Here is a 72,089-nt window from a genome sequence, read left to right on the forward strand (position 1 = left end):
CTGCATCGGACATAGACTGGCAATTCGATTCTTACATGATATTATGCATGTTTCAATGCCATTTTCCCAAATCATCTCACCCTCTCCCTCTCCCTCTGAGTCCAAAAGTCCGCTATACACATCTGTGTCTTTTTTGCTGTCCTGCATACAGGGTCATCATTGCCATCTTCCTAAATTCCATATATATGTGTTAGTATACTGTATTGGTGTTTTTCTTTCTGGCTTACTTCACTCTGTATAATCAGCTCCAGTTTCATCCATCTCATCAGAACTGATTCAAATGTATTCTTTTTAACGGCTGAGTAATACTCCATTGTGTATATGTACCACAGCTTTCTTATCCATTCATCTGCTGCTGGACATCTAGGTTGTTTCCATGTCCTGGCTATTATAAACAGTGCTGCGATGAACACTGGGGTACATGTGTCTCTTTCAATTCTGGTTTCCTCAGTGTGTATGGCCAGCAGTGGGATTGCTGGGTCATAAGGTGGTCGTGCCAGGTATTAGTATCAAGGCTATCTGGTCTCAAAAAGTTGGAAAATGTTTCCTATTTTTCTATTCTCTTGAATAGTTTTAAACAAACTATTTGTTTAAAACATATTTTTTCTTCTTTGAATTTCCCTCCGACCATTGTTTTAGCTTCATTGTGTAAGTTTTGCTATGACATATTTTAATTATTATTCAGTTCCAAATATTTTCTAACTTTTATTTTGGGTTCCTTTATTAGCATATGCGCTATATAAAAAGAAGCCTATTGCAGAAATTTGGGGAGTTTCTAGATAATCCATTATTAATTTCTAGTTTAATTCTACTGGAGCCAGAAAGCATACTCTAAGATTTAAATTATTTGATATTGGTTGAGTCTTACTTTTTGCCTCAGCTTATTGTCTATTTGGTAAAACATTTCATGTGCTTTTGAGAAAAATATTTTCTCTATAGTTATTAAGTTACAATGTTCTATACATGTTCAACCAAGTTAATTAATCATGTTATCCAAATTTTCTCCTTTGTTACCAATTTTTGTCTTTTTACTGAGAGGTATGTTAAAATCTCCAATTATAACTGTGAACTTATCTATTTATTTTTCTTTCTATTCAGTTCTATCAACTTTTGCTTTATATATTTTACAGCTATGGTTTTGGTGTAGGCAAATGTAGGATTGTTATATAATTATCATCACAAAATGTCTTTTCTATCTCTAATAATACCTCTTGCATAAAATCTACTTTTAATGATATTAATTATGGTATACTGGTATTTTGAATATTGAAAAGTTAAAAAAAACAGCACAGTTCTTGGCATATGGAATTTATTCTGTAAAGTATCTTTTCACTTCTTCTTCATTCCATTACTCAAACTGTGGCCTTGAAGGGGAAGATTGGAGAGTAGTCAGCAACATGAAGAAACTGGGGCTTTGCATTAGATGGCATCAAGGAAGAATGACCAGTATATGTATGTAGGACATAGGTGTGTTTAATAGGTAGTTTTAAGCTGTTTGCCATATAACACCTCAATATGACTCCTGCTTCCACCCCCTAGTTCATGACATCCTTTAGTAATGGTGATAAGACTGCAAGGTATTCATACATTATTGATGACAGAAAAATTGGTACAAATGTTTTGGAATGACATTACAGTTTAAGTGTGTTTATCTTTCAACATAGCAATTCCATCATAGGAATTTACCAATAGATTCATACAGGTGTACAAGAGTATATGTACAAGCATAATATAATTTGTCCCTCAAAATATACTTTACAATAGCAAGAAGTAGAATTAATAAGTAAGCTTATTTATTATCTATTTTATCACATCTTAAACATCTGTAGTTTTAATAATAGCATGTATTACTTTTATAAGTGAACTAAATTCATATGTAAAACTAAAATATTAGACTGCTGCTTCTAAGTTGCTTCAATCATGTCTGACTCTGTGTGACCCCATAGACGGCAGCCCACCAGGGTCCCCTGTCCCTGGGATTCTCCAGGCAAGAACACTGGAGTGGGTTGCCATTTTCTTCTCCAATGCATGAAAGTGAAAAGTGAAAGTGAAGTTGCTCAGTCGTGTCCGACTCTTCATGACCCCATGGACTGCAGCCTACCAGGCTCCTCTGTCCATGGGATTTTCCAGGCAAGAGTACTGCAGTGAGGTGCCATCACCTTCTCTGAAAATATTAGACTAAATACTATCATTTGGAAATCCTAAAATGTTAGCATAGAAGTGGTAGTTCTGTTTTCTCTATTCTTAATTTCTAACCTATTTTTCTTTATTCTTCCATTTAACACTCTGTTTTCTTTTATCTTCATGCTGTTGCTTCTTCTTTCCTATATTAATGTTAAGTAAGGTTATGCAAGTTTTATAAATGTTCTTTTGAATGTTTGCTAACTTATGTTGCTTCTGTTCCACAAGCCAGGATATCTTTCTGTCGAAAGCTATTGCCCATTGTACTGAATGAATTCCTCCTTCTTGTGCCCTTGAGACAAGTGTTCTCAGAAAGCAGCTTTTTGATAAGACTTAGCAGCCTCCCTGGTGGCTCAGATGGTAAAGAATCTGCCTGCAATGCGGGAGACCTGAGTTTGACCGCTGGGTTGAAAGGTCCCCTGGAGAAGAGCACAGAAACCCACTCCAGTATTCCTGCCTGGAAAATCCCCATGGACACATGAATGTAGGAAAAGGTGGCCTTAGAGAACCTAGTGAGTTACAGTCCATGGGGTCGCAAAGAGTCAGACATGACTGAGCAACTAAGCACAGCAACCTGTAGCTGAGAGGAGATAAAATTGGCCACCATCTGGGTTGCTTTCCACCCACCCATGGAATCATCTTGCTGATAAGAGCTTTATAGTCTAAGTGCAGAAGGAATTTATGGAGGGAGGCATCTCTTTTGACCTTTGGGGACAAACTCTAGTTACCTCCATGCATATGAGCATATGTTTCTGTGCCTTTGAGTACTTCTCTGTCTATCATCATGTATTCTATAACTGTATCCCTAGCTTTCCTATTTTATTTTGCCTCTATCTTTGTGCCTGAGCTGTGCTTTTTCTACATCCTATGATTTGTTGTTCAGTTGCTCAGTCATGTCAGACTCTTTGTGAGCCCATGGACTGTAAAATGTCAGGCTTCCCTGTTCCTCACCATCTCCTGAAGCTTGCTCAAACTCATGTCCATTGAGTCAGTGATGCCATCCAACCATCTTGTCCTCTGTCCTCCCCTTCTCCTCCTGCCTTCAATTTTTCCCAGCATCAGGGTCTTTTCTAATGAGTTGGCTCTTCGTATTAGGTGGCCAAATTAATGGAGCTTCAGCGTCAGCATCAGTCCTTTCAATGGATATTCAGGGTTGATTTCCTTTAGGATTGACTGGTTTAATCTCTTTGCAGTCCAAGGGACTCTTAAGAGTCTTCTCCAACACCACAGTTTAAAAGCATCAATTCTTTGGTGCTCAGCCTTCTTTATGGTCCAACTCTCACATCCATATATGTGAAAGTGAAAGTCGCTCAGTCTTGTCCAACTCTTTGCGACCTGACTGTATAGTCCATGGAACCCGTTTCCAACTCTTTGAGTGTCCAACTCTTTGCAACCCAACTATAAATTCTGTATAGTCCATGGAATTCTCCAGGCCAGAATACTGGAATGGGTAGCCTTTCCTTTCTCCAGGGGATCTTCCTAACCCAGGGATCGAACCCAGATCTCCCACACTGCAGGAGGATTTTTTACCAGCTGACCCATAAGGGAAGCCCCACATCCATACACGACTATTGGAAAAAATATAGCTTTGACTATACGGACCTTTGTTGGCAAAGTAATATCTCTGCTTTTTAATATACTGTCTAGGTATGTCAGAGCTTTCCTCCCAAGAAGCAAGCATCTTTCAATTTCAAGGCTGCAGTCACCATCTACAATGATTTTGGAGCCCAAGAAAATAAAGTCCTACGATACATACAAAATAAATCAGATTCAGATTCTCATTTCTTCAGAGCCCACTATTTATCTGACTTCCCCTTTGCTTCTATTCCTTGTTTCCCTGTATTTTACATTCACAGATAATAACACAGATCTTAGCACATAAAGCATCATCCACCCAACTTTATATCCATTTCCCTTCTTAATTTTTAATCAGCTAGATTTTCTACCAGCCTCATATGAATTAAATCTTCTAACATGGACTGTCTTCACTTTATTTGAACTATTTGTTTCTATTCATTTGTCTTCTTTATTTCATTTAGATCTGGTTCAGTTTTGCTCTCATTTTCCCTTCGGCTCTGCTGGTAAAGAATCCACCAGTAGTGTGGGAGACCTGGGTTGGATATCTGGGTAGGGAGGATCCCCTGGAGAAGGGAAAGGCTCTCCACTCCAGTATTCTGGTCTGGAGAATTCCATGGACTGTACAGTTCATGGACTCACAAAGAGTCGGACAGGACTGAGAGACTTTCACTTCCACTTTTCACTTTTCTTACATTCATGTGTCAAATATCCATATGAATGGTGCCTTTCTCTTCTTCCCTATGAAGCCAGGTTTCTCAATCATGGCACTATTGACATTTTTGGCTGCCTAGATTTTAAAATATCTCTTTGCTCAATATAAAGCTCATTGGCAGATATTTTTTTAGCACTCTAAGATATCATTTTGTTTTTTTCTGTCCTCAACTATTTCTGATTAGTAGTCAACTTTCCCATAATATATGTAGGTGTTATTTTCTTTATATAGATACAAATTTTAGATTCACTGAATATGTTAGACCTGTGGGTTGGTAGTTTGAATCAAATTTGGAAATTTTTCATATTTCTTTGACTATTTTGTGCTCTATTTCCCTCCCTCTAATTCTGGTACTTTTTATGTGTACATTAGACTACTTGATAATGTCACACAAGTCATTTGTTTTTTTTTTTTGTTTGTTTGTTTTTTTAATGGAATGCTTCCGTTTAACTGCTTTCTAATTTCCTTTCTTTAAGTCATATGATCCTTTCTTCTATAGTGCCAATCTGTTGTAAATCCATTACAGACTTTTTCCATACATTTCATTTTTCAATTTTAGTATTCTGATTTGCCTGTTTTTAAAGACTTTGACATCTTTCCTGAAATTCTTCCTCAATTAATCACGTATATCTATCTTTTCCTATAATTTATCTTATTTATAATGTTATCATAATTTAATTATCTACCAGTTCCAAATATGGATCATTTTTGGATTGTCTTTTATTGACAAAGTTTTATTCTTATTAATTATAGAACATATTTCCTGCTGTTGCTATGTATGTTAATGTTTTATTATATCTTGGATGATAAATTGTAAACACTTTGTGTTATATCCTTTTTCTCTGAGTTATGTTCCAGCATAATTGGATTATTGATGAAGATAATCTTGATTCTATAGAGTATTGGTTTTAGACTTTGTCAGAACAGATCTATTTTAGTTTTTCCCTTGGTTTTAGGGCCTAATTCTTAGTCTGTGGGTGTGATCCTTACCACTGTTGTGGCCCTTCTGAGTTTCAGTGGAAACACAAGGTGCTTACCACCCCCTCTAACTTAGGTGAGGTTGAACCTTAAACTTTTTCTCCTCAGGACTAGGCAGTTGCTAAAATCTCTGTTCAGCTCTTTTAGCCTCTAAGCTCTTATTTTCCTTTACATTCTTTTGCAGTTTAGGATTTATCCAAGGATTAAGAAGTTGCAGATTTGGGAATTTCCTCCTCATAGTTGCTTCCTTTCTGGAATTATGTCCCTCAGTTGTCAACTGCTTTGGCCACCTCATGCGAAGAGTTGACTCATTGGAAAAGTCTCTGATGCTGGGAGGGATTGGGGGCAGGAGGAGAAGGGGACGACAGAGGATGAGATGGCTGGATGGCATCACTGACTCGATGGACGTGAGTCTGAGTGAACTCCGGGAGTTGGTGATGGACAGAGAGGCCTGGCGTGCTGTGATTCATGGGTCGAAAAGAGTCGGACACGACTGAGCGACTGAACTGAACTGAACTTAGCAACCCAGAGCTCTTACTTTTGGTTTACCAGCTCAGTAAGACTGCTGCTCTCTGCTTGAGCCCTATCCAGATAGTCTGAGCAAACTGGGAATGCCTTCCAGGGGAAATGCTGGTTAAACGTGGATATCACCTAAACTGTGTCCCTTTTTTCAAGGATCATAACCCCTCCAGTTTTCACCTGTTTTTCTTGGTTTCCAGTGCCTTCAAAGTGTTGCGATTTATCTTTTTTTCCAGGATTATAAATATTATCAGCAAGATGATTAGTTTGATATGAACAAATCTGCCATTAGTGCAATTGGATTCATCATGTTTTAAATAAATGATATAGGTGGGGATCAGTTCTTCTGAAATAATTACATTATGGCAGAAGGCAAAACCTAAAGCAAACAAAATAATTTTTAGTAGACTTTCTAATAATATGCTGGTGCAAAAGCACTTTTGGAACAGGCAGCATTGTACATATAACAGCAATCTGCTCAGCACACAGGCTACATGAATTCATCTCCTAAAAATCTTTCTCTCTCTCCCATTGAAATTTAACCTTCTTTTACTATCCCTAAAAAGAATAGTGTGAAAATGGAAAGGATATTGTCCTCAATGTCAGGAACAGATTTCTATATATTGCATAACTAACCATTCTGGCATATGAATAATACTTGCCTATATCACCTCCCAGGCAGCTTATCCATCTTTGGGCTTCCCTGGTGGCTCAGATGGTAAAGAATCTGTCTGCAATGCAGGAGAGCTGGGTTTGATCCCTGGGTTGGGAAGATCCCCTGGAAAAGGGAACAGCAACCCACTCCAGTATTCTTGCCTGGAGAATTCCACGGACAGAGGAGCCTGGTGTGCTACAGTCCATCAGGTTGCTGAGAGTCAGACATGACTAAGCCACAGAGCAGCTTATATCACCTTAAATTCTTAAACTTCTCTTTCCTCTCCCAAATAATTGAGCAATTGGCTCAAAATTTTTTCCTCCTCTTGTGATCTTGGATCAAATCATCAGTGATGTCACTATTCATGTGGTATCCCACTAGTGACCAATACTTTACAGTTCCTCATTCTCTTTGGCCCAGCTCTCATATATTTATATTCCTTATCATTTGTTCAGGATCAGCATCACCTCCTTTCCAATGGCTCTGTTCTATTGATGATCGTTGGGGTCTGGAAATCAGGATCATCCCACATCACATCTTTCTTATTGTCTAATGTACACCTGGATTAGCCTAGGTGTCCTAAGTAGGAGATGAGCTCCTAGCAAGCAGTTGCAAGCACCATGTTTCTTTCAAAGAACTCACTCATTTAAGCAAACTATCTTGCAATGAGTAAAAGATAAGCCAACAAAGTGGTTTTCACTCCCTCACAGTCACTGAAGCTTGTTTACCCTATACCTTTGATGAGATCACTCTTTCAGCTCTGCTATATTTCAGTTTACTACTTCAACATCATTAATCTGTTTCAGTTCTATCTCTCTCAATTCAGTGATTTGTGGATTTAAAGCCATGTGTTCATACTATACCCACAAAACTAAAAGAAAAAAAAAAAACCCTGTTCCTTCAGCCTAACCCTGTTTTCTTGCTTATTAACCTTGAAGATTTAAATATTTCTAGGCATAATCCCTTGCATCTTTCCACATTTTCTTAAATAGACAGGAGTAGACTTCCCTGGTGGTCCAGTGGTTGAGATTATACTTGCCGGTGCAGGGGACGCAGGCTCGATCCCTGGTTTGGGAAGATCCCACATGCCAAGGAGCACCTGGGTCCATGTGCCATGGCTACTGAAGCCCTGAAGCTCTAGAACCTGCGTGCTGCAACTGCCAAAGCCTGCCTGCCCAGAGCTCCTGCTCTGCAATGAGAGAAGCCATGACAATGAGCAGCCGTCACATGCAACAAAGAGTAGCCCCTGCTTGCTGCAACTAGAGAAAGCCCACACAGCAACAAAGACCAACACTGCCAAATAAACAAATAAATGAATTTAAAAAATAGATAGGAGTGAAGGAGCATTATGGCAACTTGACTCCTGTATACTCTGCCGTTAGCCAGCACAGTGCTTTAGATTACTCCCTTAACCCTTCATTTCCCTATTTATAAATTGAAGAAAACATTTGAAAACCCACCCACCCCATCTTAGTATTTTACCAGCTCATTGAAGCTACAAAAAAAGCACATCCCAGGACACCAGACATGATGGAAGAAAGGGCTGAGGGACTGCCTGCCAGATGAAGTCTTGAAGTCCCCAACAGTGAAAATTTAGGCACCATGAGACTCAGCATGTGACAGGCCAGACCTGGGATGTCATATGAACTGCAAGGAGACAGCCTAGAGGTATTTGCTGGTCATTTCACTCCCCAGCACTGTTCTGAAGTCTCTTACTCAAGGTTTCATGCTCTTTGCCTCTTTGCATTCTTGGTCCAGCTCCCCACTATTCCTTCTCCACCTCCAAAGTGAAAGCGAAAGTGAAGTCGCTCAGTCGTGTCCTACTCTTTGAGACCCCATGGGCAGTAGCCTGCACCAGGCTCCTCCGTCCATGGGATTTTCTACGCAAGAGTACTGGAGTGGGTTGCCATTTCCTTCTCTAGGGAATCTTCTCGACCCAGGGATCAAACCCAAGTCTCCCACATTGTAGACAGAAGCTTTACTGTCTGAGCCACCAGCGAAGTCTGTCTCCAAAACTTAATCTAACTGTCATTCTTAGTTGGTACTAGTAATGAAACAGTTCTATTCCACATTATTGTTTATATTTACCCAATAAAATTTTAAGTTCTATAATATGCAAAGCATGCAATTTTATTGCCCCATAGTCTTAAAAAGATAAGAATAAAATTAAATACAAGATAACTTTTTATTTCCTTATGACCTGTGCTTGCCTCTCTCTAGTCACCATCCACCCCTGTAGGTAAATAATCTTTTATGGGGAAAAGATTCCTGAAGTCTTATTTAAACAGGAAAAAACAGAGTTAGTTAATAATTTCTAAAGGTCAGTTTCTCCCTTGTGACTTCTTGGTTGAAGTTGAATGAAATGATATAGCCTATATGTGTGTTAAAATAAGCTCAGAACTATGTGCTTTTTTCTTTATTTAGTCTTATGAGAACTATAACCATTTTCATTGAGTAACACTCAAAGCAAATTACATGGAAACTTCTTTGATAAGAGTAGAACATTATAAGCAATAAATTTAATATACCTCTGTTATAAAACCAGTGTCAGGGGACAAAGATAATACCTATATTTTAAGGTTAACTCTGACAGTGAACTAAATCTCTTTAAGCATTAGCAGTGGCATCTATCTGTAGTCTACTTAACCAAATGAAAGAAGAAAAGGACTTTACAATAGGTGCTTCATATATAAAATACAACTTGTCCTTTAGTCATAAACAAGCAACCTGTTCTGAACAAATAAGGAGAAATGAAAAATTAATCATAGCAACTGAACAATTGCTCCATGTAGATAATTATACTGTATCATTCAGGCATAACTTCCTTCTCTTTACTTGAACCTAGTTTTCCTCTTCAATAGAGCAAGCTTTTGGATCTTTGATTCACTTTTGCTATTGCCTTTGCCTTTAAACACATTAACTTAGAGAATAAATTCCATTATTTTGTCTATAGCCAAAGCCTAAAGGTTTTCTAATTCCCCTCCCCCTCAATTAATGCTATAAAAAAGATTTTTTGTCTATTTATGGTGTAAAATTCTGATCTATATTGCACAGAAACTCAAGGCATTTTTAATAATTTGATTTTAATTTGACTTTATTAGTATGTTTTTGTAAAGTGCAAAAGCCATGGATCTTATATTTTATGCATTTGCTCATAGTAATTTTGTTTCATTCTCTCTCTTACCTGCTCTCTTTTTCCTGTTTAAAACACAGTGTGTTACAACTATAGTGAGGCACATGACTCCTATAATACCTATCGCTGTCAGAACTCCTTTCAATATAAGATCGTCTCTGTCAAGTGCAGGAGAAGAATTTGGGAGAATCAACAGAGATGCCTGGGCAATGTTAGAGACAGCAGACTTTAGGGAGTTTTTGTCAACTGCTCGTATTGCCATGTAAATTCTGTGGCTTTTTTGTGCCTCTGCATCAGGTTGATATTCAGGTCCATTTGTGAAAAGCTCTGATGAGAATTTAAATATCTCCTTGGTGCCAGCTTGCTGAGGATTTAAGTTCGATGTATTCACTAAAATGGCATTGTTAAAGTCATCTTGAATATTCTGCAGACTTTTACTCACTCTTATTTCATAGCTGTTAGCTGAAATTAAAAAAAAATACAAATAGGGAAGTTAAGTGATTTTGAATAAACTCTCTAGTTTATTAGAAATGGCTTAATGATAATAGCAACCAAAAATATCAAAATACCTATGAATAAACAAGGAGAGAAATATGCATATGAACAAAACTTTTAAGACACTACATAAGAACTCATACTAAAACCTGAATAAGAGAAAAGTTTTATTATGTTTTCAATAGCAAGGTTCAACACAATAAAAGATGTTATTTTTTCCCTAAGTTATTTGGTAAATTTTACATGATTTTATTAAAAGTACCTCTAGTTTCTGTTTTAACAAGCTTATTGCAAGTTTAAACAGAAACTAAATAATCAAAATTAACCATATAAATTTACAAAATAGCAAATTTATAGTGGAAGGACTGACTTTATCAGATGTAAAACCCTGCAATGCTTCAATAGCTAAAAAACTGCAGTACAGGTGCATGAATAGATTCATATACAAAAATCAACCAAGACATATTCAGGAATTTAGTATATGATAAAGATAGAATCCAAGTTAATGGGGGAAGGTACAATTTCTTGATAATGATATTATAACAATTGGGAAAAAGCTGGAAAAAATATGATCCATACTGCAAACATTTTTTTCAGGATAAAAACTCCAAAGTAAATAAAAAGTTTGATGTAAAAAAATATTAAGTAGTAGGAAACAATGAATGAATTTCCTTATAAACTTGAAGTGGAAAAGGACCTTATAATTAGGACTGAAGATTCAGATGCCATAAACAAAAAATTCCATGAATTTATACACATAAAATAAAAATTTCTACATGGGATAAAGACTCCTAAGCAAAATATAAACATATATGCTAAGTGACAAAAATATTTGCAACTTAAATCAAAGATAAATGGTAATGGTTGAGTGGCTTCTATTGGACTAACTCACTAGCAGATAATAGATATAAATTCTGAAGAAAGAAAGGGGAAAGAAAAACTAGAATCCGATAAAAACAAACAAGAACCAAAGGAGTTACAACCTGTAAAAGAAGAAAACCAGATTGGGACTGATTTACATTTATACAACTTTTCCTTTGAAGGTACTTTCCACTTCAGTACAGATATCTAGAACTGATACACAAAGCTACTATCTTCTTGGTCTTAAAAATCAGAGGAGAAAGTGTGGGTTTGCCAGAGTGGTTGAAAATTAAGGGAGCTACAGAGGATGAGCATCAGATCTGGGTATTAGCTTCTCTCACATCATTGGAAGACCTCTGAATTATACATGTGTGGGTGAAAAATCAAGGACTCAAGGGAAAAACCATAGCTAGATGGCCGATAAATGGAGTAGAGTCTTATGCCAGTGCCCATCACAGGGGAGATATAGAGTGTGGAGTGTGAGTCTTGTCACATTAAAGGAGCTTGGTAAATATCTTGACATGCCTAATAAAACACTATAAAAGCTGTGCTTTAGGAATAAAATTGTGTCCCAGGATTAAGGGATATGCCATATGATTAAGAGCAAAACTGAAATAGACAAACACTAGCCAAAAGTGAAACCAAGCATCCTAAAATCCCAAGTGATCCAAGGTATCTACTAGAAAATTTCAAAACTCTTCAGGGTAATACAATAAAGTCCAGGGTCTATAATTTACTACCATATGTCCAATATATAATAAAAATTACTAGACATGCAAAGAAAGAAAAAATGTGATATATAGTCAAGAAATATATCAGCAAATCAAAGCAGTCACAAATGACAGATTTGAAATTAATAGATAAGAATCTTAAAATAACTATGGTGAATATGGTCTACACATAAGACAAGTTGGATATAGTGAATGAAGGCACAGGAAATTTGAAGAGAGCTATGAAGACTTTAAAGAGAAAACAGATGGAAATTTTAGAAAAAAATACAGTGAAAAAAATCATTTGAGAGGATTAGTAGCAGACTGGACACAATGGAAGAAAGAATTTGTAAGCTTGAAGAGAGGTTCATTAAAGAAAAGGAACAAAAACTGAACAGAATCTCAATGACCTTTAAGATCCACAGACATATCCATTTAGTGTGTATGATAAGTTATGATATGATATATAATACCCAGGAAGGAAAGAAGAATAAATTAATGTAGATTTTTTTGAAGATTTATTAGCTGAAAAATATTCTAAATTTTATCAAAAGAGTGCTCCACAGACTTGGAGAGTTCAGTAATCCCCAACAGGGTGAATATAAGAAAACCACACTTGAGTCACATCATGGGTAATTTGCTAAACACCAGAGATAAACAAAAATAATTTAAAGCTAACTTGTCAGAAAAAACTGGGGCCAGAAGACAATGAAATGATATATTTAAACTGCTGAAAGAAATACTTGTTGCCCTAGAATTCTACATCCTAGTGAAAAATGTCCTTTAAAAATTAAGGGACACATTTCAGAAAAGTTAATATGGAGAAAATTTGTTACTCAAAGACCTCAACTACAAAGGAAATTATAAAAATCTGATCTGCAGTAAGGAAAGGAGAAGACTAGAAATGGTGTTGATACTAGATAGGTAATTAAAAAGATAAATTTTTTCTCTTTAAAATTTCTTTGAAAGATAATTGATTGTTTAAAACAAAAGCCATAATAATGCATTGTAGGGTTTATAACAAATGTAGAAGTAAAATCTATGACAGCAAGACCACAATAGATGACAGAGGGTAAATGGAAGTATGCTTTTGAAAGATTCACATGTTATATATGTATGTGTGTGTGTGTGTTAGCTGCTCAGCTGAATCTGACTCTGCAGCCCACCAGGCTCTTCTGTCCATGGGATTCTCCACAAGAATATTGGAGTTGGTTGCCATCCCTTTCCCCAAGGGATCTTCCCAACCCAGGGATCCAGCCCAGGTCTCCTGCATTGCGGGCAGATTCTTTACCATCTGAGCCACCCATGTCTCTTTCTATATGTGTAGTGGTATAATATTAATGCAAGGCAGATTCTGATAAATTAATAAAAATGCAATTGATAGAACATAAAAATTTGAGTAAATGAGGGCAGAATTTTGTTTTGATTTTCCTTATATTGTTTTGACCTTTAAAACTGTGGTAAAATACCCATAACATAAACTTTACCATCTTTACCACTTTTTAAAATGTATAGTTCAGCAATGTTAAGTACATTTATGTTGTTGTATTGCTATGACTTTCAAACTATATTCATGTACTATCAACTCAAAACCAAAATTATCGATCAGAAATAATTGCAAAAGAAAGCCACCTGTAGTACTAACTCTAATATAGCATAATTCTTAACTAAAATGGTTAAAAACAGATTCAACAGTTAACAGAATTCAAGACAGAACAATTTTATTCTCAGGAATAAAAACAACAGGACATTCTGAGTTTTAATTAAAAAAATAAAAATATTCTAGTGACTATGTTTTGAGCACTTTCTAAATCGATAATAACTTTTAATAATGAGACTATATATATTCCTGAGTTGTAATTAGAGTAAAGCACTGTTAAAGAAGGCTGGCAAAACAAAAATCACCTTCCTACTCAAATTTATCAATCAGCCAATATTCTCTGAGTGAACCCACTTGAATTGCTTCCTACTGCGGATCAAATACAATTGTACAGATATGAGTGAGAAACTAGGCTGACTATCGGATCTACACTCACAAAGGAACATGTTCATTTTTCCTACGCCCTTTGTTCTCTATGGAGAAAGCCCTTCCCATGGGGCTGTGCCAGAATCTTCTCTTAAATAATGAAACAAGTAATATTCCATAAGCCTTTGAGTTTACATAGATTTTCCACAGACCTAGTTCTCCCTGTGTGAAGTGGATCATCCCATGTTAAAATAAAAAAGACTGGGACTCAGAAGGTTAAATGTCATGCCTCTAGTCAAGTTAGGAAGCTGTAGTATGGGAAATGAACTCATTTCTTCTAATTCCAAGCACCATATACTTTCAACAATGAGCAGCTATTAAAAATGATTCAGGACAACTGTGTAACTACAAAGACTCAAAACTAACTCAGCTCATACATTCACGAAAGGTTTCTTTCTGTTTACAACAGTTGTTGTCTCCCTGTGAGAAAGAAAATGGGCTGGTTCTGTATCTTTGACCTCTTAGGTATATCTCTAGTTTTGGCCTCTACCTGTGCATTCTCAAGTGACTTCCCTGGTGGCTCAGATGGTAAAGCGTCTGCCTACAGTGTGGGAGACCCGGGTTCAATCCCTAGGTCGGGAAGATCTCCTGGAGAAGGGAATGGCAACCCACTCCAGTATTCTTGCCTGGAAAATCCCATGGACAGAGGAGCCTGGTAGGCTACAGTCCATGGGGTTGCAAAGAGTCAGACATGACTGAGCGACTTCACTTTTTGTACATTCCCAGTATATATCAGCCTATGAAAGCAGCTCTCAAGGCCATGAGCAAGACACTTAACTTCTCAGGAACATTCCCTTGCATTTAAAACAAGGGGTCAGACTAGTTTATCTTTAAGATCCTTTCAGGCTCCAAAATGTTATAACTGCTGCTATTTACTGAGCATTTAGTATGGAGCAGACACTGTTTTGGGCTTCCCAGGTGGCACTAGTGGTAAAGAACCTCCCTGCCAAAGCAGGAGACATATGAGACACAGATTCAGTCCCTGGGTCGGGAAGATCCTCTGGAGGAGGGCATGGCAGCCAACTCCAGTATTATTGCCTGGATAATCCCCTGGATAGAGGAGCCTGGCAAGCTACAGTCCATGTGGTCACAAACAGTTGGACAAGACTGAAGCAACTTAGCATGTGCGCACGCACACACACACACACACACACACACACACACTGTTTTAATCCCTCTCTGTGCCTTTTCTCATTTAGTTCTCTCAACTAAGATGGGTACTCTTACTATCTGCTTTTTCATAGAAATCAAAAGTTTAGAGAAATCAAGTAACTTGCCTAAGTCTACACAGGTAAAAGGTGGTCCGTCTGATTCCAGAGCTCAATACCTTAACACCATGTTGTGCAGCCGTCTGCTAGGCTACACTGTCCCCTATTACCTTTTTCCCATTTCCCAATAAGCTACTTTTCCAGTTACCAAGGTTTACACTTTCATTAGCGTCTTTGCCAATAAATTTTTAGTACATGGAGAATCAAAAACTTGACCCCGTCTTCAGGGAGTTTACTCTTTGTCAGTGGGTACAGTTCCCACTTGCTCTCTTCATTTGAAATCCAAACCATCCCTTAAGGATTATTTTATGTTTCTCCTACATTGGGCCTTCTTCCACCCAAGAAACATAACTGAGGTTTGGGGGAAGTGGGAAAAAACCATTGTTACTGAAAAGCTTTTTCAGAAAGATAATATATTCAATGACAGTTGTGTAAGAACACAATGAAAAGATGTCAGAAGAAACAGTTTGAAAGTCAGGCTGTTAGACACATGGGAAGCTACTAAATATAAAGAAGGACGTGCAAGTTTGGTGCTTTTGTGCTCTGCCACTACTCCAAAGACTCTGCTCAGGCCCCTGGCACTAGAAGCTGGCCTTTGATCTGCTTCCACTCACTCTACATCCTTTTAATACCTTTAGCTCCCAAAGTCTGAATTATACAAATGGCACCGTGTAATACATAAAATGGTTTCTTGACTATTTTATGTCTTTTCTCTCTTAACATAGGATTATAAGTTCTTGAAGTGTAATACCATCTTAAATTACTTTTATATAATGTTTAGCACTGTTTACAGGCTTCCCTGATAGCTCAGTTGGTAAAGAATCCACCTGCAATGCAGGAGACCCTGGTTCAATTCCTGGGTCAGGAAGATTCTCTGGAGAAGGGATAGGCTACCCACTCCAGTATCCTTGGGCTTTCCTTATGGCTCAGCTGGTAAACAGTCTGCCTGCAATGCGGGAGACCTGGGTTTGTTCCCTGGTTGAGAAGATCCCCTGCAGAAGGAAAAGGCCACCCACTCCAGTATTCTGGCCTAGAGAATTCCATGGACTATGTAGTCCATGGGGTCGCAAAGAGTTGGACATGACTGAAAGACTTTCACTTTCACTTAGCAATGTACTGGGCACTTAATATTGCTTAGGTGGTGCTGGTGGTAACGAACCCACCTGCCAATGCAGGAGACATAAAAGATGCAGGTTCAGTCCCTAGGTTGGGAAGATACCCTGGAGAAGGGCAGGACAACCCACTCCAGTATTCTTGCCTGGAGAATCCCATGCACAGAGGAGCCTGGCGGGCTACAGTCTATGGGGTCGCAAAGAATTGGACATATTGAAGCGACTTAGCACACAGTAAATAATAAAAAAACTCAGTTTTAACAGTTATTAACCCACACTCTTAATGAAGAGTTAAGGAAATAACCTATTTCCATAATACCTTGTCCACATATATTCCCATACATAATAATGATCTGGTAATATTTTGCTTGTTTCATATACTTTGTCTTCTTTTTACAGTATATTGTATATGGTAAAGGGTTGGTACTGTATATACAGTGATATATATGAGTTGTTCATTTATTGCTAATAAGGTTTTAAGAATAGTGAAATTTTTCATAATTGTAATGCCAGAGAAATATCCTGATTGTTTTTAACTCTGGTGATAGAGGTGAATATCACACCTTTCTAGACAACAATTTGTGAAAAAAAAAAGAGGATGAAAGCACATGTTTATGAGTTAAACAGGCACATACTTGCTAGTTGGTATACTCATGGCTAATTGGTCAATTTTGCCATTGCTGGGTCATCAAATCAGTTATGATTGAGTGATCTCAGCAAGTTCATACACATCTAACCACTCCCTACCTCCCGATCTTTTGTGATTTGAGATTTCACATTGTAACAGGGTTGATACGCTTTAGTCATCCTGCTCTAGTCACCCTCCCCATCCTGCAGGGCCATTTATATGAATGTGTGAAATCCTCTCTCCCTTTCTAAAGCCCTTTGTAATATCAGTTCTAAAGTCCCATTCAGTTGTATTTCTTCTTTTCAAGCCATTCAAAATCACTGACACTGTACACCCATTTTCTTTGTGCTCTTAATTCAGTGGTATAGTTGAAACCACTGAGAACTGGGAACACAGTTACCAGTAGTCTGAGCTTGTCTCTTTTCACACTACTGTGCTTCTGAGGCAGTGAGGAAAGAGGAAAAATACTAGATGGCTGGCACCACACTTACTTTTACATAAAGATGGGAGTGAGTGTGGGTGGCTCCTTACTTCAAATAAGAAGCTACAGAACTCTAGCAGCACAAATCAAGAGCCCAGGAAATTTACTGGGCCCTCTTTCTCCTCCATTTTGTATTCTATATGTCACCTTAGTTCATATTTATAATACTTTGTGAAATAAAGTCTTAGTTCTATTTTTCACACATGCAACTGAGGCTAATAGAGTTTAAGCAAACTGCCAAAGATCCAAGAGCTGGACTTGGAGTCACAGTAGGGACTACGTTTTGGCTCTAATGTTAAGTCACAGCTGTTTCCATTATACAAGCGATACACCCATCCCACAGTTTCAATTAATTCATATCTCCAAACTTTAAATTAGGAGAATCCTTAAATTAGAATGTGAAATATTTCTCTTCTTTCTTCTCTAGCAAGAAGAGATAGACTGTGATAACAGATTTTTCAAGACAAAACTACAATATTGACTGTTTCTCAGCAGTGCAGAATTATTTGTAAGACAGACGCTTTCTGGAGAGAGTAGTAGAGAATTATAAGCCAAAAAAAAAAAAAAAAAGATCCAATTTGAAAGCAAGACTGGCAGAGGCCTAAGGTGGCCACTGTTATTCACTGATATTGACAAATTAGCTTTCAAGAGAGAAGGTTGGTTCCTACAGAAATCTCAATCAGAGGCTTTAGGAAATCAACTGTTTCATATGTAACCAATTATAATCATGTTTTGGTAATGGCAAAGACATTGGAACATTTATTCTTTCAGAAAATTTAGTCTGTTGAGTTGCTATCAAGAATTGAGGTAGGTGGAAGCCTGGAGGCTGGTATAAAAGCATTAGAAAGGAGAGGGTAGAAGAAGGAACTCATCATGTCCAAGCAAGGGTTAGAAAGCCTCAACTTGGAGAACAGGTCCCAGCCTCCCTAACAAAAAATGATGACCAGAAGTAGGAGAGGACAGTGTGCCAAGAACTTCATGACTTACAGGAATTATTCCCTTAAACTTGAATTGTAAATCCTTGAATTTACAATTTACCATTCAATCTTCAGAAGACTAATTGCCTCCAGTATTTAAAAGTCCATGCTCTGTCATGTAAAACCCATTTCTTTTGACTAGATCACTGTTACATGTGATAGTTATGTTTCCAACAGAGGTTTCTATATTAGTGTCAGTAAGTCTACCAGGACCTCCTCAATCCTGGGGGAGCTGATACATTCTCTTTCTGTACTCCAGGATACATGGCCTTATCAGCAACTCAAAACTTTTCATGACAACCCTCTGCAACATTGTCAGCTGTAAATCCCAAAGCTATTTTTACCCAACTGACCCTTGACAGTTACTGGAAATGCCACTTTGTAGAAAAATAGATAATGAAAGCAAGAAACCTACCCTGGCCCTGGTCTAAGTCTTCTCCAGGTGCTGTCCAAGATAAAATCACCTCTTCTTCCTCTTTTACAGCTTCCAAGTCAATAATTTTGCATGGTGGAAACACATCAGGATGTGGGTCAGCTGGAACACCCAGCACAGAAAAGGAGCCCCCTGAGCTTATTCGGCTAAAGCCCCACTTTTGCTCCTCCTCACTCCTGCCCACTGGTTTTCTTGGGGCATTCATCTGAATATTACCTGTGACATCAAAGAAAAGAATAGCCAAAACAACAAATTACAATCTCCTGGATAGCTTGTTTTTATAATTATTGACATTTTAAGACCTTATTTCCTTTGCTACATCTTTAGAATAAGTTTGTTTATTCAACAGTTCTTTTATTCATTCAACCATTCATTCATCAATAAGTATTTTGAGGGCATATGTTGTGCCAGCAATCATAGACAAAACAGTGTCCCTCACAGAATTTATAAGTCCTGTTTATAAACACATGTTTTATAATTGTGGCAAATTTGGAAGAAAAAAAAGGAAGGGTGCTTTGCCTGCCAATACAGGAGCTGCAATTTCCGTCCCTGGGTTGGTAAGATGTCCTGGAGAAGGAAATGGCAGCCCACTCCAGTATTCCTGCCTAGGAAATCCCATGGACAGAGGAGCCTGGTGGGCTACAGTCCATGGGGTCATAAAGAATTAGACAGGACTTAGCAACTAAGCAACAACAAATAATTTAAAGTGGTATCAAGGAAGTAACATTTAAAGATTTCCTATAGTATGAGTAGGAGTCAGGGAGATAAAGAGTAGAGGTTAAGAACATTCCAGGCAGAGAGAACAAGCTGAGTAAAAAATCCTGAGGTATGGAAGAGCTTTGCACATTAGAAAAATTTAAATCTAGGAGGAAGATAGTTTGAGATGAGACAGGAGAGAGAAGTTCAGGCAGGACCTTGTGGGCCACTATAATAGTTTTATAGTTTAATCCTACATGCTCTGGGGAAACAAAGCAGTGATATGGTCACTTTGCTCTCTGACAGGTCACTCTGGCTGCTCTCAGCAAAGAATGGACTAGCATAGCGAGCAGTGAGGCTACTGCAACAGTCCAGATAGAAGAAGATGGTAGCTTGGGCTGGTGACAGCTGTGGAGGGGTGGCAAGTAGGCATTTTTAGATGCATTTTGGAGATAAAAATCAGCAAAATCTGGTTATGCATTTGAGTATGGAATGGTAAAGGAGAGAAAGTTGGTGAACAAAAAGAATAGCTCCCACCTTCCTAAAATGAGCAAATGGAAAGACAAACAGGCTAAGAGGAGAAGACAAATTTAAGTTTCAAGGTTTGTGGTCCCTGTAAATCATCTAACTGATGATGTCGAGGAGCCAGTTAGACATAGATTTTAAGCTCAAAGAAAAAGTTTTAGCTACATTTAATAATTTTGAACCTCCAAAGTTGGAAATTATCAGCATAAAGATGTTATTAAAGCCATGTAGGTTAATGATATTGCCCAGTAAGAATTTCAGCTGTAAAAACAAATAGCATTTGCCAAGTGCTTGCTATATGTCAGGCACTTTTTAAAGTACCTTCCATGTATCAATTATTTAACATTTTCAGCAATGCTATGAAGAGAACACAATTACCCCCATGTTTATAAATGATGAAGCTAAGCATACAGTCGAAGTGACTTGCCAAAAGTCACACAACTAGTAAACAGAGGAGCTATATTTCAAACTCAGGCAGTGTGGCTCCAGATAGAAGACTGAGAAGGTTAAGACTAAGCTCTGATAATTGCCAACACTTAGAGGTTTAGAGGCTTGGTTGGAGAAGGCAATGGCAACCCACTCCAGTACTCTTGCCTGGCAAAACCCATGGACGGAGGAGCCTGGTGGGCTGCAGTCCGTGGGGTCGCTAGGAGTCAGACGTGACTGAGCGACTTCACTTTCACTTTTCACTTTCATGCACTGGAGAAGGAAATGGCAACCCACTCCAGTGTTCTTGCCTGGAGAATCTCAGGGACGGGGGAGCCTGGTGGGCTGCCGTCTCTGAGGTCACACAGAGTTGGACATGACTGAAGTGACTTAGCAGCAGCAGCAGCAGCGGCAGAGGCTTGGTAGAAAAAGAGGAGGGGAGAAAGAGCCTAAGTATAACAATTCCAGAGAATAAGAGGTAATTCAGAGAGTGTGGTATCATAGAAACCAGGAAATGACAAAGGAGAAATCAATCAGCTGTGTCAAGTAAAATGAGGACTGAAATGTGTCCTTTGGACTTAACAGCAGGTGGTCATTGGTAACTAGAACGAGGGCAGTTCCAGTGGAGTCATGGTCATGTGGCTGGAAGTCTGCTTGCAGTGAGCTGAATAGTAAACTGGGGGCGAGAAGGTCCAGACAGGTTTAATTTCAAGGAACTAAAGGACAGAGAGTAAAGAGGTGGACAGTAGCTTAAGGGGGACCAACAAAATTTCTTTTTAATATTCTTGAATGCTGTTCAGAGGGATCAGTAGTGTGGGAACATGCAAGGGAAGAGCTCTCAAGCTCTGAATGAGCAGGCTGGGTGGAATCTACAGCAGATTCAGCAGAGGCCCTGGGGAGGAGAGGAAGGGAGTAGTTGCTGCAGTGTCTGGAGATTCGATTGTGTGAAAACAGAGCAGTTGCCATTTTGTGCCATACTGTGCACGTTCAGGGTCATCACCTGAAAAAGCTAGTGAATGTTATGTGAGCTAGGCATGCTTGCTGCTACTAAGTCGCTTCAGTCTGTGCGACCCCATAGACGGCAGCCCACCAGGCTCCCCCGTCCCTGGGATTCTCCAAGAATGCTGGAGTAGGTTGCCATTACCTTCTCCAATGCATGAAAGTGAAAAGTGAAAGTGAAGTTGCTCAGTAGTGTTCAACTCTTAGCAACCCTATGGACTGCAGCCTACCAGGCTCCTCCATCCATGGGATTTTCCAGGCAAGAGTACTGGAGTGGGGTAGGCATGCTTAGAGAAATCTAAATTTTTATTTCTGTGCTATCAAGGGCCTATATGAAGTACACAGATAAAAGCAGAGTTGAATATGACTTTTCTATTCTCAGTGTACTGTAGATATTGATATTTGAATCCTTTAAATCCATGGCTTTAAAAAAGATACCAGTCTGTAGTCTGCAAGCTCCTTAATAGGAATCAAGTCTTATTGATTTGATATCAATAAGTCCTGGTATCCTAGGACTAAGCCTGTCACTTAGTAGGCTTTCAAAAATGTTGATGTATAATATAAAGGAGGAGATATCTATTTAGAAATGAAGTATTACATCTAGATACAAAATCACATCTTGGTAGTAAAATTGAGTTACCTTGCAAATTGATTTATGTTGGTTTTGCAGTAATCCAAATTATTTTAAATACAGGTGAGAGCAAGTTATATTCTAGCAACACAAAAAATATCAGGAGATGCAAATCCACTGTAGCATCTTAATTGTTTTCTACTGAAAAGTATATATGGTAGAAAAATACAGAATCATGCTGTTGTATAGTCCAAATGATTGGTCATAGCTGCTAAAATACATATAAGTATTCTTAAAGATTCTGCTGTTTTGCAAATAAGAATGCTTCCAAACAATTTTTAAGATTACGTTTAAAGACTACAGCATATTTCTGTTTGTTATCCTTTAACCACTGCTTCCTATCAGGAACTACTATAATAATGGTGTTTAAAAGAGATGTGTATCGTCTATGTATTTGGCACTTTTATCTTGAAGGAAGGCAGAACATCTTCAGGAAGCCCTCACTTTCCCATAATATCTACACTCATATTTTTCCAGGAACTCATTTCCTGTGTGGATTGTTTGGGCTGTTTGCTTCCTTCTTTAAACTGCTAACAACTTTTTGCCTCTTCCTTTTGCCTAAAGCTCTATAGAGAAACATAGGAGTTGGAACTGAGAAAATTCAGTTAATCCCCTTGCCTGGTAGTCATTCTGATAAAACAGTCACAAAAAGAGGTCAGAATAATCTGTGGGAATTACCTACTGCCTTCCTGTTATCCACTACCATAAATCACTAAGGATTGAAGAGATAGTCAACAAATTATGCACTGACTTGCACGAGTTTTGAAATTCACCTCTCTCTAATACATACACATACACACACTCACTAGAAATACACACACTAAATGATGTTATTCAAATCACAGTGTTTATGATTCTTACCATTTGTTATGTAACCTGGTGTGTACATAGCATGACTTCCTGGAATAGAGCGGGCTAGGGTGCTGATGCTGGGAGAATGGTTGACATGCACTTTCAAGCTATATCTACCATTTACAGCAAAGGAGAAAAAATACCTTGAGTAAATTCCATCATTTTTTATAACATCTGCACCTGTTTATATATACAAAACAAAACAAAACAAAACTGAAGGTCAGTCCTTATTACAGTTTACTACTAACATTTAATTAAATCATTAAAATAAGATTTCTTCTCCTTATTTTCCCAATTTTTAGCCTATGCTGGCATGCTAATAGCTACTTTTGACATTATCAAGTGGTTAAAAAATTCCATCGGCTCTATAATTTCTCCTTGTGATTCATTAACTTCTGAAAATTTATTTTCTAAAGGTGAATGAGTTCTACCTGCTTTAGTGCTAGTAAAGCATTTAATCACCTTTAGAGTTCTCATTTCTATCACTGAAAATAGTACTAGGTTTTCACAGAAACCAAATACACTCTTGAGTCGATTTATAGTCACAGACCCTTTTGAGGTAAAAGTTTTCTGATCCCAGTGAATAAATGTATAAGCACAACAACACACACTTTCATACAAATTCAAGATGTTTATGAATACCCCAAAGCCCTGATTAAAAAAAAACACTTTTTTTTAATAGTTGATATAGTAGTTGATATAACAATGTGAAATTATTTAATTTCCTCACTAGAGGATACAGGGAACTGTTGTTCTCAGTTTGAAGAGGCTCACTGACTTGGAGTATGACAGGCTTTGGGATCTGTCTGCTTCAGGAGAATGTGCCTTATTTCTGGAGGCATTCTGAAAGCTTGCTATACTTTCTTCCATTTGTATTGCTCCTCAGTTGATGCTGCTGCTGCTAAGTCGCTTCAGTTGTGTCCGACTCTGTGTGACCCCATAGACGGCAGCCCACCAGGCTCCAGAGCCATTCAATTCCAAACCAAGTATGTGACTGAATGGCAGCAAAGCCTGGACCCCAGGGCAGCCATAGAAGGTGTAGCTTAGGCCAGAGATCACATTCACTGTTCAAGTGCAGATGGTCACATGGGGCAAGCAGCTTGTCCTATTCTAGAGTCATTTCGGTTAACACACCACACACCCAAGCCCTGCACTGAAGGGCTCTAGAATCTCAACTAGAGAGGCAGGGCTGCTTCTTAACATGAGAAAAATGGGAGTATATTTTATTAAAACAAAAACACTAAGCACTTTACGATCATAGTAGTGTTAGAAAACGTTTTTATGTACTGGAAAGAAGTCAGATCTTGATATTTATTGTTCTAATTATTTATAAAGGTCTATCTTTGTTGAGAAATGATAAAGCCAAATCTCTTCCTGCCATGGTTACCACTGTTACCTCTTTTAACTGCTGAGTCAGAAAGAAATAGGAAAGAACCCTGACTTGGATCTCAGGGGACTTTTTTAAGGTCTGGATCTGCCACTTTGTAGCTGAGCCTTCTGAGCCTCAGTTTTCTCTCCTATAAAATGGGCATAATATCTCACATGGTGATTGTGATGATTACTTGAAAGTATGCATAAGAAAGTACATTTTAAATTATGATATTTTATTAGTATAAATTTTGTTATCATTCATTTTATTAGCTGATAAATACTATTTCCATTATAAAAATAAGTATTAGAAAACTATATGCAAGTGTGTAGATACAGAGGGAAAATCAAAATTTACACTTTGATGTTTAAACAGCCTTTTCATTGTTTCTTTCATCTGGCTTAAATTTTGACATCAAATAAATAAAATGGTTCCAGGGAATAAATATAAATGGTTCCAGGGAATAAATATAAAAGCCTATTGAGCATATTGAGCATAAGACAGCAGGATCTGTTCTTCAGGCCAGCCCAAGTGTACTTTTGGATTATATACAAAAAGTGAAAGGTGAGGCCAGAGATAAGCATCAGAGTCTGAAAAGGTGTTTGGATCCATTCCAGTAGGCAAAACAATAGAACTTCTCTAGTATTGTCTGAGGTGGACTTGAACTAAAATCCTTTAAATGAACTTTTGCTTCATAAATATCAAACAAGATTGCCATGGCAAGATACTAATGAGTTGTCAAACATGAGGCTCTTGAAAAAAATTTACCTTTGAAACAACAAAGGGAAGGAATATGATTTTACTGGTAGATCAAACACTGGGGCTGCCAACATAAACTTTGAGGTCTATTGTAATTCTGAGAATTTAAGAAAAGAACAGAACAGGAAAGATAAAACAATAAAGGAGTTTGTTTTTAAAAGTTAACACAAGTTAGTCAGAAAGAGCCCAGCTGCTGCTCTTTGCCCAGCTTGATGCTTTGCCATGAGGTATGATGATGAAATTCTTAACTCTATGCAGAATGAGTGCTTTGAGGCAGAGTTTGGGTTTATTTGCTTTGTTTTTCCAGTGATGGAAAAATCTCTATCCTGATTCCTAGGCTTGCTAGCCTGGTCTTCTCGTGATCAAATAACATGTAAAAGGCACTGGCTATTTTCTCTCATCAACTGAGCTAGTTGACTAAAGAATAGTCTATGACATCTCATGACTCACAAGTTCAACCATCTCCCTTTTGGGGTTTTCATTTACTATTTAATTGTCTAATCCAGTTATTTCAGTGCATAGTAAAACTGGTGAATCCAAGAGGAATGTGGGCCTGCCTACTCCCAAGTGACCTTACTGAATGTGCTCAGTGTCACAGGACAAAGGGAAGCCAAGACCCAAATGGTGGGAGACTTTCTCCCTCAATGCTGCTCACACACGGTCACCTCAGGAACCTCAAGGGGACTCTCTTTTCTCAAGTTCACTGTTTGCTTTTGCTGTGCAGATGGAAACCTGTAGCTACTTGGTATGTCAGTGACTATGACAATTTGAGAATCTCATAAAATTAGGTGAGAAAAAATATAAATTTAGAGAATTAAAAAAATAACTTCATATTGATATTGCGGCATCAGAACAGCTCTTAAGAACGTGAAAAATGACATGGAATTCCTTGTTACCTGCTCCATCATCAAAAAGTTTCAACATAACTGGATCTGCAGTCTCTGGTTCAACTGTAGCAGTTACAGTGGCATTGAGAACGGGATAAAACCCTCTTCTCACAATTGCATAAATCATCAGAGGATGGGGAAAATGGGTGCTGTCTCTTTCCACAAAGGCTTCCACGGTGGCAGGGGGCATGGCTGAGCGGGAGGCGCGAGAGGTCACTGTCATTTTCAAGGCTTGAGGAGAGTGGTGGGTATTGTTCAGTGTGTAAGTCCATAGCCCAGGCTGCAAAACAAAGACTTTGTTTGTCAAGAAGAAAATCAACCTTTATTTTAAAGTGCAAGCCTAACCTCCAAGGGTTTATTGTTCTTGTTTTGTTGATACTGCATTTTCTAAAATAATACAAAAGAATGTCAGGAAGAGTAATATTGGTTAAGAGATAACTAAATTCAGTATTTACATGACTTTCACTGTACAACCCACTTTCTCTTTAGGGAATTGAACCCTGAATTTGTTTGTGGGGAAGGACACAACTTGATTCACATTTTTAGAGAATAATAATAAGTGTCCAGCTTCAAAGTACTTGGCAAACATTAATCTGAGCTCCTTCACCCAAAAGAAGGTTCAGTGTTTTTATTCTTTTTACATAATGGAAAAAAATTATAGCAAATAAAGTGGACGATTATGATTTATGTGGATAACCTGGACTACAAGACAATAGTGTCTTTCCTTCCCTCTACTTCCTTCAATATTCCCAGACCCAGACAAAATCCACATGCATTATAAGGGATCAAGAAAAGGAATACTATTTTTTACTAGATCAGGATTTCATAATGTCTATGTTAAATTATAGAAATATTGCTAGATGCCATTCTCTTTATCTGCCTGGGCTGCCTGAGGGAAACATGCAAAAGAATATCTAGAAGAAAAAACTTAATCTACAGTGTAGCAGAAATTTGTTCTTTTGATAAAATTGTCCATAAGTATTCCCTTTTTTCCTCATTTCTGCTGCTGCTCCTTCTTAAACCCTGGAATTAGCAGGAGAAACAGAGTGGAGCAGGAGGAAGAAGAGAGAACAATGGGTTAAGGTTTGACTATAACATTAAGATGCTTGAATGCTCTACCCAGCCTTTTTCATTGGGAAACAATGCTTTACCATTTTACAGTGAAGTCACAATTCAAGCAACAAGATTATCTTTTTTTTTTTCTGTTTTTTTGTTTGTTTTTTTTTTTTTTGCTTTTGTACTCATAACATTAGTAACAGACACATGGTGAAAACTCCACATGGAAAACCTCTCTGTGGGCACAATAAGTGTTTTGATACAGGGCACCTAATCCAGACAAAGGGGTCAGGTAAAAGCACCAAGAAGTGGGTAAAGTGTTCTGGTCCTTGTGTACAGGTGTGAAAAGAACATGATGAGTGTGGAGAAAAGTAGGGGCAGAGCATAAGGTATTTGAGAGAAAGGTTAAGAGATAAGCTTGGGGTTGGGGAGTGCGAGGTACAAATAGTATATAAGAGAGGCTCGGATATATTGTACAACCTGGGGAATATGGCCAATCTCTTGTAATAACTGTAAATGGAAAGTAGCCTTTAAAATTATATTAAAATTTTTAAATTAAAAAATAATTTTAAAAAAGAGATAGGTTTAGGCAGAAGCCAGAAAGTAATAGGCTTGGTATATAATAATAACCATATGTATTTTATTCTGAGACCATCAAAGAGTTTTGAGTAGGACACAGATTTGATAAGATTTGTGCTTCAGAATGATCACTCTAATAAAGGTGCTTGAAAGGAAGGATGCTGGTGCAGAGGCTGGAAGACCCAGCAGAGGCTATCAACAGTCACGTGAAGGGGAGGTGAAGGCCAACAGACCTGAAGAGGGACTGCATTCAGGCAATGCAAGAGAGGATCTAACGAATTTACCACCCTGCTTACAACCTTTAGTGGTTCCCTTTAACTGTTCCTCTTGTCGACTCCTGTATATCCGTCTAGCCCCATCACGCCCTCCTCTTCTTCCCATAAATCTCCACTTTCCATGCTATTCTGTATTTCATTCACATCAAACTAGTCCTTATAGTTCTATGAAAAGCCATCTTTTTTCTCTATAAGCCTTTCTATGTGCTGTTTCCTCTGCCGAGAATGTCATTTACACCTCTTGCTCCTTGGTCCTCCATATTTCCATTTCGATGTCTTCACTTTCAGGAAGCATTCTCCTTCCCCTACTGCCTGCACATGCCTTCTTGTGTTCTGAGTACCCTGTTCTTATTCCTATTATGACGTTTGATTGTAAAGCACCTAGAACAAGACCCTGCACATAGGAGGTGTTCCAAGACATATGTACTGCATGTGTTCATATTATAAATTCTAAGTAGAGGGTTTTTTCCTAAGTGTACAGGTAAGTATTCTATCTAGACTTTGTAAAGAAGGAAGTAAGCAAAAACTTATTTGCACTACATAAATACTAATTTTCACTAAAGTGAGAGAAGGCTTTGGTATCCATTTTAAAGTTTTGAACATACCTTAGTCGTTCCTTTTAAATTTTGAACATTCACAAAATCCCCTCATAAATTTAAAGGAGAATTTTGGTATATCAGAATTGATTTCCTTTACACAATGCATTTAGCTCTGTGATTCATTCGAAAGTCATGTGCTTGACTAAACGTTGTCATTATGAACAAGCTTACAACACCTACCTTAGCTGTTCCTGGAATCCAGAGGCGAGCAGTCCGAAAAGCTAGATTGATGATAAAATCATCCATGTTGTATTTTCTTCCATTAGGATCAAATAATACAATCTCAGGGGGACCACTGGTCTGCCATGTAACTAGAAAGGTCGTGTCATTGCCCACACTGTCATCCACAGTAACAGTGTTTTTCAGCTGATGCTGTGGTTTAACATTTTCACCTGCACTTTCAAGCTGTTCAAAAGAATATGTAAGTGACAGTTTCCAGCATATGCATAATCATTCCATATTTTGTTTTTATGACAAAACTGAATTGGCAGAAATAAAACCCATTTAATTCTAACATGTCCTAAGTGTATAAATTATTTTTCATATAAAAATATTTGCTTCAGCAAAGTATTATAAGTACAGCAAATATAAAATATTTTTGTAGCTAGTACACATGTCACTTCATTAATTTTTATCAAGAGATTTTAGGTGTTCTTATATTTGCCTCTTATCCAAATCAACATTAGCTTCAGCGTAGCAGTTAAAACAAGCTTCTTTTTACTTTTGTTTGTGACTATGCTGTAATTAATTTGTGTATAATCTGTCCAGACACCATTATGTATTTTGATAAGAAATCAGACATGGGTTTCAGCTGGGTTTTGTACATTAAAAAAAAAATTTAGTCATGATTTAAGCTGTATGCATTTAAACTCTGTGTGCAATTGTGATTTGTGTGTGTGTGTAACCTATGTAGACTGCATACCGATGACAGGCACTGTGCTAAATGCTTTACACGATCCTTATGAAAGTCCTCTGTTGCTGTTGTTCAGTCGCTAGTCCTGTCCAACTCTTTGCAACTACATGGACTGCAGAACGCCGGGCTTCCCTGTCCTTCGCCATCTCCTGGAGCAAACTACGTCCATTGAGTCAGTGATGCCATCCAACCATCTCGTCCTCTGTCCTCCCCTTCTCTTCCTGCATTCAATCTTTCCCAGCATCAGAGTCTTCTCCAGTGAGGTGGCTCTTCATATCAGGTGGCCAAATTACTGGAGCTTCAGCTTCAGCATCAGTCCTTCAGTGAATATCCAGGGTTGATTTCCTTTAGGACTAACTGGTTTGATCTTGCCATCCAAGGGACTCTCAAGAGTCTTCAACACCACAATTCAAAAGCATCAGTTCTTCAGGAGTCAGCCTTCTTTATGAACCAACACTCACATCCATACATGACTACTGGAAAAACTAGAGTTTTGACTAGACAGATCTTTGTTGGCAAGTAATGTCTCTGCTTTTTAATATGCTTTCTAGGTTTGTCATAGCTTTTCTCCCAAGGAGCAAGCCTCTTTTAATTTCATGGCTGCAGTCAGCATCTGCAGTGATTTTGGAGCCCAAGAAAATAAAGTCTCTCACTGTTTCCATTTTTTACCCATGTATTTTGCCATGAAGTGATGGGACCAGATGCCATGATCTTAGTTTTCTGAATGTTGAGTTTCAATCCAGGTTTTTCACTCTCCTCTTTCACCTTCATCAAGGCTCTCTACTTTCTCTTCGTTTTCACCATAAAGGTGGTGTCATTTGCATATCTGGGGTTATTTATGTTTCTCCCTGAAACCTTGATTGCAGCTTGTGCTCCATGCAGCCCAGAATTTCACATGATGTACTCTGCATGTAAGTTAAATAAACAGGGGGGCAATATACAGCCTTGATGTACTACTTTCTCAATGTGGAAACAGCCTGTTCTTCCACGTCCAGTTCTAACTGTTGCTTCCTGACCTGCATATAGATTTCTTAGGAGGCAGGTCAGGTGGTCTGGTATTCCCATCTCTTGAAGAATTTTCCACAATTTGTTGTGATCCACACAGTCAAAGGCTTTCACGTAGTCAATAAAACAGATGTTTTTCTGGAACACTCTATGTGTGTGTATGTGTTTTCTATGATCCAACAGATGTTGGCAGTTTGATCTCTGATTCCTCTGCCTTTTCTAAATCCAGCTTAAACATCTGGAACTTCTTGGCTCAAATACTGTTGAAGCCTAGGTTGGAGAATTTTGAGCATTACTTTGCTAGCATGTGAAATGAGTGCAATTGTGTGGTAGTTTGAACATTCTTTGGCATTGCCTTTCTTTGGGATTAGAATGAAAACTGACTGACTTTTTCCAGTCCTGTGGCCACTGCTGAGTTTTCCATATTTTCTGGCATATTGCACACAACACTTTCACAGCACGAGCTTTTAGGATTTGAAATAGCTCAGCAGGAATTTCATCACCTCCACTAGCTTTGTTCATAGTGATGCTTCCTAAGGCCCACTTGACTTCACATTCCAGGATGTCTGGCTCTAGGTGAGTGATTACACCATCATGGTTATCTGAGTCATTAAGATCTTTTTTGTATAGTTCTTCTGTGTATTGTTGCCACCTCTTCTTAATATCTTCTGCTTCTGTTAGGTCCAGAACATTTCTGTCCTTTATTGTGCTCATCTTTGCATGAAATGTTCCTTTGGTATCTCTAATTTTCTTGAAGAGATCTTTGTCTTCCCATTCTACTGTTTTAGTCTTTTGTCTTAGTCTTTCCCATTCTATTGTTTTCCTCTATTTCTTTGCATTGATCACCGAGGAAGGCTTTCTTATCTCTCCTTGCTATTCTTTGGAACTCTGCTTTCAGATGGGTATATCTTTCCTTTTCTCCTTTGCGTTTTGCTTCTCTTCTTTTCTCAGCTGTTTGTAAGACTTCCTCAGACAACTATTTTGCCTTTTTTCATTTCTTTTCTTGGGGATGGTTTTGATCACTGTCTCCTGTACAATGTCATGAAACTCCTTCTTAGTTCTTCAGGCACTCTGTTTATAAGATCTAGTCCCTTAAATCTATTTCTCACTTCCACTGTATAAATGTAAGGGATTTGATTTAGGTCATACCTGAATGGTCTAGGTGTTTTCCCTATTTCTTCAATTTCAGTCTGAATTTGGCAATAAGGAGTTCATGATCTGAGCCACAGTCAGCTCCCAGTATTGTTTTGCTGACTGTATAGAGCTTCTCCATCTTTGGCTGCAAAGAATATAATCAATCTGATTTCGGTGTCAACCATCTGGTGATGTCTATGTGTAGAGTTGTCTCTTGTGTTGTTGGAAGAGGGTGTTTGCTATGACCAGTGCATTCTCTTGGCAATACTCTGTTAGCCTTTGCCCTGCTTCATTTTTTTATTCCAAGGCCAAACTTACCAGTTACTCCAGGTATCTCTTGACTTCCTACTTTTCCCTTCCAGTCCCCTATGATGAAAAGGACATCTCTTTTTGGTGTTAGTTCTATAAGGTCTTGTAGGTCCTCATAGAACAATTCATCTTCAGTTACTTAGGCATTAGTGGTTGGGCATAGACTTGATTATTGTGATTTTGAATAGTTTACCTTGGAAATGAACAGAAATCATTCTATCATTTTTGAGATTGCATCCAAGTGCTGCATTTTGGACTCTTTTGTTGACTATGGTAGGTACTTCATTTTTCCTAAGGGATTCTTGCCCACAGTAGTAGGTATAATGGTCAGCTGAGTTAAATTTGCCAATTTTGGTCTGTTTTAGTTCACTGATTGCCAAAATGTCAATGTTCACTCTTACCATATCCTGTTTGACCGCTTCCAATTTACCTTTATTCGTGGACTTAACCTTCCAGGTTCATAGGCAATATTGCTCTTTACAGCACTGGACTAACTTCCATCACCAGTCACATCCACACCTGGGAGTTGTTTCCACTTTGGCTCAGCACCTTCATTCCCTCTGGAGCTATTTCTCCACACTTCTCCTGTAGCACATTGGGCACCTACTGACCTGAGGAGTTCATCTTTCAGTGTCCTATCTTTTTGCCTTTTCACACTATTCATGGGGTTCTCAAGGCAAGAATGCTTAAGTGGTTTGCCATTCCCTTCTCCAATGGACCACGTTTTGTCAGAACTCTCCACTATGACCCGTCTGTCTTGGGTGGCCCTACATGGATGGCTTATAGTTTCATTGAGTTAGACAAGGCTGTGGTCCATGTGATCAGTTTGGTTAGTTTTCTGTGATTGTGGTTTTCATTCTGTCTGCCCTCTGATGCAGGAGGATAAAGAGGCTCATCCTGAAAAAAAATCTTCCTATCTTTGATTTTCCTGAAAAAAATCTTCCTACCTTTGGTTTTCTCTTTAATAATATGAAATTTTAAAAATGTTTAAAAAAGTAAATGCAAAAATTTAACAAAACATTGTCCATGTGCTCATATTGTTCGCATTGTCCTCAGAGGGCATAACAAAGCCGTCTGAGATGAGTGCTCTTGTCACTCACATTTCACAGATGAAATCATTGAGACTTAGGGACCAAAGCTGCCACACAGCAAGGAGGTGAAATGGGCATAGAGCCCAGGCTAGCTGACACCAGATCCTCTTCATTTAATTGCTGTGCATTCACAAGGAATATAAATCTATACATAGCTTTGAAAAATTATTTATTAAATAAATACATTAACAACACTGTAAAGTCGCTCAGACTTGTAAAGAACATAAAATTTTATTGGTGAATAACAGCAAAGACATTGTGGGTTATTTGTCCAAACCAATTTCACAAGTGTTCCTTGTTGCTGACTACTGTGCCAAACACACTCTGTGCTGCACTCTGTACTGTTGAAGAGGATTAGATATAGTTTCTGCCCATAATCTAATGGGGCTAATGACTTGTAAAGAATGGAGGAGAGGTGGCCAAGCCTGGAAACTAATTTGAGTCATATGAACAATGTTTTATTAATTTTTTTCTTTTACTTTCTTGAATATTTGTTTTTATCTCATATTATTAAAGAGAAAATCAAAGGTAGAAATATTATTCAGGAGAGCAAATTGTACTCTAATCTAAAATATATATTGTCATTTAAAATTCATCTTTTTCCACATCTAATGATAGAATTCTGATCATTGCTTTTACTGTGTACACATAATCTTCATGTTAAATGTTTTCTTAGAATATTTTACTGACTTCATTGCTCACATCAAGCCATTAACTTGGGAGGTTCACTCACCATCTGTGAGATGACTCGTAGGTCGGAAAAGTATAGACATCAGATAAAGATGGAGCCTGGTTCTAGTGAGGTCAAGAAGCTCATTAAAAGCCTTCTTTTAATTTAACAAGGACTGTTACATATTCAAATAAGGTTAGTGAGGCAGTTAGCACAATTCATCTATTTTTCTTGCTCCTCTTTCACCCATCTGTAAATAAAATACTGAGGAAATTCTGACCTGAATATGTTGTTGAAAAATGTCTCCGGTTCCTGAGGAAATTCTACTGAAAGCATCAATCATGCTATTGGAATTGGATTTATCTGGAACAAAGAACTTTAAACCTCCTGAAATACACAAGTGGGATGTTAGCTATTAAAATGTAAAGTAATACAAAAGATAAAATGATAGGCCTTTCCTAACAAACTTCCTTTGCTTAAGAGAGTGAGTTTGGGGAAAACAGGAGCTGTGCTTGGCTTTCTATACAAGGCATCCTATACAATCACGTGGTGAGTGGATGGCCGAGTCAGGTGGCTTTGTCTGTTCTATTAACGGCTGTAATTGTAGGGTCTAGAGCTCTATCCAGTATGCAATAAAAACTCAATAAATATTTATTGAATTCAATAAATATTTAATGAATATAATTCTTAGACAATCTAGGTTAATTGCTACCTATTTATATCACTATGTGTTTACATTTACATTCTGAAAACATTGTCAAACATAATTCAATAAAACCTAATTTTCAAGTTAGCATACTCCTTTTTTATTGAATATAAGATAAAATTATCTTATGCCTCATGTAAAACAAAAAGATGTATGTTTAATACTGCATGTGATCTTATCATAGAAGTTAGTGCATTTAAACATACTTTTAGCTCCTTGATTATACATACTCAGGTTGGTTTAACAAAGAAGTAGTAATAATATTTTCATTAGATGTATATAATTGGCATTTTCTAAGGAAAGTACAAAAAAGTCAGCAAATTTTTGACAGAATTTAGCACTGAATTGTTGTGTTTTTTTCTAAGAAAACTCTTTGTATTTTTTTCTTTCAATTAAGCCCTGTATTTTGTTCACATTATATGCGTTTCATGGCTGTTCTTGGAATATTCAAGTTGAAAGGAAATTCTCTAGAGTATGTTCCCAGGAATTTACTTACCTGTGAGATGTGACAGTTCCTCCAGGTTTTTGACCGTAGATGAGCCCAGGGCAATGGTATGGATAGTTGACCCGCTGCTGAGAGCAGTGAGGAAGCAGTGGGTGATCTGCTCATCATCTCCACTAGTCACTACTATCAGCACAGAGCCAAAGGCTTTTCCATTCAGCTTTTCAACCACCTGAACACAGGGTATCAGTCATTTAGGAGGAGGTGTAATTCAGATTGCCTTACTAGGCAGAAGAATTTGCTTTCATTGCAAATTCCCCATAAGTACGTCTTCTTCCTCTCCATAGCTCCCTGCATTCTCCATGCCCATCTGTGCTCAGTCCTTACCTCACCCCATCAGAGCACCTGCCACCCTACACACCACTGTCAGCTTACTCATGGATAGGGCTTCTTCCTGTTCAAATCACTATGAGATGCCCTAGTTTAGAACAGTGTCCGTCGTAGAGGATATGGGAGAACATTATAGTGTGAGATCCTTGCTTCTGAGATCCAGTAAGTGGCCAATAAAAGGACCTAGAGCAGTGGCTATACATTAGAATCAGATGAGAACTTTAAAATTTTTAACGGCCTGATCATACCCCAAATAAATTAAAACAGAATCTCTCAGAGTGAGACCGAGATATCAGAAGTTTCGTATCCCCAGGTGATTTTGATGGGCAGCCAAGGATAAGAAACACTTACCCATGATCAGCAACAATTGCAATTTTGTTCTGCTTGCTACTAGATGTTTAACAAATGGTTGAATCCTCAGTGTCAAATCCAAACTTATGCTGATTTAGATGAACTCCGTTATTCTTGAAACATACCTCTGACTTTAATTGATATTCATATGCTTAAATGCTAGTTTGACTGTAGGCAAGAGCCAGACAAGCTGATTTTGTTTGGAACAAGGATAACAATGGCCACAGTCCCAGAATGGATAGGGGCAGTGTTAGAAATTATTCAGATGATGCTGATGTCCCAACCCTGACCATTGCATTCGTTTATTTACTCATTGCTTCAACAAACATTTCTGAAGCAACTATTTAATGTTATATGCCTTTTACTAGGTGCAGGGGATTCAGCGATGAGAAAGTTGTGGTTCCTGATCTTAAACTTAATCCATTATTATTTTCCTATATTTGACACTGTGGCAACATTGCAACAGATTTCCCCAAATCAGAAGCAATCTCAGATATGAAGTGAGAGAAAGGAAAGTGATGGTGATCCGAGTCTTAGGGTGCTCTACTGTACCTCAAATCCCTTCTTCAGCCCTGAGCAAACACTGGTTTCTGCTTCAGCTGACACGGTGACAGGCAGATATGAAACCAGCAACTTTCGGTCATCATCATTGTTAATTTGGTGTAGCTGGGCTCTGATCTCCCCTTTGCTATGAAAACTGGCAATGCCCACAAAGGTATGAACCTCAACAATCTGCATCAAGTAAAATTCTGCTGCTTGTTGCAGTTGAAGGAGTCTGTCAGCCTATGTTTCAAAAAAGAAAAAAAGAAAGATAATAACATTTGGTTGGTAGACAAAAGTATGACTTAGTAATTCAATTAGCAAATGTCTCTGCTAATTTTTTAGAGATGTCAGATTATGATTTTTTGAGTTGTAAAGATTGATATGATGCTAGAATATTGGTTGATATTGCAGGTTCAAAAATGAATGCTTTTCAGGGAGGGTGGTGTGATTTGGATCTCTGCCCCCAAGATGCTGTTCATACTTTACCATTCCCTGCTGCTGCTGCTGCTAAGTCGCTTCAGTCGTGTCCGACTCTGTGTGACCCCATAGATGGCAGCCCACCAGGCTCCGCCATCCCTGGGATTCTCCAGGCAAGAACACTGGAGTGGGTTGCCATTTACTTCTCCAATGCATGAAAGTGAAAAGTGAAAGTGAAGTTGCTCAGTCATGTCCGACACTTAGCGACCCCATGGACCGCAGCCTACCAGGCTCCTCTGTCCATGGGATTTTCCAGGCAAGAGTGCTGGAGTGGGCTGCCATTGCCACATATATCCACTGTTTCTCTCCTATCCGAATTCAAAGATCTGTAGAACCAATAGAGACTTGGTTTGTAATTTCTTCTTTGAAAATTCATCCTGAGTAAGAGGAAACATTGCAAAGACCTTATGGTAGAGAGGAACAGCAGTCAGGTATCTATTCTAGCACTACCCTCTGTTACCATGTTTATCTTAGACTGGGCATCCCATCTGTAAATTGGAGGAATTAATATTCTTTCCTACTTATTAAAATAGAATTACCATAAGGATAAACTAAGATATGTATATGACAATAGTTACACCTTGAAATACTAAGTATAAAGTAATACTAATATTATTGACTGTGTTTGGGCAGGTGATACTAGTGATAAACTCATTAGGGTCACTTGTCTTGGAGGCTGCAGGAGCAACAAGCCGAGCTTCAGAGACCACCTGTTCAATTATGATTCTGGTCTCTGTCTCCAAACTACACATCTCCCTTAACATCTGGACCTGCTTTTCACACTGCTTAGGAATACCACTAATTAAACATCCCATTGGTGTTTCAAAATCTACACACGTTGAATTCATTGCCCTCCTTCCCAAATATTGTTTCTTTCAATATTGAGAGGTAAACTGGTAGAGTGGATAAAACAAGGACTCCGAATATGCCTTCAACTTTTACTAATAGTGTGACCATAGAGAAATTACTTATCCTTTTTAGCTGCAGTTTCTTATCTGTGAAATGGATACAGAGTAAGCATTCAGTAAATAGTAGCTATTGCTAATATCATAGTCATGACCCCTACTTCTAACTAGTGAAGCCAGAAACTTGAAGCTCTCTTTTATTACTCTTGTGTTACCAGCCTCCATATCTGAGTGGGTATCCATTCCTTTCTCCAGGGGATCTTCCCAGCCCAGGGATCAAACACAGATTTCCAAAACAACTGATCCAGGGAATGCAAGAGGATAAACTCTTCCTTAAAGTATTCAATACTATAATAAAATAACAGTTGCCACTTATAAACCAAAAACTTAATATCAACTATCTCATTATCCTCTCAACAATCCTATGAAGTAGTTAGTAATATTCTGGTAAATGCTATAAAATGGCTTTCTGGTCAAAAGAGAGAGAGGGGAAATCCTGGGTTTGTTGCAGTTTCTGTGGGGTAAAATATTCCCACTGTGACTGGTTTAAGTTGTCAACCTAATGTCACTGAGTGCACAGTTGGGAAGAGATATGCAGGAGCAGACATAGAGATAGGATAGACCAGAAAGAACCTCAAGAGCCTATATCTGGGATCAGCAGACATTTTCTATAAAGGATCTGATACTAAACATTTTAGGCTGGGTGGGACATATATTCCCTTCAGCAACTACTCAACTCTACTATTTTAGTACTAAAGCAGCCATGGATAATATGTAAACAAATGAGTGTTGCTGTCATCCAATAAAATTTTAGTATGGATGCTAAAATTTGAATTTCATATAATTTTCATGTGTCTACCTAATAAACCCATTCTTAATTTGTAGGCAATGCAAAGCGGTAGAAATAATAGAAAAATAATTAGGAACTAATGAATTTTGAGCATTTATTATGCTTATTTCAATATTTTATTTAATTATAAGTCTACATAGTTTAATTTTTAATAATGGCTGCATTTACAACTTGCAAATTTCCTAAAAATTTAACAGTTGACTCCTGTGAGTCAGTATGAACTGGCTCTGTCCCAACAATGAAATAGGTATTATTGTCTCTGTTTTACCACTTGAGAAAACTGAGCTTCCAGAGAGGTTATTTGCTCTTGATTACACAGACAGTAAGTGAAGGAGCCAGGACTCAAAGCACATCTGCCTGATTCCAGAGACAAAACCTCTAACGGGCTTCCCTGATAGCTCAGTTGGTAAAGAATCTGCCTGCAATGCAGGAGACCCCAGTTTGATTCCTGGGTCAGAAAGATTCACTGGAGAAGGGATAGGCTACCCATTCCAGTATTCTTGGGCTTCCCTTGTGGCTTAGAGCTTTGGAGAGTGGGTTTCTGGAAGGCTGATAGATTAGAGATGACTGAGATGTGGTTCTCTGTACACAATGACATAGAAAATACACAGGTAGTGGATATGCACATTTAACTGCAAACTCAGTCTATTGCCTCAGGAAGGGTGTTTACCAGTGAGTAGAATGTGGTCAAAAAGGAGCCTTCAGTATGTCAGAGTTTTGTAGAGGGTTTTTGTTGGAAAAGATTGCAATTATAGCAAAACTAAGGGCTGGAAATTACTTGTGCATTTTATTTATCTGCAGTATCTCAATTTCTGGGCCACATTCTGAATCTGTTTCTCTCATGCGCAAGAAGAGATGATGCCCATAAATATTCCAAACATTTGCCCTCACCTTTCCTTGCCCTTACCCTCTGAAAAGAAATTAAAAACTGATAGAAAAAAGGGATGAATGGTTTATAACCATTTTGGTTCAGATGTTACCTCTGCCATCTTGCTGGACACATCCAGCACTAAACAAACCACTCTGTCCCCAGCCTGTACAAGAGAGAAAGTGGGAGGAGGTGGAAGCTCCGTCCCGTCCATGGGAAGACTGTTACTGAAGTCGTCAGAGTCTGTGATTACATCCCAGACACTTTTGAGGCTGCACATTTGGTTCTGTTTGTTTGGAGCTTCTTGGTTGTGGGTACTTGCATTACAGAATTCAACCACCTAGAAAAAGAACAAAGTAAAAATACTTAGAAAATAAAAATACTCCTCTCATACTAGACATACTTCTCATTCTCAGACAACTAAAAGTAAAAGGAAAGGTGAGCTGAAACAAGAGACATCAGAAGTGCTATAGCAATGTCCACCTTTACTTCAAGAATGCCATTTCAAAAATAAAGCTTGACACCCTTTGCTTCAAACTCTGGCACCCTTGAGGTACTGTGATCAATCTCTATTAGATTTTATTTGCCCTTAGATAACAGAGAGAGTGGACCATGTATAAATAACTTAGTCTTAAAAAAAAAAAAAACCCAATTCTCATTCCTTAGCATGATAATGTGTTAAAGAAAACACCCCAGGAGATGTTATCTTGGTCAGCTATTCCTTGAAATCATATTTAATAACCACTGCATCTCTATCTATTGATCAGTAAACATATATTAAGCTAGTTCAAATACTGATCTATGTAAGAATAAGATAAGGAGAAAAGCAACTGAAATCTATTTCCTGATCTTCCCCTCATTTGGAGATATGGTCATAATTCATATAAAAATACTAAACCTATGGCAGCACCCCTTTTAAAGGCATGGTTTGCATTCCAAAGTAATGTGTTATCTACTTCCCAGGGGCTATATTCCTATGAAGAGTAAATGCTTTCTGCTAACAGAGCCATGGAAGCTTAGGACTAAAATTAGAAATCTTATAGACTCTCTAATCTTGAGTCTAAGTTCTTAGAAAATAAGCTGAAGTTTCAAAAAGTTAACAATTGCATAAAGACACAAGTTTCTTAGTAGGATGGGAAGACAAGATAGAACCTGTTTGTTGTTGTTTGTTTTTAACTCTTTATATTTCATGACTATGGTTAGGAAATGGTGAAACTTTTCTGATGATATTAATGAGTAGGTCTTTCAAATGATCACAAAGACAGTAGTAGCCATAAACAATGTGGATTAAATAACATGGAATTAGCTTGGCTTCAGATATTGAACCTGTAAATTTAAACTATAATGAATTAGATAAAAAATATGAAAAGTCACCTTAAAGTTACAGACTGACTCTTAGCCTTGGCTAAAATTGGACTGAAGGGAAAAAAAAAACCTATCTGAAAAAATGAATATGTCAATCCAAGGAACACTGGGTCAGCCACAGAGACAGAACACCTCACCGGCACACTGCCCATAGTGTTCCCAGCCTGTGGGAGAGGAAGTGACCCACAGAGATGATGAAGCTGGGAAAATGTATCAGGTTATGAAGGCTGATGGAACTAAATCTCTGAATCTCCTAACTCCCTCCTTTCTGACTTCACATTCTCAAAGCCAAAGCAGGCCTCTGGAATTTGGCTGTTCCATGATGGTTCCTTCAAATAGAAAATGAACTGGCTATAAGATGCAAGTGTCAGATCTCCATGACAGAGTACTCTTTTTTAAAGAATAATATTAAAAATGTGTTCTGGATTCCTACACAAGTTTCTTGTCAGTTAGTGGGGAATACTGACAAGATTGAGTTTTTGAACCTGTAAAGCTAAGGGTTAGTTGACTTCCCTTGGTAACAACAGACTTTTCAAGTTCTAGAATATGCAAAATGAGGGAAAGAGAATTAGGGAATTCCATGTAAATAAAAATGGTTTTCTACCTCAAATGTGAGAAATATAATCATAAATTACATCTCTGTCATTAACTCCTGGTGTACTTTCCCAGAAAAGGATACAGGAGAACCACTATACAAGAAATTTTTTGAAGACTCCTGGATTCTCCTTGTTAAACCATCTTCCCTGGAGAGCAAACAATCACTTTTATAAAGGAATCTGTTTTTACTGATTACCTTGGACTGTGTGTGGGGGGTGAGGGGATGCTGGGGTGGTTTTTTTTTTTAATCTGTAAAGTAAAAACTAAATTAACTCTAAGGTTCCCCAAGATTTAAAATGTAGTGAATCTTAATTGCTTTTTTGTTTAAATGCTTAAAACATATCAGTCTGTCTTGGGAAAAGGTGGCGTCTTGTAGGAGTTTGTTATTCTAAGATCATACTTACAGAAGATAAACTTTGCATGAACATAATCGATGATGTTGCATTTTGAGTGCTATTGTATATAAACATGCATCCTTCTTGGAAAATCTTGCTAATAATACAGTTTTCTTGGGGGCAGGGACCTTTCTCACACACAAAAATGCCTGCGATGTCAGATGAACACCTAAAGTAGTAAGAGAAATTGGTTTGTTTTATAAAAACTTATGTTTCTTTTTCATTGGTTCATAAAATAATTTGTTTTAAGGATTGTAGATTGCTAGATATACATAAAACATTTTTAAAACTATTAAGAAAGGTCATTAATTTATAAATGCACTCCACTTTATTTTCAAGCATTTGATTCTGATGAGAAGCTCTGTTTTACCAAGGGCTTTACCAGCTAAACAAGGTCAAAGCAAAAGCTACTAAGAAATCCCCATGAACTTTTGGAGGCCCTAGGAAAGCATGAGTGGTGATATCCTGAATCAGGGGCTTCTTTGAGCTCATTGCCATTGGACATCAGAGGAAGAAGAGGGTGAACAGGTAATGATGATAAAGGATTCCTTCTTAATTTAACAGTCTCAATACTGTTGATAGGATGAAAAACCTATAAGTTTCAGGAGAAGAATCATTATCTACCAAAGTTACAACTAAAATTACCCTATGACCTGGTAACTGTTAGAAGCTGTTCAATAGATACCCAGATCTGCCTGTATAAAATGGAAATAATATATATAATATATATATCATTATGACCTGTAGTAATAACAAATATTGTGAAGTGAAGTCGCTCAGTTGTGTCCAACTCTTTGCGACTCCACAGACAGTAATCGGCCAGGCTCCTCTGTCTATGGGATTTTCCAGGCAAGAATACTGGAATGGGTTGCCATTTCCTTCTGCAGAGGATCTTCCTGACACAGTGGTTGAACCCAGGTCTCCTGCATTGCAGGTAGACTCTTTACCATCTGAGTCACCAGGGAAGGTCATATATATATATCATCACAACCTGTAGTAATAACAGACATTGTTAACAACTCATTTGTTTAACAATAAGGGACTGGTTGAAAAATTATGGTATATCATACAGTGGAACACTATGCAATTAAAAGAAAAAAGTGAAGAAAATATTATGTTAATATTTGTTATGTTAGATTATATTATATTAGAAATATGTGTTAATATTTATTTCAGTTTTCCTAAAAAAACACAAATAAGGTGGGTGACCTAGAGGGGATGAAAGAGAATAGGGTGAAGAGAGTGGTGGGAGCATGATATATGAGTATAACTTTTTATATTGTTTTGATATTTGACCACATAAATATTTACAAAATTTTAAAAATACAATAAAATTTCAAAATTGTCAATTAAGTTTTAGCTGCCATTATAAACTAATTTAGAATCAAAAAATAAACAAGGAATTTTAAACATGTGAAAAATCACTAACCTTGTTACTTCAATTTGACTTTGCCCATTTATGTAGAAGGGTTTCTCATTGTTATATTCATCAAACACACCCCAACGGAAATGGGCCCATTCATGAACAAACACTCTGCCTGTGGAAGAGAGAATTTTTGTTTTGAGATCCTAAAATTTCAGCAATGGACCTTGCTAATCATTGACGATATAGCATCAGCTGACTATATATACTCATTCTGAATGGTTGAAGTGTAATTCTTCCTTCCACTTTCCTCTTCCCCACCCCATTCCCATCTCCTGCTTTATTCCTACCACCACAAAAAAAGGAGCATAAAAATATATGCAGAGTACATCACGAGAAACGCTGGGCTGGAAGAAGCACAAGCTGGAATCAAGATTGCCGGGAGAAATATAAATAACCTCAGATATGCAGATGACACCACCCTTATGGCAGAAAGTGAAGAAGAACTAAAAAGCCTCTTAAAGAAAGTGAAAGAGGAGAGTGAAAAAGTTGGCTTAAAGCTCAACATTCAGAAAACGAAGATCATGGCATCTGGTCCCATCACTTCAGGGGTAATAGATGGGGAAACAGTGGAAACAGTGTCAGATTTTATTTTGGGGGGCTCCAAAATCACTGCAGATGGTGACTGCAGCCATGAAATTAAAAGACGCTTACTCCTTGGAAGAAAAGTTTTGACCAACTTAGATAGCATATTGAAAAGCAGAGACATTACTTTGCCAACAAAGGTCCATCTAGTCAAGGCTATGGTTTTTCTAGTGGTCATGTATGGATGTGAGAGTTGGACTATAAAGAAAGCTGAGTGCCAAATAATTGATGGTTTTGAACTGTGGTGTTGGAGAAGACTCTTGAAAATCTCTTGGACTGCAAGGAGATCCAACCAGTCCATTCTAAAGGAGATCAGTCCTGGGATTTCTTTGGAAGGAATGATGCTAAAGCTGAAACTCCAATACTTTGGCCACCTCATGCGAAGAGTTGACTCATTGGAAAAGACTCTGATGCTGGGAGGGATTGGGGGCAGGAGGAGAAGGGGACGACAGAGGATGAGATGGCTGGATGGCATCACCGACTCGATGGATGTGAGTCTGAGTGAACTCCGGGAGTTGGTGATGGACAGGGAGGCCTGGCGTGCTGCGATTCATGGGGTCTCAAAGAGTCGGACACGACTGAGAGACTGAACTGAACTGAACTGAAAAATATGTTTAGTGTTATAAGTGTAAACCAGTGATTTACCTGTTGCACACCTGTTAGAAAGTAGTGAGGAATCTCATATCCTCTCATTTCCCTAATGAAGCTGCCTAACAGATTTCTATTTAGCTTCATACATGGCTATAAGTTCAGGATTCTGGGAAAGGAAAAAAAAAAAAAAACATATGGACTGAATGTTTTAATTCAATGGACTGAATTTTTATGTCCGTCCCAAATTCATATGTCAAAATCCTGACCCCAAATGTGAAAGTGTTAAAAGGTAAGGCCTTTGGGAGTAATTATTAGATCATTAGGTTGGAGCCGTAATAAATGGGGTGAGTGCTCTTATCAAAAGACCCTAGAGAGTTCTCTTCTTTCTGCCATGAGAGGACACAGAAAGAAGACGCCTGTCTGTGAACCAGGAAGTGGGCCAGTTCTGCTGGTGCCTGGATCCTGGACTTCCAGTCTCCAGAACCATGAGAAATTTCTGCTGTGAATAAGCCTCTCAGTCTATGATATTTTGTTACAGCCAAACAAGCAAAATAAACTAAGACACCAAACAAGCAAATAAAGCTTTCCTGTTTTTCAGTCTGTTTTATCCAGGCATGCCTGCTGCTTTTTTTCCTATAGATAATTCTGTCTGGAGCAAAAATTAAAACCCTGGGGCCAGGGAGGGAGGAAGGAGCCAAAAGAATCATAGAACCTCCTCACCAGGTTGGATGGTCCTTCCTCTTTCATTATATCCCTGATTCTCCATGTTTATCTCCAACTCTTACTCATGAAAATCCTCATCGTCAGCATCAAGTCCTTTATAAGTTTCTCTCTACCTCTCTAAATCTTGCATTTCTTTCAATGTTCAGCAAAAAACTAACTTCTCTAGAATTTTCCAGATTAACTCCCCTCCCAAAGTACACTTCTTTACTGAATACTTTTAAGGTCTGGCAAGGCAGGGAAAGTTTGCTGAATTGACTCAGGTTGTGACCTATTGCGCAATTTTGGGGCCTTGGGGCAAACGAAGGGAGGGGAACAGTCTAAAGCTGAAAGTGTTAAGGAAAAGTTTCTGCCTACTCATGGAATTTAGAAGCGCTGGTGAAGTCATATATTTGTACAGAGATTATCAGTACCTCATAGTTACCAGGAAAAAAAGGCCTTTTTTAAATAAAGTGTTTTATAAAGTGTGTTTTATGGGGTGCGTGGCTCTACTTCCTGCTAGTTATACAGGATAATAAAATCTGTTTGGATTTAAATGGGGGTAAAAGTGAAAACAACATTTGAAAGGCACTACTGTACATCAATTAAATGCAAAATTTAAGAACTGAAAAGTTAGCCCTCGACTTGCTGAATTTTTTCTCACCAGTTTCTTTCTCAGATCTCATCCACTAAATGCTGGTCTCCAGACCTACGACACTGACTTCTCTGTCACACTCCAGTCGTCCTTCTCCAGCCACAGTCTAGGCCTTTCCAAGCATAGTCCACTGTTCCTCACACTCAATCACCTAGATTCAGACTTGTGGATTTCCCCTTTAAACTGCTGTCTTTTACTTCTGACAAAAACCTAATGTATTCCTTAATGCTGCTGCCCCCACACACACCCGTTGCCTTTCACTCTGGAGCAGTTCTGATCTCTATTTCATATTTTTCCACTCTCTGGACTATCCTTACTTAGAGTTTTTAGGATTAAATAAAACAACACTTAAAAAGCAAATAGCCCAGCACTTGGCACAGAGAAAATTTTCTTGTTCTCATACTATCTTCTTTGTCCTTCCCATTTCACTGCTTCCAATCTTACTCAAGTCTCATGGCCTCATGCTTGGACTTCTAGTTATTCTCTCGATAATCCAGTGTCTTCTTCACTGATCTGAGGAATCCAGATTATCCACACAGCCACATTCAGCTTCTGAAAACACTGCTTGGATGGTTTCATTCCTATGCTTGTAAACCTTCAGTGGTGGTTCCTTAATCTGGGCATTCGAGGCTCTCCATTACCTACGCCCTGTGCATTTCAGCATCTTCTCCCACTATTCACCGCCCATAATCTCTCTGCACCATCAGTGGCGGCTACTGCTTCCTTCTCGCAAATATGCCTTGGGTTCTTCTGCTGCCACAGTTTTATTCATACTCTTCCCACTCTTCTCTCCCTTCTTTCCATTCATCAAAATGATATTCAACCTTAAAGATCCTCTTGTGAGAGGATCTCTAGCTCAAATGCTCAAAATGCTTTCCCTCTTTGCTGAATTCTTAAACTGCTCCCTGTCTGGGCTACTAATCTGGTGCTTAACCCTTTCTGGCTCACTTTGATTCTCATCTTTTTTATGGGCATGTGGCCTATCTTCTCATCTAAATGGTAAGTCCCAGACAGGTTTCAGGTTCTCTGAATCCCTTTCAGCACTGAGCACAATATTATAAATAGTGCTGTCCATTGTCTATTTCTTGATTGATCACACTTACCTCGTGATCCATAGCCAGCTGTTAAGCGATCATTTAGTAGAAATTCAGATGTAAAATGAATATATTTTCCCTCTTTTCCACATCCTCTATATTGCAAGGTGTATGGATCATCACCGTGTGCCCCATACCAGTCAGTTACTATGACATTTGCCTAAATTAAAAGAAATGCCTTGTAATACCATGTATCTTGACTGTGATATTGGTGACACAAATATCTACATTTGTTAAAACACATTGAACTGTACATTTAAGATATGTGCATTTTTCCTGTGCGGTTTATATCCCAATTTAAAAACAGATTTTTTAAAACATATGCCTTTAGATGGAGTTTAGAATGAATTCACAACTAAATGTCAACACCAATATCTGTCACTTTCAAAAATGTGTACATTTTAAAAACTTAACAGATTTCCATGAAACTTCATTACTGTCATTTGATGTACTCATTTTCCAGATTAAAATTTTCTCAAAAGTCAACATGATAAAATTCTGATATTATATACACTGTAAAATGTAATTTAAATATTCAAAGAAATGTTAAGAGCATTTACACATCATTTAGAGCTGTACTGTGAAATGTTATAGCCTTTTCTGAGCAACTTTCTGTAGGTTGATCCCTTGTCCCTTTATTCCCATAACCAATCAGATCAACAAAACAATTTTTCTGTTGAAGTTATACTTCATATTGTACCCTGACCATTTCAATTACTATTTATAAAACATATTATTTTAAGTTGGAAACAAAAATATCTATTCCAATAACCATCTAGAGAACACAGTTTTATATACAACATTGTTCATTTTTAGGAAGAAAGATAACACATTGTTTCAAGACTTGCTCTTAGAAGTTGTCTGGAGACTTGTTCTTAGAAGTTGAGTATCTGGTTAATTTCTTTAAAGCTGATTTTTGAACAATAGATTTAATTAATATAAGCCTGTAAGTGTATGGGCTTCCTTTGGCTCAGCTGGTAAAGAATCCGCCTGCAATGTAGGAGACCTGGGTTGGGAAGATCCCCTGGAGAAGGGAACGGCTACCCACCAGTATTCTGGACAGGAGAATTCCATGGACTGTATAGTCCATGGGGTGGCAAAGAGTCAGACACACTTGAGTGGCTTTCACTTTCATAAATGTGTGTGCATATATATATATATATATATATATGTCTATATATATGTAATGATCACTATAAAAGCACTACATGTGTACTGGTATGTGTGTGTGTGTGTCTATGTACACACCACTGAGGAATAATGGAAGGTAATGTTTTCATTTTCCATATTTCTATATTTTTTTTTTTGCAATAAGCATGAATTGTCTTTATAATAATTAACATTTATTTTTAGAAAGGTAAGAATTCAGGCCAAGGACTTTTCAAGGCAACACCTGTGAAAGAGCTACAGTCTTGCCCTAGAAGAGTCTTCACAAGGATAAAACCTCATTTCTATGTCCGGAAAGTTGTCCTGAAGCAACAAGGAAAGAGTGCTCTGCACTGAATGGAATACTCAGGCTGTTTGGGGTTATATTCTACTTATAGGCCATAGTAAGTTTTTACCTACTTTTCCTAACCCTCTCCCCGCCCTCTGCTTCCTACCTACACTAGACTGTAGATCTGTCATGCCTCACATGGCTCCTGTATATAACGATTATTCACTAAGTGCTTGCTTGGTTAACATTAGGAGATTAAAAGAATTGGTATCTAGCAGATATATGGTTCAGTGATTCTTTCCTTTAATCTTTCTGTTCAGTCATCTTTGCTTTAGCCATTTATTTGTCTTCTCCATTAGGATAAGAAGCACCACCTGATTTTGTTGTTGGTTAAAGCCAATACTTTTTTGTCCCACTAAAGGCCAAAGTGATTAACAACATCCGTGTAAGATAGCTGGTGACAGCATGCTGCTGCTAAGTCGCTTCAGTCATGTCCGACCCTGTGTGACCCCACAGACGGCAGCCCACCAGGCTCCCCCGTCCCTGGGACTCTCCAGGCAAGAACACTGGAGTGGGGTGCCATTTCCTTCTCCAATACATGAAAGGGAAAAGTGAAAGCTGCTGCTGCTGCTGCTAAGTCGCTGCAGTCGTGTCTGACCCTGTGCGGCCCCATAGACGGCAGCCCACCAGGCTCCCCCGTCCCTGGGATTCCCCAGGCAAGAACACTGGAGTGGGGTGCCATTTCCTCCTCCAATGCATGAAAGGGAAAGGTGAAAGTGAAGTCACTGAGTCGTGTCCGACTCTCAGCGACCGCATGGACTGCAGCCTACCAGGCTCCTCTGTCCATGGGATTTTCCAGGCAAGAATACTGGAGTGGGGTGCCATTGCCTTCTCCAGCGTAGCTTAGAGCAAAAAGCATAGGTTTTGGAATCAAATAGGCATGCATTCAAATTGCTCCTTAATTTACCATCTGTTTGACTTGGGATAAAATCCTTACTATATTTGAGCCTCATTTTCCTAGTTTTTGATAACAGCAACTAACAGCAACAATTTTTAGGTGTGACTGAGAACCAAGCAATATATATATTACATAATTAAGCAGTTATATGGAATATGTAGGAATATATACTATATAATAATACACAACAATATAATAATATAATGTTAATATTGTAATAATTATACATATATGTATATATATATAAATGTCTTGCATTTGAAGTGAAGTAAAGTGAAAGTCACTCAGTCATGTCTGACTCTTTGTGATCCCATGGAATATACAGTCCATGGAATTCTCTAGGTCAGAATACTAGAGTGGGTGGCTGTCCTGTTCTCCAGGGGATCTTCCCAACCCAGGGATCGAACCCAGGTCTCCCTCATTGCAGGTGGATTCTTTACCAACTGAGACACAATAATATAATAATACACCAAAATTTAATAATATAATATTAATATTTTAATAATTATATATATGTAGAATGTCTGGCATTTAATTGAAGTTTAATAAACAGTATCTCTCTTCTTAGTTTATCCCAGTGCCTCTGTCTCTCTTATCTCCATGGCCAAGTATCAAATGTTTTCATTTGGTTCTAAATCAAATAGTTTTAGGAGCCCCTTTAACTTTTTTAGGACACTGGAATGCCTATAAAGATTGCTATTAATATATTATTCGGTTACTGAGGAATAAACTTCAAAAAAGAGCTAAGAATTAAAACAGCCTTAGGAAAATTCACGCCAAGTGACACAAATAAGGAAAAGGGGAAATTACCGTAATCCAGCCCTTCTATTTGAGCTGTCATTACAGATCTTGAACCCACCCCATTGCTGACGCCCTGAGCTGTGTCCTCAATGCCTCTGCTCCTGCCCTTTCTGGTAGCTGCTAGGACTCTTTTCACAGTAATCTCAAATAGTCATTTGCCAAATTTATTTAACATTTATTTGTAGCTTGTTCCCAGTATGCGCCAGACATGACCATGGATGTTTATAATTTTCAGCTTACAAGAGTCCTTGAAGCTTAAGTTCTTTTTCTTTTTTTTTTTTTGGTTGGGAAAGAAAAGGTAGCCATGCCTCTTACGCTGCTTTCTTTCTTGCTTCTCTCAACATACTTCTTGAAATCAGTGACCTGGACTTGGGCTAATGTGAAATTCTATGAATTTGCACTCTTGTGGGATAGGAAAGTCAAATTTTTATGTGTGAGTGGCTTAGGCTTCCATGTGGACATGCATGTTTACTGCCCCTGACAGGGTGAGAAATGAGGATACTCATAATTGGAATCGTTCACTTTCCATCTCATACTCAGAATAAAACTAGTTCTTGGTCCTTAACCAAGAATTTCAGAATGCAAGGACCCTGTAAGTTAAAAAGTGAAAGAGACCATCTGTGAGGCTGCTTGGGCAATGGCATTTTGCTTATTTTTTACTTCATAATTTTCACTTATTACATGTATGTATTTTCATACATTTTGTGCATAACAATCTTTTCAGTAGTATTATTTGTGTATTAATATCAGTGATTTGTTATTGCCTAAAGTTTGAACACATTATATTGTATTTTCTTCTTCAGTTGAATTCATTTAATGAAATCCTGAATTCTTACCTTTTCGTATGATTCTTGTTTTACTTTGCTGTAATTACTAGCTTTCCATGTGGCAGGTATTAAAATCTTTACATTTCTGAAAAACACTCTTCTCTTGGTAGCATTGAATAGGTAAAAAGAAGCTTCGGTTATCATTTCCTATAACCAAATAAAAGAAAAGCTTATATTATCACTGTGAATTCTTAATGTTTTGGTTTTCTAGTTATACTTGAATAAGTAGTAACAAAAATAATGAAAATATTTTGAAGGAATGCATTTCTTTAGAGACAACATTAGATTTGGGGAAAACTTGGAAGCAAAATAAATAAACTTCAAATGCTTATCTGAGAATTTAGGACACTAACTGTGTGTCTCGGCTTGCCCATGTAATTTTCCCAATTTTGTAAAAGAAAAGCTTTCACAAAGCTTTCTAAGCTTGCACCGAACAAATCTTTTTCATGTCATACCTGTGGGCATGTCCAAGACCACGCCTTTTGACAATACTAATTTCATTAAAGCAATACAAAAGGGAGACGCAAGTAATGGAGCTGTGAGCCTACCTTACCATACTAAGGTGAAAATAGTCAAGTTACTTCACAGGACATTCAGGTGAAAAGAATGTTGCTCTTTGGCGCTCCATCCAGACTCTTTCTGTCTTAGAATTCCCACCCTCAAGATGGAATTCAGCAACATGATTTTAATAAGCGCGATCATGCTTCTTCATCAGCTAAGCATCTGGTCTTTGTTGCCACAATGGGTTATTTTTGGAGTTTCTGCCCCCCAAACAGTCAAGTCATTAAACACAAAAGCTAAAATTAGTAGTAACCAACAAAAGATAAAAGAAGGCTAGGTAAACAGTATGTAAGCTGAGACTACACAGAATTAGGTGAATGAGTTGGCTTGGCTGTAATTATAATTTTTGTTGCTATCTTTGAGAAACACCCCTTTCTCTGCTGCTCAAATACAAACTAGGCAGGGTTGTTAATTCCGTAAAGAAGGCTACAGGTCTATATGAATAAGATGATGGTTTCAATTTCATATACACCACTCACCTTAATGTTCGGGATGAGGTTCTGATCCTCGGATACCTGAGGATTGACTGCAACAAGTAATCCATCGTACCCATTGTCTCGAAGCTGCAGTCCAGCTCCCAGGAAGAGGAATTCTGGACTTAAGGCCACCAGGAGAGTCACGAATTTCAGGCTGCAAACAGGACCTTCACTGTCCCTGTGGGTCATGTTGAGAAAAACCTCCGATTCAGTCACACTAGTCCTGCCAGGCACATTGTGCCAAGTTGTTAATGGCGAAGCAGATAATTTCTTCCTGAACTTGGAAGGGCTTAGAGTCTGTGATGAAGGAGGTGCCTTCTTTGCAAAATCTAGGGTGGATCTAAATGAGACCTGTCTCTGCAAGTCCTTTTTCTCTAGGTGATGCCACACTTGCCTGTTCTGTGGCTGGGCTTCCTCCTGAATCATAGTTGGGCAAGAAATCTTCCACCCCTTACTTATTTTATGTCTTCTCAAAAGGAATAGGAAAATAAGGCAAAAGGAGCTTCAAAGAAGGAGGGCTGGCTGGCTGGGAATCAGAGAATCTGGGTTTTTCCATCCACTTTTACTAGACACACAGAGATCTGTTTTTCTCTCTTCATCTTTGAAAACCTCCTCCATCACTCAGAGCAACTACTTCCCTATGGCTCTCAGGTAATTTTTTGTTTGATGGAAGATTCCTTTGTCTGCTTATTTTGAAGACTCAAAAATCCATCCTGCAACCCTCTCCCTGAGGCCCTTAGGTCAGCTGATGACTGGAGGGAAGGGATCGGGTATCCCCTTGGGAGAGCCAAGTACCAGGAATCGCATGCCTGTGCAGGCCACAGAGGCCGTCTTGCTGCCTTTTCTCTCTGGATCAAGGAAAAGAATGGATTTCTGTTTTAGCAACTCTCTCCTGAGAGCAAGGTTGTGCCTCAGTCAACCTTCCATCTCTCCAATAGCTCTCACAGGATCTGGAGGATAGTAGGCCTCGCAAATATTTTATAAGTGATTAATGTTACCTGATAATTATATAATGCTTTAGAGTTTACAAGTGAACCCACTTAAATTTCAATTCCCTAGAATAGGTATAATTTTTACTACTATTTTTCAACAAAGACATTGGGTCTCAAACAGATTATGAAAATTAGTCAATGGGGAAGGGAGCTAACTTTTATCATGTGCTGGGTTTTATAATTTCTATTTTATTGGTAACAAAACTGAGGCTCAGAAAATCTAAGTAACTTGTTCAAAGCTGTGTGAGTATTATTACAGGGTTAGTATGAGACCAGCTAACTCTAGGTTCCAGGGTTTTTCTACTGAACCATGTCTCTATGTTCTCAAGAAACTAGAAATGAAGTGTTAAGAGCTGAAATGTTGAGGGATATTGAAGGGAATTTGTCTCTTACTGTCCTTCTGTTTGTAAACTTCCCTCTCACTGCTTCTCACCTGCTTTTCCTACAAATTCCTTTACTGTCCTGGGAGCCTGAGCTGAGCTCTCTACCACCTAAAATCCTCTCTTTCACTCTGTCAGTGCATCAAGTACCTCCCCTTTGAAGCATGATCACGGCTACAGCATCACATTCATATTGTCTTATCTGCTGCCTGCTTCCCACTGAGGGGCTTATGACAGAGGGACCCTGCCTGTTTTTCTCACTACTACCTTAGTACCTAATTCAGAAAATACTCAATAAATATTTGTTGAATAAATGAATGAACAGAGTCAGAGAAGTAAAGTAAAGCAGAATAAGAAGCAGCCCTGGATTATAGTGTGAAAATAATTTCCCCAATTTTGAAAGTATCTCTTCTAAAAGAGATACTGCTCTTCTGCTCTGGAACCGTTTCCCTCTTGATTCCTCTTGAAAGAAGTTGCTTGGGTTTTCGTGCTCTCTCAGGGGTTCTGGAGAACAAATGTCACTACTCACCACGTGGCTACCAGAGTAGCTCATGCCACAGCTCAGAGGTCAGTTTAGCTGCCTTGTCTTCTGGGGCTGATACACAGCCATGGTTTTTTCCTCTCACTCATGCTGTGTCTGAGTGGAAGCTACAAGGCATGGCAACTTCAAAGGCTTTGCCTGGAACTGTGACTCATTGATTGCAACAATGCACTTTATTTTCAGCTTTCCTTGGCATTTAATTTTCTTTTACTAATCTCTTATGCTTTCAAGAGAAACATTATTCCCATCAGCAGAACAATATACTAAAAAATTAAATGTGTAAGCCACATCATGACAGTAGCTTTTTTGCCACAATTAGGGAAGTTTCTTCTTACCACTGTGCACATTTATGTAAGTTGTTCACTGGCTAAGGTAGGAGCTGAGGGCCTACATCCAGCTCTGTCTCTACTTGTTCTTGTCAACAGTTACAATGGCTCCCTTAGAACGGAGGGGTGGAGAATGTTGGCTACAGAGTGCATGCAACTTTATAAAGAACAATCATAAGTGAACAGTTTTATCCAACTTCACCTGGGTTAAAACCTGAAACATAGTCAGATTTTGCTCACCTTGGGCTGAGAGTCCAGGCATGACATCCACTCCTGTCTATCTGCTTTTTGATTCCTTGGTTCTGGAACCTAATCCCTAGGTCCTGCCGCTTGGCAGGATTCCACTCTCATTACGTGCCTCTTCAGATTCCTAGTCCCTGGCCTTTTTTTTTTTTTTAAACTGTGTCTTGGGAGTCATATTCACTCCTGAAAGCCCTTTCCCATCACCTCTGTTCTGACCTACCTAAGAACACTTTCTGTTCTCAGCAACCAGACCTGGGACCGGGCTGGCTGAGTATCTCTTCTTCCTATCTTCTCTTCTGACCACGCTGACCCTACAGGAGACAAAACTAAAAAGCTGGCAAATCCTGACTTGACTAAATGACTTAAAGTCATTCCTGAGCAGTGTCCATTTCCGATAAAGTGTGAGACCTTGTCAATAACAACAAAAACCCAGATTATCTTTTCATTCAAAAAAATCACTGCTCCTATAGATTTTATGATATCTGAGAACTGAAATGAACCTGAAGTGAAGAAAAATGTTTAAGTATTTATTTCAATGTTATATAAATTTTAGGATTCTACTGTTTTTATCTGTTTTCAAGAAAATAAGAGTTATTCAGTTTCAGTAACTGAAGAATCTAAAGCACATTTTTGTTCATTGTCTAAATCTACAGTTTAGGCTGATCCCAGAAGGCCTCTCTTTTTTCTCATGGAATCTGCAGGTAAAGACCCATAATCAAAGTGAGTTAAACGTGCAGTTGGGGTCAGAGAATCAGGAGATCTGACATCTTGAGGAGTCCCAAAAAGCTTTGAATAATTTTCTCTCAGGCTTTTGTTTCAGCTTGTCAGCAATCCCATTTAGAAGAAGAAAATATCATCTTTTGTGTGTCTTGGCTACCAAGTTTATGGGCCACTTCAGTTTTGCAGTATTTTTGCAAAGAGTCGGACACAGCTGGAAACTGAACAACAATAACTCCACCCTCACGGTGACAATAATGAAGATGATTTTGTGCACAAGAAAACCCTCCAAAATTTGCCCAAATGAATGGAAATAAGAACTACTTTTAATAATAATCCAAGCTAGTGATAAAGAATCTGCCTGCCAATGCAAAAGACTAAAAGACGTGTGTTCAATCCCTGGGTTGGGAAGATCCCCTGGATGAGGGCATGGCAACCCTCCAGCATTCTTGCCTAGAGAATCTCATGGACAGAGGAGTGTGGCAGGCTATAGTCCATAGGTTCATGAAGAGTTGGTCACGACTGAGCAACTGAGCACACAGCACAGAAAATGTGAGAAAGGTATGGAATATTTCTCATTTGCAAAAAATTCTATAAAGTTGCTTTCTATAAAATATTGTTCTATTATGTACCAGAGAGTGTATAGTATCATGCTATGTATAAGATATTACTACCATTATTTTTTTCAGAGAAGAAAAAAAAGAAAGAAAAAATGTAGGGGAAATTATTTTGAAAGATGAAAAATAACCAGAGACTCAGAACAAAAAGCAGATGTAGAAGTCTAAAATCTTGACTCTGTTCTTCCCTAGTTTCCCTTTCTATTTTCTTCCTGGTCTGACTCTGTCCTCAATACCTCTGAGAAGCCCCGGGCTCTGCCAGATTCCTTGACTTCCCCATTCCCACCAACAGGGGGCAGCAGATTTTTCGGTTTCCCTTCTCTCCGTATGCTGCTTCTACTACTCCATGTAACCCCACCAGACAGACGAACAGGAATCAACTCGAACCAGATCAGGAAATGGGGAGATTAGGGCTCCCCCTTCTGTTTCTGGAGTATAGGTACGTGGGGCTCTGAATGCCCAGGCAAAACTCTCAGCAAACAAAATTAGCCTGCACAGACCTTCTAGAGTAGACCAAAAGATACTTGGCATAGTGCTTTCCGAATTTAAATATTCCTGAGAATTACCTGTTAAAATGCAGATTCCAAATCTGGAGGTCAAGGTAAGGTCTATACTCTGCACTTTTATTCAGCTCCCAGGTGACGCTGAGGCTGCTGGTCCTTGGGCCACACTTCGTGATTACACTCCTTACACTAGAAAGAGGTAGTCTGTGTAGTCTTTATATATATATATATATATATATATATTTTTTTTTTTTTAATTCTTATGGGAAAGGCCTGTGTTTTCTTCAGAACTCAGGAAAAAAGATATTGCATTAACTATGGATTTTTGAGGTAACACCATTGTCTATTCTTTGTAAAGAAACAACTACTAAAAAGTACAAGGTTGAAAATAACAACATCAACACAGATAGCTCCGTTTAATAGCTTATGCAGTGAATGGCAAATTGTGCCACAGGATTCGTGGTCTCCAAAGGAGAAGATTTAACTCCGGGACCGAAGACAGTCTCAGTCACTCAGAGCTTTGTGTAGATTTTATTTAAAGAGAAAGTGACAGAAAACTTCTGATATAGACATCAGAAGGGGGAAGGAGAGTACCCACCTCACTAGTTTAAGCCGGGCCTCATATACTTCTCAACTAGATGTTGAAAATAGATAAAAAGAATACCTCAAGGTTGAAGAATTCCATCAAACCCTTTCCCAAGGCATACATCCTGAGATAACTTTGGCACGAGATTAGCCAAGGAGAACAGTTCTGGGCAACTGACTCTGGGTGAGATATACTGTTGCTGTGTAATCAGGGGTACCTCTTGAGAAACAGGTTCCCAGGCAAGATGTGTTAGAATTATAATCCTTAACATAGAGCCTAAGAAAAGCATTTCTGTGAGTAAGACATTGTGCTGTGTGATCATTAGCTTCTAAAGAAAGGCCAGTTCTCGGGCAAGATACGTTGTTGCACAAGCATAAGGAAAGTATGAGGGAGAATGTTCATCTCCTCCTTAAAGGGCCTTGGACTGCCTGCCTATGCTTTAACTCTTTCATTCTCCCCGTTTTCTTTTAGCAGAATATGGTTGCCAGGGAAAGGGGCAGAGAAAGCTTTCTGTAACTTCTTCCTGCTGGTAAGGGGCACAGACCCTAAATTGTTGAGGGAACATATTCTCCTTACCCTCATATTGAGGATCTCTGATCCAGGGGCCCCAAGTAATAGTTGGTAGAGGCTGTGGCAATTGTAGGAGCTTGAACAACCATTTGTAACTTAAATGCCTCAAGCCGCTTAGATACAAAATTCATTATACAGTTACAAATATAAGAAGCAAACAGCAAGAATAAGATGATTACAATTATTACAGTCGAGATAGTTTTCCACCAAAGAGAGCTTGTAAATCAAAATTGTGTCTGTGATGAGAGTCGAGCATCAGGGGAGTCCATTTTGAAGAGTGACCAGAATTGCTTCATCACCTTTACTTTGTCTGGGAAGACACAGTACCCTTTAGAAAGAACGGACTAGACAGTAGATTAAAAAGGCAGAGACCAATAATCAGTAAAAGAATTATTGTAGTTAGCGGTCCAAGCAAGAGTAAGAATCAGGTCACATTTGGTAGTAACTTTGATCCTGGTCTAGATAGAGTCAACTCTTGGGCTGCCCTGTTTATAAGTATGGAGCCATCTGGCGTGTTCATACACATTTTGAATGTAGGTATAACAAACCCAGTTAGAAGTAGTTGAAAGAGTGACAACCTGAATCTTAACAAACAAAGTAAATCTTACCATTTCTGTTTAGAAGAATGAGTCCGAACCCCAATGTAGACAGCTGTTTTAGGGAGACTTATAGCGAGGTAGCCAGCTGTCTAAGTTTGTCCAGGTAGGCTTTAGCCTCTTATTGTGGTATTAACATATAAGCCAAAGTAGTTGTCACCATTAACAATTTCAGTGTTTTTCTAGGTATGAGAAGCTGCAAGAATTTGGGCTTAAGAAATCTTTACCTGAAAATATCTAACTATCTGAAGGCCTGTTTTGTCCATTTTTTTCAGAGCACAGAGTTAGTGTCTAATTTCTGATTTTCACCCTGAATTCCATTCAGGGGATGTTGAAGGTCAGCAGCTGTAGTGCCCATGATTTAATCTTTGTAGAGGCAGATGGCAAGTGCCAGTTTCCAGTCACAGGGCCCCTTTAAGGCCATGAGCTTGCCCGTGGTTCAGAGGGCATTTCATGACCATCTTGTCCCACAGTGCTGGGAAGGCTCCTTCCCAGGTCAGTTTCCAGTCACAGGGCCCCTTTAAGACCACGAGTTTTCCCGTGGTTCAGAGGGCATTTCATGACCATCTTGTCCCACGGTGCTGGGAAGGCTCACTCCCAGGTCTGTTGAAGATTTCACTGATAGGTCACTCGGTGTGCTGTTACTCGACTAGGCCCATGTGAGTAGCAAAAGTCTCTGGACCACACTTGTCTCACTAGTCTGTTGGTCCAGGAAAACATTCCCTCCTGTTGCTTCTTCTCATATACAGAGTCACACCATTGTAATTATGAATTTCATATGGAACTGTATACCATCATTATATCAGTGGCCCAGTCACACACTTGATAATGTAAGGGACAACACTTTTCAACAAGCAATATAGAAAACAATATAGTTAGTAGTAATAGTCAAGGCTATGGTTTTTCCAGTGGTCATATATGGATGTGAGAGTTGGATTATAAAGAAAGCTGAGTGCAGAAGAATTGATGTTTTTGAACTATGGTCTTGGAGAAGACCCTTGAGAGTCCCTTGGACTGCAAGGAGATCCAACCAGTCCATCCTAAAGGAGATCAGTCAGTCCTGGGTGTTCATTGAAAGGACTGATGTTGAAGCTACAACTCCAGTACTTTGGCCACCTGATGCAAAGAGCTGACTCATTGGAAAAGACCCTGATGCTGGGAAAGATTGAGGGCATGAGGAGAAGGGGACGACAGAGGATGAGATGGTTGGATGGCATCACTGACTCAATGGACATGGTTTTGGGTGGACTCTGGGAGTTGGTGATGGACAGGGAGGCCTGGCATGCTGCGGTTCACGGGGTTGCGGAGTCGGACATGACTGAGCGACTGAATTGAACTGAACTGAATAGTAAAATCATAAGAGCTTAAGTCAAGAACTTCCATTAGGTATAGCCCAGTGATATCTCCAGGTCATCTGAGTTAGTTTGTTAAATGACTCTGGCCTGTTGTTAATCTCTTGGTTGTAGATTCTGGAGCATCTGCTGCTGCTGCTGCTGCTACTAAGTCACGTCAGTCATGTCAGACTCTGTGTGACCCCATAGACGGCAGCCCACCAGGCTCCCCCATCCCTGGGATTCTCCAGACAAGAACACTGGAGTGGGTTGCCATTTCCTTCTCCAATGCATGAAAGTGAAAAGTGAAAGTGAAGTCACTCAGTCGTGTCCGACTCTTCACGACCCCATGGACTACAGGCCACCAGGCTCCTCTGTCCATGGGAGTTTCCAAGCAAGAGTATTGGAGTGGGTTGGCAGTGCCTTCTCTGAGCGTCTGATCTTTATTCAAAGACTGGTTACTGAGATAAGCTTTAGAAAAAAACTCAGAATGCCTTTTGTAATAACTTAATTAAACCTCTTACCAATATAACATAACCACAAGGAACTGTCTCAGAAGTGAATCTTAGTATATATAGACCTTAATTAACAAAACTAGAACTTAATATTCAGTGAAACACATTATAGATGCCATAGGCCTGACATCAGTTGGGTGGATTTTTCTTTTAGAGCTCCCCAGTATATTTTGATATTTATATCTGATAAGGCTCCAAGTTCTGGAGAGATGAGGCAGAGAGAAAAAAGTTATAATTTTACCAACTGGTATAAATCACTAAATTGTTTTAAACCATTAGTAACTTGAGGAGAAGAGTTTCTTTATATCTGTAAACAAAGATTAGAAGCCAGTAGTATGTCAGACAAAAAGTTATGAAAACTGTAATCATATTTAGCAGTTTATTCAATCCCATGTAACTGATCCCTTTGTTCTGCCATCCTTGCCTGATGATCGAGGATGCCAGTGAAAATAATAGTCTCTAAGAAGCTCATGAAGTTCATTATGCCAATGTCTGTATGACCTGTCCAGCAAAATGATTGTCCCAATCACTGGAAATTGCAGAAAACACATTTTAACCATTTTTTTTCTCTCTTCTGAGATATTAACCCTGAAGCCAGGAAAGGCTTTATCTTATCGAATAAAAGTGGGGCTTGTCAGGGAACTGGGAAAAGCCAAGCAGCTGTTTTGAACCTCCCATAGCCCTGTTTGGTTTATACCCATTGTTTATCCATTTTAAATTCCCTGATAAGGGGTTAACTTTGTAGAAGCAGAATGAGCTTTGTCTATGTGTGCCATAGTCTCCATAGATCATTATGAAATAACACTCTTCATTTTATCAAAGTAACAAAAGATTTAAAAAGCAACTATGAGTCACTTAAAGATAAAGAAATTTATGTAGTCTGTTATCAAAAGCCATATTCCAAGAAGACTTTGTTCTTTTAAAGGGGAGAGAAAAACAAATTCTAGTTTGGTACCACTTTACATTCACTGTGAAACAATAGTTATTCAGAGTCAAAGTATCAATAAAAGGCAGTTTAATAACTTAAGAATGCTCAAACTACCACACAACTGCACTCATCTCACACGCTAGTAAAGTAATGCTCAAAATTCTCCAAGCCAGGCTTCAGCAATACATGAACCATGAACTTCCAGATGTTCAAGCTGGTTTTAGAAAAGGCAGAGGAACCAGAGATCAAATTGCCAATATCTGCTGGATCATCGAAAAAGCAAGATAGTTCCAGAAAAACATCTATTTCTGCATTATTGACTATGCCAAAGCCTTTGACTGTGTAGATCACAACAAACTGTGGAAAATTCTTTAAGAGATGGGAATACCAGACCACCTGACCTGCCTCTTGAGAAACCTATATGCAGGTCAGGAAGCAACAGTTAGAACTGGACATGGAACAACAGACTGGTTCCAAATAGAAAAAGAAGTATGTCAAGGCTGTATATTGTCACCCTGCTTATTTAATTTATATGCAGAGTACATCATGAGAAACGCTAGACTTGAAGAAACACAAGCTGGAATCAAGATTGCCGGGAGAAATATCAATCACCTCAGATATGCAGATGACCCCACACTTATGGCAGAAAGTGAAGAAGAACTAAAGAGCCTCTTGATACAAGTGAAAGAGGAGAGCGAAGAAGTTAGTTTAAAGCTCAACATTCAGAAAACTAAGCATCTGGTCCCATCACTTCATGGGAAATAGATGGGGAAACAGTGTCAGACTTTATTTTGGGGGGCTCCAAAATCACTGCAGATGGTGATTGCAGCCATGAAATTAAAAGACGCTTACTCCTTGGAAGGAAAGTTATGACCAACCTAGATAGCATATTAAAAAGCAGAGACATTACTTTGCCAACAAAGGTCCATCTAATCAAGGCTTTGGTTTTTCCAGTGGTCATGTATGGATGTGAGAGTTGGACTGTGAAGAAAGCTGAGCACTGAAGAATTGATGCTTTTGAACTGTGGTGTTGGAGAAGACTCTTGAGAGTCCCTTGGACTGCAAGGAGATCCAGCCAGTCCATCCTAAGGGAGATCCGTCCTGAATATTCATTGGAAGGAATGATGCTAAAGCTGAAACTCCAGTACTTTGGCCACCTCATGTGAAGAATTGACTCATTGGAAAAGACCCTGATGCTAGAAGGGATTGGGGGCAGGAGGAGAAGGGGACGACTGAGGATGAGATGGCTGGATGGCATCACTGACTTGATGGATGTGAGTTTGAGTGAACTCTGGGAGTTAGTGATGGGCAGGGAGACCTGGCGTGCTGCAATTCATGAGTTCACAAAGAGTCGGACACAACTGAGCAACTGAACTGAACTGAATGACAAGAAATTTGTATCATGCACAAAACTCTCTTCTACCTACCACAAACCTTTTTTATTTGTCACAAACCTTTTTATATTTTGTATTTGCCCACTCAGAGACCAGACACCTATAAGTTCAGATTTACTTCCTTTTCCCTGAATAGAATGTAATTCTACTTGTTAGAACTTTTTATTGAAAACACACGTCCTACTTTCCTTCAGCAACCATGCACTGTACTTTATATCATCATTCTGTAGATTGGTAAACATAAATCACCCAAAGCTATGTCATTTACAAAAGTATTTTCGCAAAGTCAATAAACAAACATTAATATCAGGTATCAATTCAGTTGTAAATGTGCCCCAGTTCACACAAGCCTGAAATTCATAACAGTAATTCATAGTATATTTTTCTTGAATTTAGAATTCTTTTATTTGTAAATGCTTACTTTTCTTTAGGCCAATTAACCTTCAGCAATATTGCCCAAAGACGAATACACACACTGATACACATATAAATCAAGAGACCTCACGGTTCTCTGCTTGAAATATAAAATGTTTCTTTGCCCTCCACCCCACCCCTCACCCCCACCCCTTGGCTTGAAATTCTACTGATTTGCTCATGGCTGGAATTCCAGACAGAGTGGGCTTGAATCTCAAGGACATGATAAGAGTTAGCTTCAGGTTTTTTCCCAGGCATGTTTTTCTCAGGCAGGAATAGAGCTCCAAAAAAAGTATTTTAACAAGTCAGCTTTTTCTTAATTGCACATGCAAAAAGAAATAATCTTGCAATTTCAAAAAGATTTCATTTTAACCAGTTTTCTCCAGAGTCTAAAGAATATCATGGCCATTTAGTGTCAGAAATGCTATCTCTCTTTTTTGTAGTCATAGTTTCATAGCTAAAAGTTAAACCAGAGTGTGTTCAAATTGGCTCTGATGACAGGGGTTGGTGGACTGACTGATAAGGTGTTGTTCCAGCAGGGATGGTCTCTCTGGGAAGGTAAGGTTCTCTCTTAAAGCAAAGACAGCCTGTATGTAAGGGCCTTTTCAGGCTCTGGGGATCAAACATATCCTAGTGTTTCAACATACAATTCAAAGGGGGTGGCTCTGGAACTGCTAGCCAGCACGGAGTGCGGTGGCTTTTTTCTACTGGAGGCATCCCTCCCTGTTCTAGATGGGGGCTGCTGCTGCTGCTGCTGCTGCTAGATGAGGGCAGGGACAGGCATTCTACCGAAGCTTCCTTCCCTGGCGGGAGTTAACCTGTCTCTTCCTGACGCAGGTGTCCTACCGCCGTCTCTCCTCTATCTACCACGAGGAGGGGTAGCGGTGCCCCAGGGGTAGACGTGATGGCATCCCAGATTGATGTCCAGTTCCTCCCCATTAAAACTTTGGCCTAATTTCCCCCTTTTCTCTGGTGCCACCTGGGGTGGAGCAGAGTAACCTTCCAGAATGTCTCCCAAGCTAAGACTGCTAGGGGGAAGCATCTTCTGTATGCCTGTGCACATTCCTGAGCATACCCCTGACCGCAGTAGAAGTGGTAAGTCATAAGGGGATGAACAAAAACCCAAGATGTCCCTTCTGAGTGTCATCACACCAGTCTATGTGATAACAAAGGAGGTGATGGAGAGCTGGCCCTAGAGGGAAAAAAATAATCTTTCATGTTCATGGTGTGTCAAGGCCAACATTTCTATTCCGTCCAGCAGATTGTACAAAAAGAATATCCAAGGAATTGAGACAAGAGCCAACAGAGGGCTTTCTCTGGTCCTCTAAGAGCTAGCGCTACTAAGGGAAGAAGCCAGCTGCCTTTCCAATCTGTGCAAATCTGGAGTTCCCCAAACCGTGTCCTTAGGAGTCTCATGCTTACCAGCAATGCCTCCATCCATATAGTCTGGAGACACAGCCATGATAAGAACTTGCTTCTGGGTCTCTGGGGTCAGGATGATTTCCAGTCAGAAAGATTTGCCTGGAGCTAGAGCTCCAGCTCGCCCCCTAATGTGTTCCTGCCTGCAGTGTCCGGTAAAACTTGGAATGGGGGTTTGGCTAGAAAAACACAATAAAAGCATGGATTGGAAGTCCCCTGAAAGTCTACAGTCTGGCACACTAGGTTAGTAGCTTTAATTCCCCCAAGCAGCTGTGAAATGGTCAGAGAGACCAGAAAAAGCTGACCAGCAAAAGAAGTTTGGTCCATATGCTTCTGAATTAGTAGAGACTTTACAGTAAAAGAGCAAAAGAGTCTCAGCTCTGAGTATTCTTACCTTGTCTTGAAGATCCTGGGGAAGCCCCCAAGATGATAGCTTATGCAGTAAGCAGTGAACGGTGCCACCAGATTCGTGGCCTCCAAAGAAGATTTAACTCTGGGACCAAAGACAGTCTCAGTCACTCAGAGCTTTGTGTAGATTTCATTTAAAGTGAAAGTGACAGAAAAAGCTTCTGACACAGACATCAGAAGGGGGCAGGAGAGTAGCCACCTCACTAGTTTAAGTAGGACCTTATATACTTTCCAACTAGCTGCTGAGAATAGATAAAAAGAATACCTCAAGCCTGTAAGAATTCCACCAGACCTTTTCCCAAGGCATCGTCCTGAGATAACTGGCACAAGATTAACCAGGGAGAATGGGTTCCAGGCAAGGTCTCTGGACAAGATAATACTGTTGCTGTGTAATCAGGGGTACAAGTCTTGAGAAACAGGTTCCCAGGCAAGATTTGTTACAATTATAATCATTAACATAGAGTCTAAGAAAAGCATTTCTGTAAGACATTGTACTGTGTGATCATTAGTTCCAGACCTAAGGAAAGGCCAGTTCTTGGGTGAGATACATTGTTGTACAAGGCTTAAGGAAAGCATGAATGAGAATGTTCACCTCTTCCTTAAAGCGCCTTGGATTGCCTGCCTAAGCTTTCACTCTTTCAGGTTTTAGATTTTCAAAAGCCACAATCATCTATTATTAAAGCTCTTGCCTCACATTTAATCTGTTTTCTTATTAATCATTATGTGAGCCATGATAAGATTGTTTTATTGATCTCTGCATGTAGCCTCAAGCAAGTAATTTCTAAGGATATACCTTATTTAAACAAGGAACTGCTTCCTTAATTTTTTGTTTTTTCACTTGCTTATTCATTCATTCATTCATTTACTCGCTCAAAAATAAAATTGTATCAAATGTACCTCAGTAAATCTTTTGGAAATTTGAAACTATGTTTCTGCTAGATGTCAGGCACTATTCTAAATGTTGGATGTGGAATGAAATGGACCAAGTCTGTCCTCAGAGAGTTAACAGTAGTGGAGAGAGAGACACTAAGGAAACACATATGATGGGGTATCTAGTGAAAGTGATGTGAGAGCATATGAGAGAGATTTGCTATTTTGTATCATGTGGTTGGGCAAGGCCTCACAGGTAAGACTGTCAGGACCGGGGGAAGGAACCATTTGACCACAGGAGAGACAAGTGGTGCAGGCTGATAGAAGCGCAAGAGGGAAGAGCCTGAGGCAGGGGAGTGCTTGGAGTGAAAAGCACCCTGAAGAGAGCAGTGGGAGACGCTATGAACTGGAGGGAACTGTGTCTAGAACACAGATCACATAAGGCTTGCAGCTGTAAAATTTAATAAATAGAAAGCTCAATTAAATAAAGTTGGGAGACCAGAAATGGTTGGGGTTGGGCGAGGGGGTGACTCTCACACTCAGACAACAGCTGAGCCCAGCAGGAAAAAAAAGACTGCTCCTTTCTTGCTAAGGACTCAGCCAACAAAAAGCCATGGATTCTGGGTTTACTCTAGCCTTCCCAAATTTCTTTTCTTCTCTACAAATTCTCTCCTTACCCAACTGTGAGGGACTTGCACATTATTCACCATCATTACAGATCCCAAATTGCAGTTTTCTGTCAATCCCAAATCAACTCATTTTTGCTGGAGAAATACCTGGCAATCTATTTGTTTTCATTCAGCCAAGCTTGTGGGAAAGACTAGAGTTTACCCATGAGATAGGAAATGGTGAATGTGGAGGAGTGACATGATCTGACTGTTAGACTTTTTGTGAGAATGCAGAGGTGTAAGCAGGGGCCAGCAAAGGAGTTCTTGCTGAATGCAGTTGAAAAGGACAGAGCTCAGACAACAGTTTTGGCTGTCTTCTTTTAGCCTTTCCCCTCTCCGTTGAGTATTTTTGTTATGAAGATGAAATAAAAGCCTTTCAGTTGGTATGCTTATCAAGAGAGGAATCAAGAAATACTTCTTTGCCCAAAAGTGCCTAGCATGATGCTGACTGACAACAGAAGAGATTAACCGGGAAACAATAACATGTAAACAACCTGAGATCTGTAGTTACCTGTACTTAAATGACATAAAAATATACTCCATGTTTGTAACATAAGGCTGTGATTCTTTATGCCTTATCCATAAGTGTGCTATAAATGGTAGCTATAGTTATTATTATCAATATAATTATCAGTTATTGTCAGCTGGAATTCTCTTGCTCTTAAGAGACCTACATGTAACCTGCTTTTATCTCTGTCAATTCAATGGCTTGTGGAAGACTAAGACTTCTGCAACTGCTTGGACACTTGGCTTGAAATTCCTTTTTCCTAGATCCATACACGTTGCCTCTGTTCTTCACATTGTTCAAAGGTAGTGCTCTTGAGTTTCCAAGGAACTATGTACATACTGTGTTTGTGAGCAATTTAAATTTTATTAAAGAGTTCATAGGGGAAGCTAAGGAGAAAAAAATAAAGCTTTTACATCACTGAAGGAAGGCTTCAGCGTTTAAAAAATAATTTTTTACAACCATGGAGCAGCCTGGTGCCCAAGTTGCCTCAGCTTCTTTCTATTTTGAGGGATCTTCATCTCTTGTCCTTTCTCTCTATTCCTTACTTTCTAAAGGAAAACCAACCAATCAGATACAACAAAAATCCCTGCCTGGCCTCATGCAGAGCCATTGCCCTGCTCCTCTGAATCCTTGGCACCATTCAGAGACCAGGCATGGCGGAGGATTAGAAGGGCTCCTCTTCAACCACAGACATGCACAGTCTTCTCCTTATGAGGGATTCAGGCCAATGAGAGCTTTTAAACACCATTCTGGCTCAGGCACTTGTCTTTCTGGATGGTTTCAAAAGCCACTACAAATTATCTCTCCATCTTCTCTAAATTCAAAGTCGAAGCATTTATTCTTTTACCGTTACTTTTCCTGTTACATGTCATTTCTATTTCCCAAATTTGCTCTATTCTCTTTAACTAGCTGGGCATAGCTAAGGTCTCAGAGTTCATCCCTCATCCCACAATTCCTAGCAACCTACCTTGAGCCAAGTTTTATTGAACAACCTCCCATTGTAATTATTTCAAGAGTTTGGGCTGCAGCTTGCTTGAAAATTCCAGTGAAGGCCCTGCTTAAACTGAGATTGCCTTTCTTTATTCCTTGAAGTGAAGTGTTAGTTGCTCAGTCATGTCTGACTCTTTGCAACCCCAGGGACTATAGCCTACCAGGCTCCTCTGTCCTTGGAATTTTCCAGGCAAGAATATTGGAATGGATTTCCATTTCCTTCTCCAAGAGACCTTCCCAACCCACGGATTGAACCTGGGTCTCCCGCATTGCAGGCAGATTCTTTACTGTCTGACCCACCAGGGAAGCTCCCTTTATTCCTTATTACTTATCAATTTTTTTTTTGGTCTCCATTATGACATTTTCTTCTCTCATTTTTTATGTTCTCCTAAAATGCTAGGGAGTAAATTTTTAAAAAGAATTATTAGTATGTATCTTTTATTACATAGCTGTTTTAATTTTTTTTCTATTAGAAAGTAATGGGGGTCTTTTCAGTAGGGATTCTTTAGAGTCATATAACTAGGAAAAAGGAAAAAATCAATAAGTTCTTTAATATGATCCTATAATTGGTTATTAAAACACAATAATTTTAAGGAGAAAATGTGTAATGAATGATACATTTTTAGCTAAGATCAAATTCTCATTATAAAAATATTAAGAGCATTTTTAAAACAATGGTTATGAAAACCTGACAAATGTTTTAAAAGAAACTTTTAAGGAAGCACTTTATCTTCTTAACAAAGAATAAAGAATTTTTCCAGTGTCATAATTTATCTTAAATGTTATTATATCACATACATGTTTTATCTCCCTGAGGATGAGTTATCATAATATCAACTACAGCGATGAGTCACACACTGTAGATTGCTTATTAAGCAGTGGATCAAGCCAAAATATTAAAATCCCAGAGTCTAAGGATATGTTGAAATTTTCTACCACTTCTGTTTTCAATTATAAATTTTTATTGGCATTTGTCTTTAATCCTGTACTATGTTAATTATGCAGAAGCAGTGGTTACATGGTTAAGTGATTGGGCTTTGAAGTTAGGCTTCCTGAATTGAAATCCCAGCTTTTATTTCTACTGGCTGAATGGCCTTGTGTGTTAGTCGCTCAGCTGTGTCTGATTTTTTTGTGACCCCATGGATTGTAGTCCGCCAGGCTTCTCTGCCCACGGTATTCTCTAGGCAAGGATACTGGAGTGGGTTGCATTTCCTTCGGTAAGCTATTAAATATCTCCATGCCTCAGTTTCTACATCTGTAAAATTTAAATTGTACATGTAATGATTAAAACTGTGTCTAGGTCAGAGTAAGAGTTTAGTAAATATTAATCCATATTAATTATGGCTTTCCTCTGGTGTGTGGCAACTGCTTGGACACTATTAGTTGCCTATCCAATAGTCAGCCTCCTTCTCTTTCTTGCTGGCAGAACAGAAGTCAGAAATATCTGATGCTTCTTTGCCCAAGGCTCCCTCATACTAGGGCACTGTGTAACCTGGTCCCAGCCAATAATCTAAGGAGTAGTCTCTTAGCAGGAGAGAGATGAAGAAGGAAGAGGTGGTGTTGGAATCATTCACAGAAAAGATTTTCCTCCCTGAAAAAGAAGAGAAATGTCTACAAAAAGCCTACCCTTCTTTCCTGAAAGGGACAGAGGCTGGGAAAGTCAGCCTCTGTGGTCATTAGGGGAAGAGGGCAGCCAAAAAGTGGAGTGTAGCAGAGCTGAAAGGTAGAAAGAGCCTATGTCACTGACGACACTGGTGACAGCTGAGCCAAGCAGGGAGTGCCAAACTCCAGACTTCTTACTGTGTAAAGTAAGCTCTGATTCTTCAAGCCATCATTACTTAGGCATCCAACTACTTCCCACCAAAAATCTTGCAACTGAGAAATGTCCTCCAGAAAATACCATTGTCGTTGTTCAGTCACTCAGTCGTGTTTGACTCTTTATGACCCCCATGGTCTGCAGCACGCCAGGCTTCCCTATCCTTCACCATCCCCCAGAGTTTGCTTAAACTCATGTCCATTGAGTTGGTGATGTCATCCAACCATCTTGTCCTCTGTTATCTCCTTCTCCTCCTGCCTTCAATCTTTCCCAGCATCAAGGTCTTTTCCAATGAGTCAGCTCTTCAAATCAGGTGGGCAAAGTATTGGAGTTTCAGCTTCAGTATCAGTCCTTCCAATGAATATTTCAGGGTTGATTTCCTTTAAGATTGGCAGATTTGATCTCCTTATAGTCCAAGGGACCTCCAACACCACAGATCAAAAGTGGGGTCTGATGCTCCTTTTTCCAAGGCATTTCTAAAAAGTGCAAGTCAATGTTTGAAAACATGTACAGTAACTGGTTTAATAAGTAAATCTATGATATTCTGATGAACAAATTAATATCATTTTCATTTCCTTGAAAAATTTTGTCCAAGTAATTTTCTTTTCTGTACAAAAGGATCATGTTGCTTTCAATAAGCTAACAGGGAAAAGATCTATTTTAAAAATGCCCATCCATAGCAGACAAGCCAAAAATAGAATAATTTAAAAAAAAGTTAATCTTTTAGTTTTCTTAAGCTATTCTTAAAGCATATACTAACCATAAGATATTAACTATGCCAATTTCGTATTTGTATCCCTGAGTTACTAAGACCACATTATATCTTCTTATGAATATTTTTCTTCATATTTGACACCTGGGGGTCCATTATTTTTTGAGTGTTCTTGACATAGTTAACTAACTCTTCTAATTTCTAATTATATTAGTAGATAGATCTTGAAATGATAGAATAATAAAATAATGTCTGTACTCTCTGTTACCACATTGCATCTTTATACCATTAGATTTAAATTGCTTCTGTTTATTAAGAAAGTTCATGTCTGAAGACTCCAGCTTCTGTGGACAGTATCTGGGTGAAAACTGATAATCAGATTCAGCAGTCTCACTCCTTAGTATTTGCCCAAAGGATTTCAAAATGTATGTCCACATAAAAACCTGCACATGGATGTCTAGAGTAGCTTTATTCCTAACTGCCAAAAGTTGGAAGCAACTGACATGTTCTTCAGTAGGTGAATGTATAAATAATCTATGGTACATCCAGACAATGGGATATTATTCAACAATAAAAATAAATGAGCTATAAAACCATGAAAAAAACACAGAGGAAACTTAAATGGACATTACCAAGTGAAAGAAACCAATCTGAAAAGGCCACATACTATATGATTCTAAATATATTAAAATGTCCAAACTGTGGGAACAGTGAAAAGATCAGTGGTTGTTAAGGGTTTTAGGGGGAGGAGATGAACAGGCAGAGCACAAGGGATTTTTAGGGCAGTGAAAATACTCTGTATGGTACTATAAGGGTGGGTACATGCCACATATTTGTCCAAACCCGTAGAATGCACAACACCAAGAGTGAAACCTAATTTAAGCAATGGACTCTGGGTGATCATGATGTATCAGTTGAGGTTCATCAGTCATCACAAATGTTCCATCTGGTGAGAGGTGTTGCTGATGGAGAAGCCTATGCATGTGTGGGGCAGAAAAATATATAGTATATCTCTGTTCCTTCAACTTAATTTTAACTGTGAACCCAAAAATGCTCTAGGAAATTAAGTCTTTAAAAAAAGAGAGAGCTAATCATTCTAATTCCATATCATGTGCTTTGAACCTTAAAACAATCATTGTTTATTAATACCTCCTGCTTATGGGAAATCATGATTTATCAAGGTCAGGGCTATGTGTTCCACAAATAAAGTAACTTGCCCCAAGACTCGCAGCTAGAAAACATGAATGCAGATGGAATGTTTTCAAAGCCCTTGCTGCTAATCACTATGTTATTGTAACAACGCATTTCAACCTTAGCTCATGCTTATTCTCAGCCTGATCTCCAATGGTTTCAGTTCCGTTCAGTTCAGTCACTCAGTCGTGTCCGACTCTTTGCGACCCCATGGACCACAGCACGCCAGGCATCCCTGTCCATCACCAGCTCGTGGAGTTTACCCAAACTCATGTCCATCGAGTCAGTGATGCCATCTGACCATCTCATCCTTTGTCATCCCCTTCTCTTCCTGCCCTCAATCTTTCCCAGCATCAGGGTCTGTTTAAATGAGTCAGCTCTTCACATCAGGTGGTCAAAGTATTGGAGTTTCAGCTTCAACATCAGTATTTCCCATGAACAGTCAGGACTGATCTCCTTTAAGATGGACTGGTTGGACCTCCTTGCAGTCCAAGGGACTCGCAAGAGTCTTCTCCAACACTGCCAGGAGCCAGCGTGAGGAACTCCGCCTGTGGCAAAGGTCATGAGGAAGGAGGCTCGGCATTACGCAAAGGTGGGATCAAGCCTCAGGAGACTCCCTGTTCCTGAGCATCTACCCCCAAAACCAGAGTCTGCCTACTTTACTGCCTTATACTCTCACCTACAACTCTGACTATAGGGGGCTGTCCCCCACCACCTCTCTCGGAGAAGGAGTTAACTTGCAGCTCCAGTTAATAAAAATTCCTGGGCATGACAACAGTGTTTCAACTTACAAACTCCTCTGAGGGTTCTCTAGCCTGCCTGAGCAGGTTTGTCCAGCCACATGTGATTGCTCACACCCTCCTAACCGTGAGAGGCACGAGATGCTTTAAACTTTCTAAATATAGATTCTTTTGAGAAGTTAGAAAATTATTAGTATAGTATAGTGGGTTGACTAAGAAGTATATTGGTGAAGGGTATTTCATTTTTTGAGCCAATATTTGCTGCTAAATCTCCATACTCCCTGCCCTTATAATGAATATAACTAGCATATAGGAGAAATAAGTATTAACCTTTAAGATTAATCATGTTAAACCTTAGGCTAAATAAATTCCTTTCTTAATTGTAACCCACTGCACCTTCATCCTATAGGAATGCAACTTTATCTGGTATCTTCGGAGGGTGGCGCCTGGTTTAAGAAAAATCACCCCTGGAAAATAAGTTTTCTGGTTAACTGACTGTTATCAGAAAGAAAGGGTCATAAAATGTCAGCAGGCCTCATAGCCAGAAGATGATGTAAAGCCACCTAAGACCTTTTGTATACATTTATATGAGGCATCT

The 72,089-nt window shown here is 38.8% G+C and overlaps 1 protein-coding gene and 1 long non-coding RNA gene across 2 annotated transcripts; both read right to left on the reverse strand.

The window, feature by feature from the left end:
• Positions 1-9,111: 9,111 nt before the first annotated feature.
• On the reverse strand, positions 9,112-51,957 carry CLCA2 (chloride channel accessory 2). Its single transcript, XM_040232403.1, has 14 exons — positions 51,520-51,957; positions 50,489-50,626; positions 46,468-46,618; positions 42,841-42,949; positions 41,421-41,580; positions 39,167-39,394; positions 35,964-36,194; positions 34,725-34,902; positions 33,803-33,909; positions 28,581-28,805; positions 25,901-26,171; positions 22,886-23,056; positions 18,730-18,963; positions 9,112-10,218 (listed from the first exon to the last, which is right to left on the reverse strand). Exons 1-14 carry the CDS (start codon positions 51,940-51,942, stop codon positions 9,776-9,778), a joined length of 3,069 nt encoding a protein of 1,022 aa, XP_040088337.1. The 5' UTR covers positions 51,943-51,957; the 3' UTR covers positions 9,112-9,775.
• Positions 51,958-59,798: 7,841 nt separating this feature from the next.
• On the reverse strand, positions 59,799-64,203 carry LOC120856916. Its single transcript, XR_005719514.1, has 2 exons — positions 63,983-64,203; positions 59,799-59,934 (listed from the first exon to the last, which is right to left on the reverse strand). It is a non-coding gene; the product is annotated as an uncharacterized LOC120856916 (long non-coding RNA).
• Positions 64,204-72,089: the final 7,886 nt, after the last annotated feature.

Source organism: Oryx dammah, unplaced genomic scaffold (genome assembly GCF_014754425.2).
Source record: "Oryx dammah isolate SB20612 unplaced genomic scaffold, SCBI_Odam_1.1 HiC_scaffold_28, whole genome shotgun sequence".
NCBI lineage: Eukaryota > Metazoa > Chordata > Mammalia > Artiodactyla > Bovidae > Oryx > Oryx dammah.

Coding starts and splice junctions, on each gene's coding strand:
- CLCA2 (XM_040232403.1), bottom strand. CDS start 51,942: ATGATTCAGGAGGAAGCCCAGCCACAGAACAGGCAAGTGTGGCATCAC. Junction 41,581..42,840: donor AGTCAAATTGAAGTAACAAG/GTTAGTGATTTT, acceptor TTACTACTTTAG/GTGTTCATCTGACATCGCAG. Junction 34,903..35,963: donor GGCTGAAGAAGGGATTTGAG/GTACAGTAGAGC, acceptor CCCTGTGTTCAG/GTGGTTGAAAAGCTGAATGG.